This window comes from Aristolochia californica, unplaced genomic scaffold (assembly GCF_029961685.1).
Source record: "Aristolochia californica isolate CCGP_79_NKW_82.1479 unplaced genomic scaffold, dmAriCali1.0.hap1 SCAF_16, whole genome shotgun sequence".
Taxonomy (NCBI): Eukaryota; Viridiplantae; Streptophyta; class Magnoliopsida; order Piperales; family Aristolochiaceae; genus Aristolochia; species Aristolochia californica.
The window spans coordinates 15,761,524-15,820,327 of NW_027181837.1; the positions used below are offsets into that span (position 1 = coordinate 15,761,524).

The following is a 58,804-nucleotide window of genomic DNA, read 5'->3' on the forward strand; positions in this document are numbered from 1 at the left end:
TGGAGAATATGAATCCAATAAATACAATGGCCTTTGTTTTTTTTCTTTTAAATAAATATAATATGAAATAAATCCAATAAGATCTTATCCGATAACTAAAATGATTATAAATGATGAAATTAAATAAATAAATAAATTAAAATATTCTATTTACTTTCTACAAAGAGAAGGGACCACATTCCTTATAGTTTTATGTGAATAGTCTTTTCTTTTTGTCTCTCTATTTCTAATATTCTTCTCATGTTTTTTTTTTTAATTTTCTTAAAAAGAAATTGATCAATAGCATTATTCCACGTGTCAGACGACCCCAGTATAGATGAAACTAGGTCGGAACTTGTCCACGTCCACACGTGACTCTCAAGACCGAAACAACCCCGAGTGTGCGATTATTAACGAGCCGTTATAGAGAGAGCCGTTTTTTGCAAATGCATTTCCTTGAATGGAAATTTAATATGTGTCCCCTCCGCCTCCCCCTTTTCGTTGGAAGATACACTCACCGCCTCACCGGCTACTACGGGTCACCCCCTGCTCCCTCTTCTCCCCGTTCAGCCAACCATGTTTCTTCCTATTTACTGTTTTTGCCACTCTATACAACTAACAGTCAGAAACCATGTTTCTGCGGGACCCACAGGTTTTTTTCACTCAACACGGAAACCAAATGTCGGACCTAAACGGAAAAACCCTAATTCGGCAAACACGAAATCACCTGACAAAAACCAAACACCAGGTGGGATACATGGGAGAGTGGCAGTGTCGTTATTAGTTTCGAATGTTCAGATCCGTTACGTAATTTCGTTCCTTCCCCCCGCAATTCTCTCCCGCCGTCAAGTGCTAAAGAAACCAACAGGAACTCCACAACGCTTGTACGGATGTTCCCCTGGCAAGGGCCCCGCTGTTGCGAACTATAACGACTGTGCAGAGACGTGGCCAATGAGACATCGACAACGTAAACCTCGAAACCGGCGTGGTTTTTATCAAACCGCTTTCCCAGACATGTCTGGTTTTCGCCGCTTACTATAAATACGCAGGCGCCGGGTTCCTGTCCCTGCCTTCCTCGAACGGGATAAAAAGAGGAAACGACGCCGAAATCAATTCAATTCAAACCAGTATTTCTCTTCTTCTTTAGAGAAAGGTTTTGATCTGGTCGTTTTCGCTGTTTCTTCCGCGGAGTTTCGTTTTTGCCATTTTTGAGATGGGAAGAGGGAGAGTTCAACTGAAGAGGATCGAGAACAAGATCAACCGGCAGGTAACCTTCTCTAAGCGGAGGAACGGATTGCTCAAGAAAGCTCACGAGATCTCGGTCTTGTGCGATGCGGAAGTCGCGCTCATCGTCTTCTCCAACAGAGGGAAGCTCTTCGAGTACGCCACTGATTCCGGGTACGAAATCCTTTCTTTTTTAAATTTCTCGATTCATGTCTGCTGTTTTGGTTTCTTTTACTGCCGTTTCTCAAAACTCTTTCTACTGCTGCTCGTGGAATTTGATATGTATGGATTGTGAATTCTGGTTCCGGTCGCTGCATTTACCAAAATGGTTGAATTTTTATGAGATTGGCAGTAGGACTGTTTGATTTTCGGTAGATCCGAGAAGCTGCTCTCGCTTATATATTCTCTCCGGTTTAGGGTTAATCTTATGCTTTTTGGTGTTTTCGCTTATATGGGAAGACATGTATAGACTAGGGTGGAGTGGAGATCGGCGCTGGTTCGGACCTTTCTTGATACCTCTGGACTTATGAATGGCTACGCTTCTTTCTCAACAGAAACAAAAAAAAAAAAAAAAAAAAAAAGTATGGTCTTCTATTTCTGAATATTCTTTTGTTCTAGCAAAGATATTTTCCGTTGTTTAGTGTACATATTTTTTGTTCTTCGTAGGGGACCACGTCAATCCCAAAGATTCTCAAGCTTCCAGTTATCGTTCTCAGCAGCTTTTTTCAGTTTTCTTTGTCCTCAAAATAAATTTACGTATATTTTGCCGCCATTGCATGGAAGATGTCAGCTGTGATTTTTCAACCCCCCCGACATCGCTTTTCTCTAATCTTCCAGTTTGGCGATAGTCTTACACTATATGTGGTAGGTTCACATTAGTTTTACGTCGATCGCCACTACTTGCCGGAATTTCTCATACCCTTTTTGGAGTTACCTTTTAACTCGCTTTCTTCCCTTTCTTTGCTGCCGGAAGGCCGTGCACCTGTTAAGCTCGCCGGCGTCATCCGTACCAAATGTGGTTTCTCACGTTAGCTTGAGCCGTATCGTATCAGGGTCTTAGATGATGTATTCGGGACACTGCACTCCTACGGAAGCCAGCCTTTTCAGTTGCATGCGCTCTAGTACTATTAAATGCTTTTCAGCTTTATATAGATCTGTTTCTCATTTTGTACGGTATCCAGGACTAATTTTTAGGTTTTTTTTTTCAATCTTTCCTATGTTTTTGTTGGTTTCTTCCTCTCTTTATTATTCTTTTATGAATCCTATCGTCCCTGTAGAATCTCTCGGGTACTTAGTCTCTCTTCTTTTCACTTTTACTGTATTACATTAGTCTTTCACTTTTACTGTATTACATATTTGTAGTTACAGTTTTACATATAATAATAACATCCGCTCGTTGCCAAAAAATATAACCGTCGGCTAGTAGCCTATGGAAGAGATTCGGCCTGTTTCATTTTCTTCCTTAAGCTCCCATCTGTCTAGACGGTTTTAGACAGATAAGCGAGATTAGCTAGTGTGGAATATCAAACTGAAATAAAAAAGACAATAATGTATGTGAGCTTCTGTGTCTCCATCTTATTCTTGTGTCTCTTTCTGTTCAACTCTAATTCATGAAAAAGCATATTTGCTATGATGATTCCTTCTCTGGAGTCGTGAACTTATTTAAGATTCCCAGAAGTACTTCTGTGCCTGCAGGAGAAATGGACCTTATAGAAACCGTGATTTTATAACTTGAAACCATTGTATGATTAACAAACTGTGTTTGTCAAATTAAAACGGTCAAGTTCCTTGGATGGCAGCTCTGGTTGTTTCTGAACTACTTCTATGGAAATCCAGAACTATTTATCAGATTTATATGAGGTGTACCCTATTCCACTGTTTCAAGAATCCATTTGGAGATATCCTCTTCCGTTATTAAACGGTCAAAATACATTGTCAAAGTTAACCCTTTTTGCTATATGAGCACTTTTGGAGCTGAAGTGGGGTTTGCGTGACGTCGTTCTTTCCGAACCGTGTAATGGATAACATTTAGCCCGTTGGCCGTAACGTTATTTCTTTACTCAGAAAGGGAGAGTCTGGATACTTCCGCTTTGAGATTTTTACTTCAACATGATCTGCTGGTCCAAAGTATATGGGCAAGCAAATCAGAGAAGCATAGTTCGTTGTAAAGTGACTTTTTGCCCGACAGGAACAAGGAGTTATTTTAGTAGATTTTTGGCAAATAAGGTTGACAAAATTTTAGCTGCCACATAGAGAACATATGTGTAGACTCCGAATGGGAAGCACATGACCGAATATGTTTTAGTTATGACCGAATATGTTTTAGTTATGACCTCAAAGGTGGCCATTTTGCCCTCACCATAGACAAAACTTTTAGGATACCATAATGTATGAATAGTAGCAAGTAATGAAGGTAGAAATTAGATAAACTTTGCAAGTAATGAAGTTCGAGATTAGATGAACTTAATAAGAATTACCCTTCTTACTATGCACTTAATGGAAATATATTATGGTTGTAAACTTATTCTTTATCAGGGTCTGTTTGTATCAATGAGAAAACATACAAAAAAAGATTAAGACCTTTTTTTATTTGACCAAGATATTTTTGTGTTTGTGTCATTTTTTGGGATGAAAATATTTCTGCTTGATAGCTTTTGCTGTTCAAAAATGTTAAAGAGGACAGAAAATGGGGTTACTAATTGCCCCATTAGGATCTGATGGGCAAAATAAACCAAGAAGTATTAAAATAGTTCTCATCTCTCGACTCTTAATTTTAGCTTTTTATTATTTATAAACTTTTATTTGTCTAGTGTATTTAAGAATATTACAATTAATTTTCCATTATTTCTTATAGCAGCACAAACACAAGAAAATCGTTCAAATAGAATTTTTTCTGATAAATTTTTTTATGAAAATTGCTCAAAGGAAAATTATTTTTTTTGTCTTTGTTTCTGTATTGCTGCACAATGGTCCATTAAATTTGATTAAAAACTATTCAAATGTTTTAATAAAATGTATTGTAAAAGAATTTAAATATCTTAGGAAACTAGTCATCTACAAACTATTAGATATTCATTCCAAATTCAATAAAATAATAAGAATATTTTTCCACGTAATTTTTTAAAAATTAAAATGAAAATTTTGGTTCATATACATCGCTTAAATAATTTCTCTAATAAATTTTTAAATATATAATTTTAATTTATTTTAAATATAATCCATAAAAGTATTTCTTGTTTTTTTATTTTTCAATTTTTTAAGAAAATGAGAATAGTGGATTCATTAAGATAAACTCTTGAAGGAGAAAAGTAAAATTCTACAATTAAAATGCTTTAGAAGAGAAAAATCAAGAAAAAAAACAAAAACAAAAATCAAATGGGAAAGGAGGTGTCAACAACGAGATGTTGGGTTATCTTGTTCTTAGCCAATGCAATCAACAAAAGTTGACACTTCTAGGAGTATGTAACGCTTAACCTATGACCAAAGGTTAAATTTAGTTGGCTCACTAGAGAAGGGATCTAGCTATGTGCATGACAATAGTGTGATTAAGATAAATGGCCAATACTTTTCAAATTCTTGATGAGTGAGCTACAAAATTGGAAAGTTTCATGTAGTTAGGTAGCTTATAGAGAACACGATGCATGGTCACTTCACCTATGGAACTTTTTGTGTACTTTCAAAGGTTTGTCTATTCCTTTCTTTCTATATGCTCCTTATGATGGCAATAAAAGATAGCATTCAAAAAACAATTCATGATTTTCTCCCATGATATGGAGGTTGTTGCTCAAGTAGGATTTATAAACAATGCGAGGAACATATATTGTCGAACTTCTTTGAGTACAATACAAAAAGATAGGTAGGGTTCGTACTTGAATTATGGGAAGAAGAGAAAAGAAAAAGGAAAAAAAAAAAGAGTTATGTTTTGGTTGCCCTACTCAAACTTTTAGCTCCAATTAAGTAGTTGTATTACATCCCTAAGGTTAACCCTAGATGTAACTTGACGACCATTTTATCCTTAAAAAATAAATTTTCTCCCGCTATATCTTGCATATAGGTGTGATAATGGTTTGAGTTAACATAAACCTTTTGTTAAGGTTTTTTAACTTTTGTCTCTATTTAAACTTATTTTACTTAATCCTTATGTGTGTAAATTTATCCTTTTAATTAAGTCAAAGTGTAAGGACAATCTTACAATTTATGCTTAAGCATAATGATCAAAGTATAAGCAAAAACAACCACATAAAAAGAACACTCAGGATTTCTAGGTGGTTCACAATCCTTCAATGAATTGCTAGTCTAGCCCCCAAAATGTTTTTATCACCTTCAGGATCCACTAAGTTTGAGTTACCCTATAACATCTATAGCAAATCGCCTCTTAGGCCAATTGCCATGCTGCCCACATAAAGACTTATGCTACTCAATTGACCATAACAACTAATTTACAATAACTCACCCTTACTTAGACTTATAATACTTAACTAGGCATATTAACATAAACCCATGAAAGGATTTTCCAACCAGCTCACTAGGGTACACAAGCCTGAACCCACACAGAGAATTTTAGCAGCTCACTAGCCACACCAGTCTAGACTCATAAGGGAATTTTTATCACCGCCTGCCTGCACAAAGCCAACTACTAATTCTCAACTACAATGGCTGCTCTTAAGCTCTTCAGAAAATAGTTTTGCCCATGTTGAAACCAGTGCGCTAAAAGGCTCGAACCTTTTAGGAAAGCAACCCCACGGATCTTATACAAGGACTGGCTCGGTCGATATAAACACAAATTCCAACACTCCCCTGCACGGAAAAACCCGTGGACAAATTCATCGAAAAAAATCGGGACAAACTCCTGGAAAAACCCAGGACAAATTCACCAGAAATACCTGGGACAAAATTCGGTGGGAGCGGGACTCGAACTCGGGACCAACCTGCTCTGATACCATGTTGAAACCAGTGCGCTAAAAGGCTCGAACCTTTTAGGAAAGCAACCCCACGGATCTTATACAAGGACTAGCCTGGTTGATGTAAACACAAATTCCAACAACCCACTAAGGCTTGACCCAAATTGCAAGGATTACTTGTTTACAATGCAACCTAATGTAAATTACTTCTCAATAGGCCAGTTGATTTGACAAACAAAACATAAACAAATAAGTATGCTGATCCTAAGTACCTACTAATGTAATCAACAATTTAAAATAACCTTTAATGACTTGATTTGAAAATGTAAACAACTAATATAGTTCGTAATGACTTGTGTAAAATCATAAGATTGAAGTTTGAGAAGGCAAAAATTGAGATAAAAGAAAGAGAAAAGAGAGGGGTAAGCAGCTAGAGAGTTGCATTGAGTTTAGGGCTTAGAATTTGAGCCCTCTTTTTTTTTTTGCTTCACATAAGTGATAGTGATACAAAATAACAACATTGCCTCTCATTATAATATCCCTCATAACTTCCTAAGTACATCTTATAATTAAATGAAAATTGAAACATAGCCTTATACTATGAAGCCTAATTTACTTCAACCCTTGTGAGAAATTTACACTTATAGAGAATGATTAAACTACTCTTATATGTGTATTTTAACACTCTTCTTCAAACTGAGAGATAAATATTTAACAAACCACCTTGTCACTAAAAGCCAAATGTTCACGTTTTCTAAAGGATTTAGTAAATACATCTCCAAGTTGTTCGCATGACTTCACATATGGTACAATTTTCCCTTGCATGACAACATCTCTAAAAAAAATAACAATCTACCTAAATTTCTTTAGTCCTTTTATGGAAGATTAGATTATCGGTTATAAAGATTGCTACCTGATTGTCACATTACATAACCAAGGCTATGTAATGTAAAACTTGAATTCAGAAAGGACAAATTTCACCCACATAAGTTCACTCATTGTGTGAGTTATTACCCTACATTCTGCTTCAACATTGGATCGGGCCACTATTGCTTGTTTATTACTCTTCCAACTCATAAGATTACCTCTTGCAGAGCAACAATATCCAATGGTGGACCTTCTAATCCATTTCACATCTTGTATATTTTGCATTAGAGTATCCCAAAACATCAATCTTCCCAAGAGGAGTGTACAAACAGACTTTTCTTAGGAGCATCTTTCAAATACTTATGAATTCTATGGGTGGCTTTTAAGTGTATTTTCCTTTGATTTTCTATGAATTGACTAACAACGCCCACTGCAAATGATATATTTGGTCTCGTACTGGTAGCATAGATTAACTTTTCCACTAGGCTTTTATACTATGTCTTATCCTTAAGTTTAGGACTCCAAGGATCATAAAGACTAGTATTAACTTCCATGGGAGCATCCATTGGGCATGCCCCCATGAGACCATACTTTTTTAGTGTATCTAAAATAAACTTCCTTTGAGATAAAGCAATACCTTGCTTACTTCGAACCACTTCGATACCAAAAAAAAATAAAAAAAATAGTTGCTCTAAATCCTTTATTTGAAATTGTGTTGCCAAATAAATTTTGACTTACTTGATTCCTTCAGAGTCACTTTCTGATAACACAATATCATCTACATATACCTTTAGAACAACAATCTCAAATTGTCTTTTCAACACAAACATGGAATGATCATAGTAACTTCTCAAAAATCCAAATTTCATGACCACATTGATAAAAATTTTAAACCACACTCTAGGACTTTGTTTAAGTCCACAAATAGCCTTCCACAACCTATAAACTTTTCCCGCCCCCCTCCTTAAATCACCATACAAGAAGGTATTTTTAATGTCAAGTTGATATAGTGGCCAACATTTGTTCAAAATGCAAATGGAGGTAAGCTCACAATTGAAGAAAATGTGTCAAACACATCAATGCCAAAAACTTGAGTGTAACCCTTGGCCACCAATCAAGCTGCGTATCTTTTAATAGTGCTATCAACTTTATATTTAATGAAATATGCCCAACGATATCCCGCAACAGCAGCCCCTATAGGAGGATCACACATATTCCATGTACCTCTAGATACCAAAGTATCCATCACCTCATCTATAACTTATTTCCACTTTGGTGAAGCCATAGCATCGTATATTGATCTAGGTATAGGAATCATAGACAACAATAAGACATGATTTATAGGAAGGTGACAATGAATCAAAGGAAACATATTTAGATATGGGATGAAAAGTACACGACCATTTACCTTTCTAGAGACCAATCAATAAATCTAAAAATTTGAGTGAACTAAATTAGTAGACAAAGAGGAAGACAATTGGTCTAGAGTAGGGGGTTCATGAACTGTAATATCATGAACCAGTGGAGCTTCCAATAAGTGGCAAGATTGTCGGCCTTTCACTTGTGGTGGTTGTGGAAACTTGCAATTGGGGCATCCATGACAGCTATAGGAAAAAGACTATCTACAAAGGAATTTGATATTGGTTTAGTAATTAGAGGACACTATATGGGTATTTTCAAAAAATGTCACATCAATAGAAATGCTTGTCTTGTGCTTAACAAGATCATAGCATTTATAATCTTTTTGAGTATGTAAATAACCCAAAAAATTATGTTTAACAAAACGAAGGGATAATTGATTAGCAAAGTTTCCAAACAGATGAACAAAGCATGCAGGAAGACACAAGGAAACACATCAAGAGTTTTCAATTTGATTTCAAAACTATAGAACATTTCCATGTAACATCAAAGAGTTTACAATGTGATTTCAAAAACTGTAGAACCTTTCCATGTAACATACAAAGTTAAAACTGCATCACCCTAAAAGGAATTGGGGATAGTCATTTGAATGGCAAGGTACGAGCAACTTCAAACAAGTGCCCTATTTTTTTTTAGCAACCCTATTTTGTTGAGGGGTATATATGCAGGAAGTTTGATGAGTTATACAATAAGAACAACAAAATGAAGTAGACTTGTGATTGAGAAATTCAAGTCCATTATCTGTATGAAAAATATGAACATTGGCACTAAAATGTTTTGTATTCCATTGAAATATTACATGAATACAACAAAGATTGCTAACGTCTCCCTCAAGAGATACATGTGTATCTCTACTAAAATCATCCATAAAAAAGTACTTGAAAATAAAAAAACTAAGGACTCAACAAGGTCCCCAAGCATCAAAATGAACTAATTTAGAACTCGAGAACTATGACTAATACTGGCTGGAAAACTCACTCGATGATGTTTCTCAAGTTGACATGAGTCACATTCAAAAGTAAGATTAGTTGGCAACGAAGGAAAAAACTGATGAGGCTTAGTTGGTGATGGATCTCCTAAATGTAGGTGCCAAAGATATGGAGAATCTTTAGTTGTAAGAGCCACTACCTTAGACACATCATCCAAAAAGTAGAGACCCCCTTTCTCATGTCTTGAATCAATCATCCTCATTTTATGCAAATTCTATAGGGGTCGAATCATCTCATAGGTTCGACTCCTCTTGCTCAAATGGTTGTGAAACATCCTATGTGTGTTCTACACCTCCCAATGGATTCTACACCTCTCATTGGATTCTACTCTTCCTAGTGAGTTTTACTCCTATTGGGTTCTATTCATTTTTTTAAATTTTTTTTATCTTTACGCGGCTCCTTTGCTCTCTCTATCATAACAAGGGTAGGAATCCTTCAATTGGGGTCTACTCATTTTGCACTTTTTTCACTATATGTTTGACTCCTTTTTCTTTTCGCTTCAAGGCTTTCATCTTTTTTATTGACGTGTTTTACTTGTATGTATGAGTTTAACTCCTTTGACCTTTGACACTTCAATTCTCCACCTAAAGTGGTTTACTTCTTCCAATGTGGTCATCTGCTTTTGCCCATTTTACTCTGCTTACCTTTTATAAGAAAGTTGTTTGCAAAAAAAAATTAAAAAAAAATAAAAAAAATAAAAAAATCCTTCTTTCCCTTATTCAATTAAACGGTGTTGTTGGGTTGATTGGATGAAGTGTTTTCTTGTATGAACTGCTTGCTTCCCTTTTATATGGACCTTGGGATGGACCATGACTAATCGAACAAATACACATCATTAGTAACTTGAGAGTTTGTTATCATCAAAATTATCTTAATGAGGATCTTGAGACCATTAAGCCTAAACTTGACCATTTATTAAACAAGTGTAAAATGTAGACTAATATCAACCCCTTTTGGCTCAGGTTTTGTTTGTGTTAATTCACTTAAATATTTAAAAATTAAAATAAATTAAAAATATGTAACTATATAAAATTAAATAGAATAGATTTTATAAAAGAAATTGTTAGTCAACACACCGTTTTAAGTAGTAAAAAATAAAGAACATATGACCTAATTTAAATATGTTTTACTAGACCATTTTGATCCAAATTTTATTTTTTTAATCAATTAAAGTATGATGCATTGGGTCTTTGTGTCACACCCGAACCCAACTCGTTTAGAAAGCATGTTAGGTGAACATACCAGTGCCCAACCCATTTATAATTTAGATTGGTTTTGGGTCAAATAGTGACAATTTCGGATCGGATTATTGTGTTGGGTCAAAATTTCCCACCCATACTTGCTTACACTCGAATTACATCAATACCCTTATAAAAGACATAAATACTCTACTAATATAGTGCCTAACATTTCACCCCTTAGAAGAACCTATCCTTGAGGTTCAACTATTGTTATTGCTTGTGTTATCCACTATCTCTAGATGTTTGTTTCCAATTGAGAATCAAGGTTATTCATGTTTTAGGCCACTATTGGTAAGTGAGAAGAGATGTTCTTGAGGAGTCAATTGATATGTGTCTAGATTTCAGCAAGAGAATGGAATCTGATGGGTTGGTGAACTCTTAAAACATAGTGTTTGGTGTCAATCCTAGTCTGCCTTGACCTCGGCCAAATTGTTCCTTTTGTTAGTATAAACTTGTGTGTAACAATTGACTATAAAGCCCTTACATGCATATGCATACTAATTTAAAGTCTTCTACTAAAACATCAAAAAAAACAAAAAAAAAAACTACATATAACTGATTGTCTAACATCAAAATGAAGTGTATAGTTCTACTTCAGTTGAGAGAACCTTGTCCTCAAGGTTCTAATAATCTCGATATGGAGAATGTCATTGTTTTTTATGAAATGTGATTTTATTGAGAGAGCAAAGAGGAGCTCACTCCTAACAACAAGGCATTGCAAGGAGGCTCCTTGCTTGGCTAAATCATCAGCCACAAAATTTGTTGATCTCAAAATGAGTGACCAAAAACAGTAAAAAAAATTGACAATATCCAAAATTTCCAAAAAGGCATCCCAATGGCGGAAGCATTCTCACACCAACCAATCACCACCTTGGAGTCTCCCTCAATCATGATGGCCTCGGATCAATGATCGCGAAAAACACAAAGCCCATTAAGAAGGTTTTGAAGCTCGGCCGTCGTGGAGTCCATAATACCGAGAGGGCCGGAGAAGGAGACAAATTGGTTCCCAATAGAATCACGAATCACGCCGCCGAAACCCGCTAAGCCAGGGTTACCGAAAGAAGATCCGTCAAAATTCAACTTAAGGACACTAGCAGGTGGTGGGTCCACTCACAAACAACGGGGAGATTCGAAGAAGTGTGGAGTTGGGAAAGGCACCTCTCCAATTATTTCTGATGGAAGATCATGAGAAGGGGGTAAATGCTTTTTGAGAGTGAAGCCAACTAGCAATATTACTTGAGATGGTTTCAATGACTCTATCTTGAGTGCTGAATTTGGCATTGAATCTCCCTTGATTGTGCTCTAGCCAAAAGACCCCAAGGGATGAATGCGGAGAGGGCAGAGATCATCAATTTTCCAAGACCAGGGACAAGAGTCCCTATAAGCATCCGGCAGGCGGCAGCCAAGTCTTATGGTAAGTAGAGATGGAGCCCAATTCTGCTAATAATCAACGTCCAAATCCCCCAAGAGAAAAGGCACAAGAGAAACAGGCGGCTAAAAGTTTCTTCATTTGCATGTAAGAAAGGGCAAATGGGGTCTCACTGTTGCAGCATCAATGTCAGATGGAATGCTAGAAACTTCAATAGTCTCCAGCAAGTTGGAACTTTGATTCAGTATGGTGCTTAGTAACTTGTTGTGTCCAATGAACACTGCTTGATGCCATCTCTTCTAACTTGGGTGCTTTGATCGGATGGTGATCTTGTCCCTCCATATGCGAATAAGTGGCGTTTAGACACAAGTACTCCCACAAGTGATTCAATAGCAAGCTCAAAATCCCCCTCTTGTAGCCCTACAATTTGTCAATGAAGTGATTGCCTCTCTTGGGGAAATTCAAAGAAAGGCTCAGTAAAATTCCAGTGGATGGTCCTAAAGAGTATGGAACCAGTCTGAGCACCTCATATGTCCCCTGAACCATTACTATGTAAAAATTAGCGAGTCTTGAGATACCCAAAACACCTAAAAGCTCTAGTTGGCTCATGTTTGAACAATAGAGATATTGTTCTTTTCCCAACATCACATAGAAGGAGACCCTTGTCTACACCAAATCAAGTTGTTCTACCACTATCTAATAACTCTACCACTTCATTGTTCTTGATAGTACCAATAAGCTTTGTGTCCAAGGATTAGAGTAAGGTTTGTGTAGCTTGGTATGGTCCTCCACTTCATCCCAATTGGTTGTTTCCTTTGGCTTGTCATAAAGCAATAAAGGAAAAGTCTACCATCAATGTCTTGAGGGTAAAATTCTCATCAAAATCAAAGCATAATCAATTCTCTGGTATGTTGTCCACCTCCTTCACTTAGACTCAATGTTGGTTTCTGCTCTTTGTGGTAGCTTAAATCCAACATCTTTTATGACTGAATTGTTGGTTGTGCAGGAATGGAAGTGGTCTTGGTCATTCCCATGTTCTGAAGGAATTAATGTTTTCCTCCTATATGTTCACCAACCTTCTCCGCCTTAGTTTTTAGGAGTGAAAGAGGTAACTTCTATGGCCAACTCCACTTTTTGCTCCTCTTGTGTTGTGATAATAAAAATGTTGCTTGACTTTCTTGATCCAAGATATATGCTAATCCTAGCATGGGTGTATCTTGGTTTTTGGACCACGCCTTGAGCCAATTTCCAAGACTATAAACTTAGCTTCAAATGGTTGAGCCAAGGTGTCTAAATTTACATGGACCCCCTTGAACACCTCATCTAACTTATCAAAACATGTGGCCAAGTATTTAAGGTAGTGCATTTTATGTTTGTCATTTGGGTTTTTTATCGAACACCTAATATGCCTATATGTGCACTCACACCAAAAAAAAAAAAACTTTGGGAAGGCATGCAAATCCCCTAAAACAAAAAAATATAGAAATATTAACCTCAAGCTCTTCCTTCGATAAATCCACTAGTATCCACAATCACTAATTGTCTACTTTGACTCCAATTGATAGGTACCCAAATTTCAACAACTTTGAATCATGAAATTCTCCCTTGAATAGAAGAGGAAACATGTAATGGAGGAGAGAGAGAGAGGGAGAGAGAGAATTGAATTGGATGGGTTGGTTCCAATTTGGGAAGGAACTGAAACTCTAAAATACAGTGTTTGGTCTCAATTTTAGTCTGCCTTGAACTAGGCCAACTATTTCTTTTATTAGCTCTAGTGGACATAGCGTTGTTACGAAAATAACTTGTTATCGAGTAGTCCTCTCCTTCCATTTCATACCTTCTCCCACAATTTTTATATTATAAATAATAATTTGTTAAACTTTGAGTTTATTTTTCAATGCAACAAAAAAATTAATGGTTTATGAAGAAAAATCGGCATTTAAAGCAGCAAAGTTTGGGCAATAGACAGGTTATGAGTGGAAGTAGGAAGTTTCAACCTTCAAACAACTTTTGCCATATAACCTTTGAACAACCTTTGCCATGTTTCTAAACCAACAACTTTCACCATATAACATGACTTTATATAGCATAATATTTCTCGAAAGAAATATGGGTGGGTCTATTTTCTAATATAAAAACACTTCATTAATTTAATGTTCGCAAAGAAAATAGAATTCAAAAGAAGCAAAGGTCATCTTGATCACAGTTTCCAAGCCACCGAATAAGAATTTTTCTAATCCATCCATGCTTATGTGAAATGCACTATGGAGATGGGTGACCTAATTGTTGCTCGTTTTGACAAATCTAGTTCCTAAATTGCTGCGACCAATGAAAAAGCATCCAAAATAGATAAAAGAACTCTCTAAAATTGAGGCAACTATGAGAGATGTCCAACTGGCCTTGAAGGAGTTCATCCTACAGCCTTGGTTTGATGCTACAATAGGCCAGCCATCTATTCTAATAAACAACAAAGTGCCTGTATTTGTTTCTTCCGTAGAGCCAGCCACACCTCACGTTGTCATCTTCCACGGTGCAACTTTCTTTTAGGTCTCCCTCTTGACTCCTATTATTCCCACTATAGTGAACCATAGCTACCCTTCCCATGCAAGCCCTCTTCCCCACACCACATATAAAACCTAGCTCTGGCCATACAAACCCTAACACGCCTAAGCACACCCTCAACCAGTGTGATATAGAAATCGTGGGATGTTGGTGATTTCCAATTGAGAAGTTAGGTAAGTGGCTTCAAATATTTGCTCATCGTGTCGATTGTTTGACATTTGAACTTGCTTTGTTGCTGACAACGAGTGAAGTTATGGTTGACATGAACCCTACTTTCTTGCAAAATCTCTTTTACCTTGGCTTTGAAGTTATACAAGGCTTGCTTAGGGTAGCTATAGTCAGGCTATAGTAGCTAGAGGGGACCCAAGGTTGGGATTATTTGAGGTCGAAGCAATTTAAGTTGTCTATCTAGAGACTTTGCGAGGGGCTGAGGTGATTTGAGCTAATGAAGTATAACTTTTTAGTTGCATACAACTTGCGTCCCATTGGACCTTTGTTTTTTTAAGTTGACTTCTCCCTATAGATAGTGTTGGATAAATATAACTTAGAGAACTTGAATAATACTTAATAAACCCAAGTAATAAATAATAACTGGTGCCGACACGTACTTTTTTACCGAATTGCTTCTCCATTCACAAAGTAAATAAATTACATAATACCTTATTCACTGTCTTTGAAAGATATTTGCCTTTTACAGTGCATCGGATGATGGCAATCTCTCCCCATGATACAGTGAATCTTATGCCTTCTTAGACGTGCACAATACTAAGATGGACTCATAAACTCAATAGGACTCTGACTGCTCAAACCAGATCAATTGGAGGTATTTTCCTCCTTTTCTCTCGAGAACACTTTGAACTTTCTCTAGAATAAGAACCCTTTTCTTTCTTTTAGAGCACTTTTGGAGTGCACATTTTCTTCTCTCTTTTTCTCACATTTTGTAGCACTATTTATAGAGCTTTCTACCCACTAAAGGAATTTTTTTCCCTTGAAATCCAAAATGATTTGATTGATCAGATCTATAACTGTTTTATTTGACGGTTCAGATTTGTAACACCTGATCTGACCATTCAGATATGTAATTGCATGATCCAATGGTTCAAATCAATAACCACTTGATTAAACAACTCATAACAATAACGCCTTATATGGCCATTCAAATTTGTAACTGAATAATTTCATGGTTAAGATTTTTACTACCAATTTAATGGTCAGATCTTTAAATATTTTCGTCAAATAGCTATGATCCTTATCCATCCCAACGTTTGGATAGTTCTGGTCCTTGGCCTTACACATGTCACAGGGACCCACAAATACACAGTGTGTGCATGCATACATGCCCGATCATGTGGGAGACCACACACATGCGCACTGTCAAACACTGTCAAACGCCTAGCAACTTCCTAGGAGGTCACCCATCCTAGGACTACTCTCACCCAGGCTCGCTTAACTTCAGAGTTCTTAATCCAATACCTAACTAATACATCCTAGGACTACTCTCACCCAGGCTCGCTTAACTTCAGAGTTCTTAATCCAATACCTAACTAATACAACCCGAAAAGACTAACTGTTTAAGGTGCGAAAAGCCAAGTACCTAACCCATTAGTGGACTGGAACCACCTACCTCTGATACCCACCCCGCCTATTCTGGAGCCGTCTCTCACGGGATTCGAACGACGGACCTGGCGTGCCCAATTCTGATACCATGTCAAACGCCTAGCAACTTCCCAGGAGGTCACCCATCCTAGGACTATTCTCGCCCAGGCTCGCTTAACTTCAGAGTTCTTAGTCAGATACCTAGCCAATACAACCCGAAAAGACTAGCCGTTTAAGGTGCGGAAAGCCAAGTACCTAACCCATCAGTAGACCGAAACCACCTAGCTCTGACACGCACATGGGTGCCTCACATGCATGCACATGTGTCTCATATAATTAATGAAGAGAGAGATGTGTAGTGGCTTATAAACCTCAAAGTTCCCATTGCTAGAGAGTAAGGCATAGGCTCTTTTTCTAGTGTGCGTGCCTTTTCAATGTTAAGAACACCCATCATAAAGATCAAATCAACAAGTCATTTTTTTATATTAAAAAGTAGACTCATTAAGCTTTCTTTTGAAATATAATCACTCTTGATTGTGAAAATTCTCAGATGATTGAAACTTTTTTTTGGTCCCTTGTGACATTCTTTGACTCAACCTTCTTTCCTTTTAATGTTGATTTCTCTTTATAGAAAACGCAAAATAGAAGCTATTCATTGCATTGGAAAATGGTCTTGTAGGGCTTTCCATCAAGTTAACTAATATTGAAAAATTCATAGAAACAAAGCAATTTGTGGTTCACAAAAAAATATCTTTCAGCAACTCTAAGACATGTTAGAAAAGTAGACCTTCTCATCTTTCGAGGACCAAATAGCTCTGCATCCAATTTTTTTTGCAACTTTCTTCATTTAGAAGAAGAGACAGATAGAGTGAGTTCATACTTAAGTTTTGGCAAGAAAACACAAAGAAAATGAAACAAAAATGAGTTAGGTTTTTCCCTTCTCGAAATTTAGCTTCTAATTAATAGTTGTATTACATCTCTAAGATTAACTTAATTTACTATTTAGTATGAACTAAAATAATTTCCTTTATATCCTAAGTATATCCCAAGACATCAATACTCTTATAAAAAGAAAAAAAACTAATTCTTCTATGAAGTAAGATAGTGCCCAATAACATAGTTGCAATCAAACTTAAGTAAGACGATATTTCAATTTTTTTAAGAGAATAAATGATTTACATTTTTAGATTGTCCCCTATTGAATTATAGGTTTGATCTTCAACTATTCTCCCACTAATTTACAATTGGTGAGAATGTTTAGTTACCAACCAATAAGCCAAAACTCCAAAGTTGATGGAATGTAGAAAGCGAGACCTTCAAACCTATCTCATACTAAGTTGGCCCAACTCGGTGCCCATATCCGAGCTTAGCCCTATAAGACAAATAACCTATCTCATACTAAGTTGGCCCAACTCGGTGCCCATATCCGAGCTTAGCCCTATAAGACAAATAACTATTTATCATGCTTCTGTGTTGACATCCATGGTGACCCACTTTATGATGGTTTTTCCTTTGGACCAGGGAGCTTCCTTCACCTTTTTACCGCTCTCACTCTATCCCCATATAACCTTTTCCATGTTTCACCCCCTTTGGGATTCCCGAACATGTGAGATGATGTGTGCTCTTACACTAATATTAGGAACCTAACAAATATATCATATATTAGGCTGACTCAAACCAGTGTCCATATCCTAGGTTGGATCTCATAGGACCATAATAGAGAACTGAGTATTTTGTACATTTTACACCAAGCGAAGTGCTTATTTTTGGATTGTGGGCATTTTCCAATCAATGGTAGATGGTGTTTCATACTTAAGGGTATGGCCTCATATACGACCATATTAAGAAGGGCCGGTGGAAGTGACTCACTGGACTATGGAGGGGTTGAGGCAATGTGAGGAGGCATCGAGTCAACTCGTAAAGGCTGGAGTTGACTTGATAATTATTGAGTGGGCATTTTTATGATTGTAATTGGTTGAGCAGAGGTACCTACATCTTGTGCACTGTGCTCAAAATGTCTGTGATTCGTCAAAAGTGATATGTCAAAAATGTTAATGTGTTTACAGGGAACGTTGAAACATATATATCCCTTTGAAGCAGGTCATAGCCAACAAAAGGCAAGGAATGACCTTGGGGGAAGTTAATCCCTTTGATGAGACCCAAAATGGACCAAAACAAAAGATCCATACATTCAAAGGTAGTGATAAGAATGTACCTCTCCGTAAAGTAATTCATACAAAGAAGTCCTTGAGACAATGATGAAGGAAATTTATTTATATTATAGACGACTGTACCATAAGCCTTAGTCCTCAGGTTCTTGGAGATAGTACTACTCAACAACAAAGCCAAACCCATTTTAGTAGTATATTTTGTTTGGGGTATATGCACCTGAACATTGATGGTGATTGCCCTCGTTATGTGACTAAGATCAAAATTTAGTGAACAAAATTCTCCACCACCAGACACTAATATACATTAATACAAATTGATTGTAAGATCCATGAACTATGGGTGTCAAAAGTGTGGAAATGAAAGTTTAGCATGTTTAGATAGTTGGCAAATATGACAAATATATGATTGTGAAGACAAATAAAATTTATTCCCAAATTGTTTAGAAACAGTAGAAGGAGCACAATGGCCCAACAAATAATACCATAAATAATGAGAATTTGATGATAATTTAGGTAACGACATGATGTCAACCACAAAACATGAGTAAATAAAACGTAGATCAAGGACCGGAAGCGTTCTGAACGAAGCAATTGTCTTCAAAGAGATAAGGACCCTAGCCTATTCTCCTTGATCAAGATTTCCTTTTGTAGACTGTCCTTCAAGAAAATAGAAGACAGTAAATAAACATTTGGCATTAAGAGACCGGTTGAACTAAGACAATGAACAAATTAAAGTGAAAACTGGGAACAAAGTAGACATTTTTAAATTCTGAAGGACCAACTAGAGAACTAATTAACATATTTTCCCTGTGGATGATGGGATGATAACAACCATCCCTAGTAATGACACATCCATGACCATGATAATGGGAAAGAATAGAAAACTTACCAAGGTCATTGGCCACATGTTGGGCAACACCACTATCCACTATCCAACCTTTATCTGGTGCTTTGTTGAGTTGCATGCCAAAAAATTCTGCAGCCAAAGCAGAAATGTCAATCAAATTCAAAGAATCGTTCTTTAATCCTCGAATGTAATCCTATATTGACCAGAATTTTTTTGCAACATGACCCATCTTGCCATAGTATTGACACGGCACACTCTTATCTGAATTATTGAAATTGTTCTGGTGAGCACTTTTGTTACCATTGGATCGTCCTCAGCTACTAAACCTCTAATTATTTGAGCTTCCCCGACTAGAATTCTATTGAGTAGACTAAGAAGTCATTGGAGCAGACTTACAAGGTATAGCGAACTTGCTCTTGAAGAGAAACTATTTTTGTTGTAGCCCCAAAGGAAGCAATGAATCAAAACTCAATAGTTGTAATTGTGCTATAAGTGCCTAAATAAAGTTCAAATACTCCTCTCCTAATCCAAGAAGAATGTAAGGAACTTTGTCATGAGAGGAGATCATTTCTCCAACAATTTGTAGTTGAGTGCATATACCCTGCACCTAATTGTAAAACTCAGTAACATATTTGTCCCCTTAGAACTCTATAATTGCTTCTTTAACTTAAAAATTTCAAGCATCAGTCCAAATGAAATAACTCTGCCTCAATGCTTGTCATAGCTTATAGACACTATCAATTTCTATCACTTGAGAGAGAATTTCGAGGGTTAGAGTCGCTTTGGCCCAGCCTAGAACCTATATATCCTTCAATACCCAACTCTTAAACTCAGGATAATCATGATAAGAACCCTACTTGTGAGAAGTCCTTATCTTTTCTAAAAGTGAAAGGAAGATTTGAAAGAAAGATTAAGATTAAGAGGGTTAGAATAAGAGAGAAGGAAAGAAGAGAGGAGAAAAGTAACGGAAGAGAGGGAGATAGAGAGAGAGCTAGAAGGAAAAGAGAGAAGAAGAGAGGTGAAACGAGGGAGAGGTGCTAGGCACAAATTTGAGAGGGGAAAGAGATTTGGAAAAGGCTTGATTGATTTCTGCCTTCCGCTAACACCCCTATTTTATAGCATTATTTTGGAAACTCCTTAATCAACTAGGATTACATAACTGAAGGAGAGACTTTAGGAAATTGATAGGATTAAATCAATCTAAGAAAGGTTATAATAATTGAAAGACTACATCCTTTAAATATAAATATAATTTAGTAGGACCTTATCTTACTAAGAAGAGAGGGCATTTTTCCTTTTTGCATTCAAGCTCCGCACCCTTTGTTTCCTGGAGGTGACACTTTCTATTTTGTGGTGGCTTCTCTCTTCTACTTCTCTTCTTCTCATGTTTCTTTGGGGGTAATTTTTGGTTTCTATCATTCCACCCCTCTTGAATATCAACCTTGTCATCAAGGTTGAAAGTCGAAGAATCGTAGAAGGAATTCATTTTCACATGTCTACTGTGGCTCCCCCTAGATTTTCTAAAAAAACAAAATCAAATTAACACTTTTACCTTTAAGGTGGTGCCCCTTAGACTTTTTAAAAATAAATACCCCCAAATTATAATTATACCCTTGGCTTGGTACATGTGTTGAGTTACATAAATTTGGGTTTTATCATTATACTCATCTTGGAAGATCAACCTTGCCCTCAAGGTTGAGGTACTAAGAAAGCGTAGTAAGAACTTGACTTCAATCTCCCAAGTTGCATACTTCTTATTAAGTTTGTTTTACTTCTTCATTATTTACTAGTCATGCCAACCCTAACACGTGAGTGTCTCCTAACACCAAAAAAGTTTATATACAACTCATAAACTCAAGAGAGATTCACCTCTTGTGCATATAAGGATTCTAGAGATAACCACATAGCCTTTGTTGTCTCATAATTCATTACCTGGTTTCTAAGAGTAGAATCAATAATAGTGACAATCCAGGTCATAACCTGATTGTCCTTTGTCTCTCAATCATCATCTGGAGGCATTGGGAGATCATCTCGGATAAAATTCAACTTTTTTCTACCCTTAAGATACATATTGACAGACTTTGCCTACTTAAGATAATTATACCTTATCAACTTTTTTGAAGTAATCACGATGGTATCATTTCCATCAAACCCGGAATTTCCTTTAGCTAGGGTATAAACTTCTCTTGTCTCAACCATAATACTGATATATGATCACACAATAAGCTTCCAGGCAATTTTCAGATTTAACACCAAAGTGGGCCTCACTCACAATATTAGGGTTAAGGCACAAAAATAGGATATACGCACTTCAACAATCCAATAACCACCAATTCACTGCTATTTCATCTAATATCATGCAATAGTAGTTGCAATTAAGGTTGATATCATCAATTGGGTGATGATGAAGGTATTCAACACAGGGTTGGGTGATGCAAATCTAAAAGAAAAACAATTAGGAACCCAATTAGGGTGATCAAAGTATAAAGAATCGTTCAATAATTCATAAAGACCAGTAACCCTAAGGTTATGGTAGAGAAAGGGAGAAAAAAACTTAACTTTGATGAACTAGCATAAAAAAAACCTGTATTTTTCCTCTTTCAACCAAGTTGTCCTCTTCAAAAATGGCAAGAATCTGCAATAGAATGCTCCTATCAACGATCTACAACTCGGATACCATGTAAAAATCAAGATTTGGGTGGAAGAGTAGAAAATTGTGAAAAAAATGACAAAAGAGAAGAGCTTTCTGAAGAGTCTGAATGGCATCCTTGGGAACTGTGCACAAATTCCCAAAGACCTTAAAATAAGTGTTTTGAGTTATAAATTATAAAAATACCCCTATACACTTAATACTTTAATCTCCTTATGTCTCCCTATCTATATATCCTATGTAGATAAAAATTTAACCAATGATATAATTTAACATGTAAAACAAGATTACATAAAGAAAATTAAACACTGAAGTGGCAAAATAATCAAAATACCCATGGAGGGTAAAATGACCAAAATACCCTTAGATGTATTTTCTAGCAAAAACGTTTGTAGAATGAGGTAAATCAAGAGAATGGGACTGATATGCTGTGGATAACATTTAGTAATAGTTCTCTTTAGAGAAAGTACTAATTTGTTGCCTCACTACACTTTTTTGCCCACTCTAAATGGCAACATATAAACCCCCTAGCATGTGACTTAAGTAAGCACTTTGCAGATATAATTATTTGTTGCAAAAAAATCATGCAGTGAAAGAGAAGTAGATTGAAGTCAGTGTTTAAGTAACAAAAATTTAGGCTTAGATGCTCTCTTCAATCTATAGTGAGGAACATTAGTTGAGGCAAGTGAGTGTTGTTAGTTAATTTAATTCCGTATGAGTTTAGTGAGAACTTGGCACAAGAGTAGGTACATGCACTGGTATAGGTTCATGAGGTGGTGGATGCTCGAGGACGGTGATTTCACTCCTAGTCCACAACCTCAGGCTTTCTTCTTTCTTCTTTTTTCCTTTTCCTTCTCCTCTCTCCCTTACCTCTTTCCTCTTTATTGTTTACGCTTCTCTTCTTCTCTGGAAAAGCCGAACGAATCTGGTACTGGATGCAATGGAGGGACGGTGGAGAAGCTGAAGCAGGTGAGAAGGTGATAATTGGCAATACAAGTGAAGATACGAGTCTGGCAATGGTAAATTTTAATTTCCTTCCGCCTCATGGTAGAGGGTTTGGGATTGTTATTAACCTTGTGACCATATGGATTCACATGGGCATTGGTATGTTGTTAATTCTTTATTGACTGATATACGTAAATTTTGTGGCTCCACCCTAGCCATCAGTGGTGGGCGTTCCGTTAATAATTTCCAACTTCAGCCATGACATAGAACAAAATTAGTGCTTTATAGGCTAAACAAGATCTTTATGTGTTTAAAACAAGTGAAGCTTGTACAGTTTATAAATACGTAGAGTTTGTGTTTCTGTTTTTATGTTTAATACTTGAGTTTCTGTTAAGGTTCTGCAAAGTTAGTCAAGTTGTGGGGGTGTTATATTTTGTACCTTTCTCAGTGTTGAATAAAAGATGGTAGCAAAAATAAAAAATGAAAAACTGGACTCCAATGTAAGGTTGATTACTGGACTGTCCTTCCAACCTGCTTTTTTTCGAATATTTCTGTTTCCTGATTTTATAAATCGAGACTTGATCAATAAGTGCCTTGTCATTACATATAATATCAAATATTTGGCGTGAGATCTCTGTCATGTGGGTATGCAGGAAAACAGTTAGTTTATCGTTCCTGAAGCATATCGCATCTGCAGAATTAACAATTTGAATAGTGCCAAGAGAAATATAGTTGTTTAACTCTTCACTGAGGCCTTCTAGGGGTGAATGCATCTTTGTTATTCAACTTTGCCACCACTAGAGCTCCGGAACAACTCTAGGGAATAGTTCTGGTGATATTGATGCACAGGTCTGTTCCGCTAGTTGTCTGGCATATTGCTCATGTAGTTCCGTTCTGCTCAACTATTAGCCATGTTGGTTGAAATAATGGTCAGTTTCTTAACTAAACGAGAAGATGTGTTAATGTTGAACTCCATTGTCGCTTCAAGCTGATTCTCGTGGAAAGGGATTGGCCTACGCTGCAGCTCTAAATTCTACAAACTAATTTCTCTCTATATCTTACTTTTTCTTTTGGAACATTTTCCTGAGGTGAATGAATATATTAAGACAATGTTTAAGTTTGCAGCACCGTTTTAACTTTAGAGTTTCAATATCTGACAGTATGGCCAGGATTCTGGAACGATACGAGAGATACTCGTATACCGAGCGAGAATTTACTGCAACAGATCCTGAATCCGAGGTATGCTGAAGTAACTCTCTCTTATTTTTCACTTCTCACTCCCCCCACCCTCTCTCCGGCTAAAGCCATAATAAGATACCAAAAAGAGATTGTTTCTTTATATGAATCAAAACATGAAAATTTCCTCCTTCTTGCTTGCTTTGAAGGGAGGTTGGTATCTGGAATATGGCAAACTCAAAGCTAGAGTTGAGGCTCTACAAAGAAGCCATAGGTAATGCAAAAACATTTATGGGGTCTGAGTTGCCACATACCCTCAAGAATACTGAACGATTATGTAATGCAGGCACTATATGGGTGAGGACCTTGATTCATTAAGTCTAAAAGAACTTCAGTATCTGGAGCAACAGCTTGATACTGCTTTGAAGCATGTAAGATCTCAAAAGGTAAATGAGCCATCTTCATCGGCCTATGCTCAGCATTAGTCAATGAGTTGCAGAGTGCATTCCTGCTTTTAACATACCTCCGATGCATCCAAATATCATCAAAAGCAGCAGTCACTTATTTCATTTTAAGGCTGCTGTTAAGCTATACCTTGAACAGAGGAATTTGTTATTAGAAGATATAATTTAGCTAGTTAACGAATTTTGCTGAACTATTTTTTTTCTTGCAGAACCAGCTCATGTATGATTCTATTGCTGAGCTTCAGAAAAAGGTCTGACTCTAAGATATGTTTCTCTTCTAGTAATTTATAGCTTGGGTTTCTCTGTTTGCTATTTGGATTCAATTTTGGTTTGCTAATATGTGTGCAAGCTTATCCATTCACAATGGTATTAGTTCGCTGTTGCATTGTCTAAGTTGATATGTTATCTTTCTCTTCTTGTTCTAATCCCTTTCTTCACTATGTCTTGGTCAGTGGCACGATTCCTTTTTTTTATGTTTAGTTATGATGTGCTTTTATGTGTGTATAATATGTTTATGCATAGTTGATTCAAGAGGTGATATTGAACGCAGGAGAAGACCCTGCGAGAGCAGAACAACATGCTTGAGAAAAAGGTACTGCAATTCGGATTACTTTTACTTGCACGAGTAGTATTTGAATCACATCAACTGTAGTAACTAATAATTGGAAACAGCTTCAAGAGAAGGAGAAGGCCAGGGCTCAATGGGATCAACAAAATCAACATCAAACTTCTTCACCACCCTTCCTGCTTTCAAGGCCGCTACCAACGCTGAACATCGGGTACTCTCTCTGCTGCATAGGATAGATACCAGTTTTTAGCAGAATCTCACTATAAACTATAAGAAAAGATTCTTATCGAAGACTGAAATTTAGTTAGAGAAACAACAGCCACCAGCAAGACAAACAGAGTACTACCACTCTCAATCTCAGCTATACACATAGTATGGACTGAACAAATAGTTGGGGAATCCGAGTAGTTCAAAGCAATAAGATGAACTTTGCATAATAGGAAAATCTAAGCTTCAGCCACATTAGTTATTTATGGAAGTTGCTGTAGCTAGTAGAAATCTCTTATCAGTAAACTCTGCGTAGTAGAAGGAAGCATAATAGGAAAATCTAAGCTTCAGCCACATTAGTTATTTATGGAAGTTGCTGTAGCTAGTAGAAATCTCTTATCAGTAAACTCTGCGTAGTAGAAGGAGACATGATGACAGGCTTTAGATACCATATTCAAGTGACATACTTTTAACTGGACACGAAATGGAGGGTCGTATGTAATTTAGGTAATTTTCCTGGCACGAAGCGTTTAAACATGATTGACAGAGTTGGTTATTGTGTTTTTCTTTCATTTTTTATTTTTTTTTTAATTTTTTTAATGGTGAAAGCTAATCAGCTATATGATTAGCAGAATGATTTACATGAAGCAAACAACTTGATGCCACCGTTTTACTCTCACTCTATCCATCACTTTGATGAGTCAGTGGTTGATTTGCCTCTATATTTTTCATTGAACCTATTGTTGACTACATATTGTCCCTGTATTATTAAGAAATGAAGACCCTTGAACCATTATTAAGAAAGGAGCTACCTAGGTTTCTTCTGCCGGACATGAACAAATGAAAACATTTATGTGATGCAGCAACAGTTACAGCCCAGCAAGCGGCCCCGGAACTGAAGAGGAAAGCGCCAGATCCCGCCCACAAAGCAACATCATCTTGCCAGCTTGGTTGCTGCGGCATGGGAACGCATAGCCTGGACATCGTAATTACATTGTTTTCTTTCAATTGAAAAAGGAAGAAAAAAGCCTTGCACGCATGGAAATTGTAATGAAAATGTGTCTGAATTAATATATTTGTCGCCGTCCTTTGAATGCAAAGCTAATGTATGAACACATTCTTCATTTCCTGCAACGTGAGATGGAGCCATGCTTCTCGTTGCGACGTTTGCATATGGAGTGACTTTCTTTGTGAATCTTTGGGATAAGATAGAGTTTGGACTCAATTGTTTGTGTTGTATATGTAAATAAAGTAAGTGTTTTAGGGCCAATTTTTCTCTCTCTCTCTCTCTTTTGGTTAGCTAGGAAATGAAACAAAGCACTCAGATAGATTTTACTTACTAAAGTTGTAATCATTTAGGGTTACAAAAGAAAAGAAAAAAAGAATTTAACCATTATTATTTCTAAAAAATAGTTAGTAAAAATGATATAATTATCAAATTCTTATTTTTATGAACTATTTTTAAGAATAATAATGATCAAATTCTCATTTTCTTTTCTTTTCCGTGGGATTCCAAAGAGACACTTAAAAAGACACAAACATAAATTAGAGACTCTTTGAAAATCCACATTACAACACCAAAAATCCCACAAGAATAAAGTAATAGCTTTTATAAATCGTTAACATGCAAATGAACACAATCATGAATCAAATAAAAGCAACTAAAAATCGTTATCACCCATTATATGGAGTAAAAAGACAGCTTTACATAGACATCATGGATTGAAGAGGAAAAAAATTCCATAGAGAAAACTACATATTTCAGTTTGGTTACTACAAACCCTTAATCGACGTGACCTACATGAATCATCCTAATTAAAGTCTGAATGCTAAACTCCATGGAACACGATCACTTCATCAAAGTGGGTCCTGTAGCAGAAAGATAACGAGGGAAGAAACTATTTACCATTCAATCTCAACCACCATTACCATGCACAATGAACAACCTAAAAGCTACCAACACTTGGGCCTTATTATTGGAGAAATGTGTTTCCAGAACCATTAGTACCCTCATGTTTGTATGCTGGAAAAAAAGTTAAAATTCTTTCACAAGACCCAGATTAAAGCACAGGAAGCACATACAATTCCAATGTTACAAAAAACGGCCCCCAAGAAAATTCACCTAAACTTAATTTGTTGATTAAATGTAATTAAAAAAACCTTTATATATTTAAAATTTGTCATTTTTGAATAATCACAATTCATCATTAAGAAGGTGGCGTAGAGCAACCAAAAGAGCCTTATTTGCGTTCACACTCAGAAAAGTCACACCCATGAGAAGTTTCTCCGATTCCACGACGCCGTTCACATGTCGATTTCAACGGTTAAACGGGGAATTACTATTCAAAGCCTCCATTAGATTGGATCCAATTCAGTTGTTAATGATTTCTCCCTCCATTCCACGGCTCTATATAACTACCACTCTCTTTCATTCTCGATCTGTCTTTCAGCTCTCAGGTACAGTTTTTGTTCTTTAAGGTATTCTTTTCTCATCTCATTTTTGTTATTCTTTTCTTGGGTGATCTTCCCTGAGCAATCTGACCGGGCGGAAGTTTTCTGGTTGATGTCGCTGCCTCGCTGTTAGCTTTTTTAGAGATTTAGTGGGATACGAATTCCCTTTTCCGTTTTTTAAAAGAACTTCGATTACTGTAAATTTCATTTGGGTCAGATTTGCTTCCTGTCTAGTTTGTGCCTTAGTGGGTCAGATTTTTTTTTTTTTTTAAATGATTTCGGCATCTAGACTGCGGTTTCATGATTTTCTGCCGTGGAAAATCAGATACTTTCTGATAATTCACTGTAAAGCAAACCAATGGAATTATAGATGTTTGTTGGGATCATATTCTCATCCTGGGGAATTCGAATTGTAGGATAAATCGTCTTAGCTTCTTTAACATTAAAAATTAAAAAAAAAATCTGTTTGAAATCCAAGTTTTAAGAGCTCATTCTCTGTATCATAGTGTGTTTTCTGTGTAAATTCGCTTGACGGTGAGCTCTCTGTATGAATAGCATGAGTCTAGACTGATTTTATTGTCTTATTGACTCTTGGAAATGTTTGCTGAGGTATGAAACATCAAGTGGTGTTCATGCTAAGAGTGGCTCTTCCACTCATCCTGTTCACTGAATCTTCATAACCTTGCAGGTACATAAGATTCATGGCTCAATCATCGGAAAAGAAGCTTATCCAAATTGATGCAACTATGGACACAGTCTGCCCTTGGTGTTTCATGGGCAAGAAAAATATGGAAAAAGCTATTAATTCATCCAGGGATCAATACGATTTTGAGGTATTGCCTCTTTTAGGTTCTTCAAGTAATAATATTTTAGTTATCTTGGCTGTTTTTTTTTTTTTTTCTGAATAAACAGCTTCAAAACAGATTAGGTATCATTCTTTCTTCCTGGACTCTTCTGCACCCAAAAATGGTGTCCTCAAGAGTGAGTTCTATGGGAGCAAATTTGGAGCAGCTCAGTGGAAACGGATGGCAGCTCATATGGGACAGGTATTTTTGCAAGCTTTTACTTTCAGATGAACATCTGGAAATGTTCCACTGCTGCTGACATTAATCTGAAAACTTCTTTGTCTTGGCTCTTTACAGTTGTTTCAGACCTACGGACTTGAGTATGATACAGCTGGGCTCACGTAAGTGAACACAAAATAATCTTGAGTAGTTCATCTATAACTGAGAAGAACAGACAGTTTCATAGTGATTTTCTTGGATAATGCAGGGGCAATACCCTTGACAGTCACAGGATTATCAATTTTGCTGGGACTCAAGGCTTGGATAAGCAAAATGCTCTTGTGGAAGAAATATTGATGAACTATTTCGTTCACGGCAAGTTTATTGGTGATCGGTGGGTGCGCTTCCATTGCTTTTTCCTGTTCTTGAGGGTGAATAATCATGCACTTCCTTATATGTACATTGCTCTTTCTCTATCCAGGCAGATGCTTTTAGAAGCAGCTGAAAAAGCTGGGGTCATGGGAGCAGCAGAGTTGCTTGAAGATCAAAACAAGGGCCTCAAAGAAGTATTTCCCAATTCTTCTTCTCTTAATACTTTTCAGGAAATTTTCATACAGTGAAGGCTTATATTTGTTTTGCATCGGTTCCTAAGGTTTATGAAGATATTCGGACGTTCTCATCCCACATTTCTGGAGTCCCACATTATGTGGTAGGTGGAGGCCTCTCTCCAACGATCTTATTCATTACTGTTTCAATGTTTCTTAATTGTTACCATGGGGCTTCTTTGAACAGATTAATGGGAAGCAAGAGCTGAATGGAGCCCAACCACCAGAAGCATTCCTGAAAGCTTTTCAAGCTGCAAAATAAGAACTGCGACTAGGATTTATGTTTTTGTGGTGTGTATTACTGTCTGTAATCTGAAAAAAAAAACACTGTTTGTGAAACGTTGAGTACTTGTTGATTTCAAAGTATTGGGAGGATCTGAAATCAAATCTATATTTAAGTTGAGATAAGATGAGATACAAAGGGACACAGGTTCAGGCCTTCTCCAACACTCTCCGAAGTAGAATTCATCTCCAAACCATTTGGGCGTGCAATTTTTTTGTTGCAAAATCAGATGAAAGAACCCTTGAATCACCAAAGACAAACACTCCCCACAATGGACATTCATCATTTCCTTGTTTTAACCTGTGCCAAAAAATGTTTCTACAACCACAAAAGAGGTTTACATATGGAAACCAATTTACTTTTCTTAAAGATATGGAAACCGATTTAGTTGTTTCAGTAATGATATGCACAAGTCCTGTCAACTTCCTTTGTCTGTAGGTACGAAGTTGATCACCACTTCACCTAGGCAGGGGCATGTGGTAGTATTCACACTTTATACAGTATCTACGCATTATATTCCCACCTGAGTGCAAGCTTTCCAAATTTGTAAAAAGTTTCTCATGAGGTTTCATCAAACACCATTACCTGGAAAGAGAAACCAATACCAAAGTTCAAACAAGACAGCACTGGCTAAAATTAGTTCCGTTATTAAGTTCTAAGCCTAGCCCCACCCCTTTTTTGCAGGTAAGTTAAAAAAACTCTTCAAAAAAACATAGATGTCACAACAGTTTCTGTTTAAAGAAGCAATGTCCCTGAAACAGAAGAGGGTCCCCTGGAGATAAAAAATAATCAGAAGAATACAGATTCCCACAGCTCCCCAGCACTCTATCCATCTAATGTGATTTCACGAAATGGTACGAAGTAGATGGAAAATAAACACGGAAACAAGGAAACCGTCCGTGTAAACAGATAACTGTGGATCAGAATCCTCTTGAATACACAGCCAATGATCAGTTTGAGGGAGGCAAAGACCTGTCTACCTTTCCCAAAGAGCAAAGCCCATGATGATGAGCCAGCTGGAATGGGTTTTTCACTGGTGCTTATTTCCAGAAGAAATATAACTAACTCAACAAACATGGAACTGCACAACTATCAAGTTTTAGCCATCGTTACACTGGTGTGAGGTACTATATTTCTCTTGTTTCAATGAGTACCAAAGACTTCATTGAAAGTATCGAGTGTTTCTATCAATGCAATTATAACAAAGGGTGATCTAAACATAGACACAAGCACAGAGAAAGCAGAAAAGAGGGGGAGAATGAAAAAAAATACCTTGCCACAAACTGGACAGCTATCGCTTCTTTCCATCCACTCATATATACATCCAAGATGGAAATGGTGAGAGCATTGAGTCACTATCTTGGGGTTTTCTGCAGTGTACTCTGCAAATGGAAGGAAAAATAGTATAGCATTTGAAAGTTAAAGAATGTTAAGCATTGTTATTAAACATTTGAACAGTGAAAAGGTTGCAAGATAGAGAAAAGATGGAGACTATAGTCAAATGCAGTGAAATGAATTAATGCAGAAAACTCATCACCTTGAACTCTCAAAGAAAAGGAATCATGAATAGAATGGGAAATAAGAATCTCACACACTGTACCTTCAAGACATGTGGGACACACATCTTCATCCTCTGATGAAGTAAACACGTACACTTCTCCACTTATAACTTTTGTTGAGAGTGGTATGGTTGAAGACTCAGAACATACTTTTGATCCTCCCTCATAGTCAGCCACATTCCATTTTCCTTCTGAACGAAGAGTGTCCAAACCAGAAGTATTACTGCTTCTAAGAGGTTCAGATTCCTCATGGCAATGGCTTGAGGCCTTTTCACGCCTGGATACCAATCCTTCTCGTTGCAACCGAGAGCACCTCGGATCTGCATCATAAGGCAAAGGCCTTGGTGGGGGCCGGAATGTGTCAGCAATGGAACTGTCAGAAGGTGAAGATGGGAATGTCTGAGAAGCCACAGGAGTTGCCCCAGGAAGAGCAGACGGGACAGAATGAACTTCCCCTCGACGAAATAATGAAGAATACTGCAAAAACGGATTTCAGAAAATGACAACATATACAAACCAGGAACATCATCATATTGTGTTACTGCCAATCTCTCTGTTAACTAAAGGATCGACATTAATATCCACCTTATGACAGTGAATAAATTTTTTTGGCTCATTATTAAGTCTTATCATGTGGAAGCCTCAACAACGGCTTATCAGTCAGATGGTTTTTAGCATGCAACAAATGCCTTAAAATTGATGGTTAATAGTCAACTTGTGGAACCACTGTCGGATGAGGAGTTACACATGTAGAGGAATTATTTCCTGGAAAAAAGAAAGGCTTTTATGTAGCTCAGGAGGAAATAGTCTATATGATGCCGTAAGAAAGAAAAGGCTACACAATATAGACCACTCTGGACTATATTTCACTAAGACATTGGTACACAAATATAACAAAATAATGAGTAGAGTGGTTAATCGAATCTGAAAACACACACACTCAAGCGGAGCCCACTACGGATTATCACCATGTGAATAAACAGCCAATTAGCCTATACAACTTATTTACCAGCATCAAACCAAAAGACAAGTACTATCTCATAAACAAGTAACACAAGTACCACTGGAAACATAAGGGAGGATAATGACATGTACCACATTTGCAAAATGACGAATGAAGCATCTGAGGCAGACACAATTTCTATGAATTGAACCATTAGGAGATACATAATCTTCAAAATCCTCAATGCGCAAACAGCAACAAACAGAACCCATTAATCTCTTGTTAGGATTTTCAACACGGCTAGTCTCAGCTACCTATGACACTTTAATAGCGGAAAATGTATATCTTTGCTGGAACTGAGAAGACTGTGACAGCTTTGACAGAAAGAGAACGCTATGTCTGCAACAATTTTGGCTTGCAGTCAGAGCGAGAATCCCCTCTGACCCCTCCGTCTCTCAGAATGAAACTCCACCTAATAATCCAACAAGTCTTACTATCTGGTATAGTTCATAAAAGCACTAACTTAACTGCTTTCTCCCGAGTGAGAACAATTACTTCATTGTTCGTCACCTGCTAACAAGAAAAAACAGAAAATGATAAAACATCAGAGATAGTGAGCGGATACTCAGAAGAAATACTAATGTCACACTAATCACGACAAAACTAGCGTTATTCAATGTCAGAGTTATCGTATTAAAAGAATGACAATAACATTAAAGAGAAAAATGTCTCCCTGGTGCAATTATCAACTCTATAAAATTCGAGCACCAGCTTGGCTGAAAAACCTACGAATCCATGATACGAACAACATAGAGCTCATTCAGACATTCATAATGAGGACGAACAAACCAATAACTGTAAATTCCTTCTCCTTTCCAATTAGCTTCCAGCAAAGAAAAAACCAATTGAAAAAATAATCGTTTCAAAATATTTAAAAATAAAAAACACCCAGTTCTCCAAGCTCAACTGGAGATTCTGTCATCAGAAAGTCCAAAACAACATGAAACAGGGCACGGAATCAACAATCCCTGAAACAGAAAAATAAAAAAGAGAAACAACAAATAGAAAAAAAAAAAAACAAAAAGATACATAAGACATAAGGACCCAATTTCAAATTCCAGTCCTCCGTGCTGATCAGAATCAGAACATTAGACAAACAAATCAACCGATGAAACCCAATAAACGACAAGACTGTAAAAAAACAAAAAAGGGCAATCGAAAAACAGAACCAAAGAAGCATAAGTACCTGGAGAGAGAAAGCGAGGGGGAAAGAGAAGGATCAAATATGAATTGTTCCAATATAAATGGTAAAAAAATTCCGAGCCCGTGACTCTCGATTTCCTCTCAAAGGCATTGGATTTTTTGCCGAAAAAAGGCAAGGGCAAACGGAGAAGGCGCGGTATTTAAGCTATCTTTGGCGACAAGGGGTGCAGAGAAAATCAAAACCGGACGTAATTTTTTAGGGGCCTAATCCTTCTCTCTTACTAATATAAATACGTTCAACTTACCGAATTAATTATTCCACACGAGGGCGAACCGATCGCCGTGTTAGAGGATTCGTATCAGGTCCACTTACCCAAAAAATCTTACTCTCATAAATCCGCCGTTAATATGTGGCCCTGCTCAATGTGGGCCCTCATTGTACCTTTTAATTTCGAGTGCTTATCCTTAGCAAGGACTCCTGAAACAGTCGCGGTGAGAGGCGTGTGAGAAGCTTTCGCCATGAATATTAATCTCTTTTGGAGAAGTGGGGTTAGGGAGGGCTTTAGCCAAGAAATCCTGTCGGCGACTGGTGGAATGGAATTCCGACAGGGAAAAATTGGAATCTTTTTGTTTTTGTAGTGCGCATTATCTTTGGAATTAGTGGTCATGCACCGCAGTGGTCGCAGTTCCTGCTGCTGGCCCACCCTGAGGCACAAACGCATGTCACTTGACACCATCCCACATCAGGCTCGATATGACCCTCTAATTTAGCCTAGTCCGTGATCCCATTCGTGGTTGTGATAAATTTATTCTTTCGAATATTCTTTATTTTACTCTATTTTAGTTTTAATTTTTAATTTATATTACTTATAAGTTTACTTTAATTAATAATTTGTTTTTAAATAAAAAGGTAAAAATTAATTCTTTTTTTTTTAAAAAGGGAACAAAACTATCAAGAGCCTTAGACTTTTTTTTTTGATTGTTGAAGGTCATGTCCATAAAAGAAGGGACAATGCCCATTGTCCCAAAGTTTTCTAGTTTGTATGGGAGGGAACAATTAAAGGAGGGTGGGTCTCCCATTGGGACCTTCCATCTCTTTTGAAAGACAAGACCCTCTCCCCCTCTCTAGTTCGTAAGGATGTAGTGAAATCTCCCCTCCCCTCTCCTTCCCCTTTAATTCCCTAATGTTTATTTGAACCCTTGGAAAAAACATGAGAACTTGACCAGTATTATTCCAAAAAATAATTAATAAAAACGAGATCATAATGAAATTCTTCTTTTAACTAACTATTTTTTGGAATAATAATAGTCAAAAAAAAAAAATTTCCTTTTCCACGAGATTCCAAACCTAAGGAATTGAACAAGGAAAACCAATATGATTAGTTATCCGACTTCTTCGTCATACTAGGACGAAGAGGGGAAGAGAGACCATAGCCTCCTCTCCCCTTCCTTTTTTTGCAACTAGGAAGAAAGCCAAGTTTATAAATGAGGATCGAGGATCTATATATAGAATTTTAAGACGGAAAACATTGATGAAGAATGAATTATTTATAAAGTTTACAACAGAGAGAGTAGAGAATAACTCTTTGTGGAGTCTATTGAGTATTTTATTTCAATCCTTATCTTTATCTTTATCGTTCGTTTTCGCATTTTCATAGACGTACTTTTGAGGCCAAACGTATGTAACGAAGATCCAAAATAGCCCATCATAGGTTGGTGAAAAATCACTTTTGAGTAGCTTTTAGTGGGAGAAGCTTTGGCCTTTCTGGGATCGGATCCCAGCAAATGCTGCATTAACGCAGGAATTGAAGCTGCAACTAGGTTTGGTAAAGAGTCTTTTCAAGTCAACGGCCAAGAGTTTGCCGTTGATGGCTCAAGAAGCCTTTGCCTAATGGAATAAGACCGTAATTAACTTCTATTTATGTGTCTTCTCCAAATGTCCGAATCTTGGTTCATTCACAATTATAAGATAAGACTTGAGTTTGGAACTAGGACTATTTTATACCAACTATAGACAGCAAAAGTAACCATGAACTAATTGGTCATAATGTGTTATCTCGTGTTGGCTAGCCATCCACAAAGATTTGCACGACCTAATTCACTTACTCTAATACTCCTCTCTCGTAATTCAACCCAATAAAATGATAGAGATAAAGATAAAGGGATGATCGAGTTTGAGAGAGACTCTCAAACTGTAAATTTTGTATCCAAACTACGACACGTATCTAAAGAGTAGTAATCTTTGTAATAGTTACTGTCTATAAATTACATTTTTCCTCATCAATTAAACCCACTAATTTGTATTTGTATTTGTATTTGATCATATCATCACCAAAAATAAATGGAAAAGAAAATTAGGAGGTGATGATGACCAAATAGGATCCATTTTCCCATGGAATCCCTCTCCACTCCTGTGATGAGTACGTCACAACTAGTCTGCCCTCACCAACCACCCAAAAACAGTTCATTAAAAAATGGCGTCCATGAGAGGACTCCAGAATCAAGAAATACCCTTTTCCAGCCATCTCTGCCCCGTTTCCGGATCATAAAACAGAATTGATTTTTCAACAGATTCCTTTAAAATCAATGGCCTTATTTGGTACCATCTCTGGAGTTATATGAGTGTGATCATGTCAAGGAGTTGACCTCTTCTTCCTTTTTTCGTTTAATCTCTCAGCCTGGTAGCTCACTGGAGTTACTGGCAATAATTATGGGCACAAAGGGTTGAACCCTGGAGTGGTTTCAAAAGTCATATAAGCTGTTGCATATTAGTGTATACCCAGATTGACCACTTAGCACTTAGGTCTGTTTAGATCATGATCATATGAACTTAAGGGATCATAGTTGATGGTGCATCCTTTTAATGTAATCAGGGGCGTCAAGCTACATGTAAATGAGGTGGGCGGGGCCGGGGAATTCATGTCTTGCACGTTCAAAAGGGTCCCCCCCCAAAATTAAAAGAAAAAAAAAAAAGAGGAGAAAATGATGCTTAATCACAAAAAGAAAAGAGAAATAAAGATACGGATCGATAACGACGAGCGAGAGACTAGTCCAGAGTCCAGAGTCCAGAGCAGAGTGTGGAACCACCTCCGACCCCGACGCTCTGTTGGGCTTCCACCTCTTTCTCGCTTTCCCCTGCTTTTCTCTTTCTCTTTCTCTTTTAAAGTACCCCCCAGCCGAGCTCTCTTGCCTTCTCTCTCCGGAGGAGAGACCTACAGAGATGGGTCGGACGAGTCCGAGGCTGGCGAGTTTCTGCTTGAACAGGCTGACTACCCGCGTGAGAGTCCGTTCCCCGCCGATCGAGTCGAAGCCCATTGCCGGGGCGATCAAGTGCGATCCGTCGACGGTGAGATTCTCCGACGCAGAGGTGAAAGACGCCGGGGACGGGATGAAGGCAGGGTTGGTCATCGGTCGGCGGATTATGATCGTGGTTGATTCCAGCCAGGAAGCTAAGAGTGCTGTCCAGTGGGCGCTCACTCATACTGTTCAAAGCCAAGACACTCTGGTTCTTTTGTATGTCGCACGGTCCGCAAGGCAAGGTTGGTTTTTCCGCTTCTTCCTCCTCCGTCGTGTTTTGATAATTTGGGAACTGAACCGTGTTCCTTCTGGTTTAATTCGTAGGTGAAGAATGTCACGATCAGAAGGAGACGAATCCCAAATGCTATGAACTCCTCTGCTCCATGAAGAACAGTTGCCAGATGAAAAAACCAGGGGTAAGTAATAGGAATCACAAATCATCCCTTTTTTTTCTTCTTTTTTTGGGTCCATCTTCCGCCATTACCTTTAAACCTCTGCCGAGAATTAATTCAATGGCGGGAACTGATCGAAGAAAGGCAAACAGAAGAAGTCGTTCATGGCAGCAACGCATTCGTGGGAGAGTCGAGAGTTGAGCGTGAAAAGGGGTAGATTACCGACAGTTTGAGTACAGATTTGATTATCATTGATCATCGTAACCAACTGAAAGCTTCATTGAATTATAACATGTCGTCGCCTTTTAAAGGTGACAAAAGAAGGCCTTCTTAAAGCTTCATCTTCTTTTTCTTGGGTTGTTCCTTGGATGCACAGTTGGAAGTGGAGATCGTATCCGTGGAAGGCAGGGAGAAGGGTCCCACGATAGTGGAGGAGGCCAAGAAACAAGGCATCTCGCTGCTGGTCCTGGGCCAGAGGAAGCGATCTTCGATGACGTGGAGACTGCTGATGACGTGGGCCCGGAGCAAGATCGCCGGTGGGACCGTGGAATACTGCATCCAGAACGCCGAGTGCATGACGCTGGCGGTGAGGAGGAAAAGTCGGAAGCTCGGGGGTTACCTCATCACCACCAAACGCCACAAGGACTTCTGGCTTTTGGCTTAAACAAGGACTGATCATTCATTATTCATTATTGCTGAGGGGGCTCCTGTGGGCCATGCTCCGTCTTGATGGCTTCAATGCTCTTCATTGAGATTGTACGTTTTTTTTTTTTTTTTTGTATATTAAAATATGTGAAACACTTGAAAAATGGATTAGAGAGATTGGGTTTATCACTATTTTATTCTCACCCCTAAAATTTAATATTTGTACCTTAGTATATATCATATATCATGTCTTAAATTTATAATTATTATTAAAAATAAAAATATATATATTTGTACCTTAGTATATATCATAATATATCATGTCAATTGGGTAAGATTTTTATTTATTTAATAATAATAATAAATGAAAAATTGGAGCAATGAAAAAAATTGATAGTTCTACTTGGACTGAATTGAGTTGACTCGGCCTAATGGAATTGACTTAAGACTTGTACTAGATTTAGTGTTTAGAATAGAGAATGTGTTAATCAATGAAATAATAATGGAACTGAGTTAAAAAGTGATTAAATTGGCCTCACTTTGTCTACAATTAATCGTGTAAGCACATGGATTAAGCCTTTGACTAGGCTTCCAAATCAGATTGAGAGCATAGGCCACCGTGAGATAGGCCAATTTTATCTGCACTGGTAGTAACTTGGGTGGACAGGCCACCGTGAGATAGGCCAATTTTATCTGCACTGGTAGTAACTTGGGTGGATGGAATCGAAGAGAACACATAGTCGAAGAGATGTGAAGAGCAGCGACATTGGTGGCGGCTGGGGGACGGAATAGGAGAGCAGTGGCACTTACATGAACCGGTCCATACCTGAACCTCCAGGGTTTTCTCTTATCCCAGTCTCCCCTAAATTGATGCCCACTCTTACTTCCTGGTTGTTAAAACCCTTCTCCCATCTAGTTTCTTCATTTGGATATCTGGGGATGTGAGCAGAGGAGGGGAGGGTGAAGCATTCAATGGCTCAACCACTCGAAGTTCTCCTGGAGTTCAAATTTTAATAGTGGATTCTTGAATTGAATGAAGGGATTGATGGGCGATGTTTGATCTTGTCAGCCCTGGAAAAGGAAGTTTTAAAGATGATGGAAAAGCTAAACATTGAAGGCTTAATGAAAGCATGAGAGGCAGGCCACTCATTTACCTATGAGAACGAGTCTCATCTACGAATCAGTCATAACTTCAGATCTCAGGTTTTTGTTTTTTCTTTTCCTTTTTTGCAGTAAAATAGACTGATAGAAAGGAGGTATCTGATGGGGGTTTAAGAATGTAGTTGATGGCAGGCCAACTTTGAGTAAAGCAATCTTTTATTGCTAGTGTGGCCGTTTACCTGTTCCGTGGAATAGTTAAACAATTAGATGAAATCCTCTCTGCTTTTTTCTAGTTTTTTGAAGTTGAAACATCTTTCTAACATTTCAGAGCATTCAAAAAAATCAAATTTGTGCAAGAAAAAAAATCCAAATCTATTTTTAATTACAAGTGACCAAGAACATATTTGACTTTGTTAGGAAAAGTAACTTTTAATCTTTTATTAAAAAAGTGACCAAGAACAAATTTTACTGTGTTAGGTAAAGTAACTTAAAAATCTAGAGACTCGATCTAACATGCAAATGAGATTACCTTAACAAGGCCGGAATTGGTGCATCTCACCAATCAAGGATGCATCAATGAAATCCGTTCGTACCATGTAATCAGCAGAAGCAGCCTCCCCTCATCCCAACTCTTATAAGCAAACCCCAAGATCACTCTCAGACAGAATAGAGAAACATCATCGGTTGCTTTAAGTGCAAAGCCCTCCTCCCTCCTCTTTCTCACATAATATTATGAAAGTATGTTTCTGAGAAATAGGATCACTTTGACCATAACTTGTTCTGTTATAATGATTGTCCACATGTTGTACCAACTGCTTGATGCTTACAATGTTACAAGCAATTTAATGCAAATTTGTGAAGGCTGAAATAAGCACAGCTTGAGTCTTTCGTCATTCGGGTTTTTTCAAGTTTAAACAGTTGTCTGCTGCTTGGTTAAACAATTCTTGCACTTGCTTCAACTCTTGCTCTGCAAACAGTCACCCAAAAAGGATTAGCAAGGCAAGATGAAGATAAACAAGAAAGCACACTCTGCCTTTCTAAATACTAAAAAACTATACTTGGTTCAGTTCATCATTCAGATGGTAGACAATTTTGTATTCCACCACATCCAGCTTGTAGAAAGGGAATTTGTTTGGGCGAAGTGATCCATAGGCCTAAACCACCGCCATGGCGAATTAATTTGCTAACATTTGTCTCTGCAATTATAGGTGCCAAGGGTGTGAAAAGCACCTTCCTTCTAGCAAGCCGGAAGACAGATAATTGTAAATTGTATAAGATAGTCACCTGCTGCTTCCAATTGCTGCTGGAGCTCTTGGCCCACCACTTCATTTTCTGCCTGTGTTTTTGAAGTTTGAAAAGCCAAATAATAAATCAGATATATTTTATTTGAATTTAAACTTCTTTTTGGTGCATCATTGAGTAGCAAAACAAAACAGCGATCAGGTGTAACCAAGAAAGAAATCAAAGCAATACCTCCAGTTCTGCAATTCTTTTCAGTTGTGCCTCCTCACCTCCCTCTGAAATTGGTAATGCTGCAACAAGGGCATCAAACTGCAAAAGAACTATGAACTGTTAATCTGCTAGTACGTTTTCCTTTTTTTAATTGAAAGAATTTTTAAGAGATACAACGAAAATAAGCAGCATAATCAGCTACCACTGATATGAGATAAATAAAAAAGTGGAAGTTTTCTGTCTTTCTAAAAAAAAAAGAGAAAGAAGAAGAGGTGTTTTTTTTCAGGCATTTAAGTGTGTCATACTGATAACCAGAAGGATCGATATGAGGAAGATTGAAAATAATCCAATTCTTAGAAAGCAGAGCAAAATGACAGCAAACAACCACCACCTATAAGCTGATTAAAAGCTGGATACTTAACAATATATAACAAGTAGAAGTTTTACCAGAACCACTGTAGTAAACATACCTGCTTAGCAGCTTGAACTAGGGCAGCACTTATGGCCTTAGGCTGCTCAGCAACATTTATGGCATCATCAGATGGATTAGCAGTAGCAGGTGGTTCAGGATAATTTGGTGAAAGCCGAACTGGTGGAGCATCTCTTTGTAGAGTTCCAAAGGTGTTGAAGGTAAGGGAAGCTACTATGTTGACTTGTTCTTGCAGCTGAGAGATGATGTCCATAATGTATACTCACTCCTCTGGTAGGAAGTGGGACAATATATCCGGAAGTAAAGCACTACAAGGGAAAAAATGCTCATTACTTATTAAGAAAGAAACTAATGCTGGAGGTAAAACGCCATGTATGTCAATATAAAGCTAACATGATGAGATGATGATGGTAATATATTTATCGACTAAAAAATCAAACCTTTTTCAGGAAAAATATGCCAAGGAATCATAAACAACTTCCTGCTATAAATTAAATGAAAATAACCAGACCCAGATAACAAGTAAAAGAGACACATAACCATATCTTCAGGAAGTTATCATATCACAGTACAACCAAGTCACAGTGTTGAAGAGGGAAGAGGGAAGGGTGCACACAAGAAGGAGTTGGTGCTTAATCCTTTCTTTTGCAAGAGAATTGCCAACAAAATCAGCCTAATGCAGAGTGTAGATTGGCCATGTCATAATGGCCCAAACACAGGTTTCTGGTGGGAAGTCTAGGGTTCAAGTCTCACAAAGGTATATGGTGTAGTTTGAGTGTGTGAATATGTCTGTTTGTCTTTCAGTACAATCAGAATTTAAAAAAAAAAAAAAAAACAGCAGACCATTGGTGAGGCCCTGGAGGACAATAAAGTAGAACTATGTAGTTTGAGTGTGAGTATGTTTGTTTGTCTATCAGTACAATCAGAATTTCAAAAAAAAAAAAAAAAAAAACAGCAGACCATTGATGAGGTCCTGGAGGACAATACCATAATCTCAAAGGAGGACAATACCAGGCTATGCCAGTAAAGTAGAACTATGTAGTTTGAGTATGAGTATGTTTGTTTGTCTATCAGTACAATCAGAATTTAAAAAAAAAAAAAAAACAAAACAGAAGACCATTGGTGAGGTCCTGGAGGACAATACCGTAATCTCAAAGGAGGACAAAACCAGGCTATGCCAGTAAAGTTGAACTATGAAATTTTGAAAATTTAAAACTCAATTCAATTCATGCAATAAATTTGTTCAAGAACATTGAAATGAATTTTTTTGCGACTGAGAAAGACGCTTTAGAAGCAAAAATAGATAAGAGTAAATGTAATTGATTCTTTTTGTTAAGGTATGATATAAAAGACTCGATGTTAAACTTCCAAAAGAAAGAATGTAAGGCACCGTAGCTGAATAGATATTAAAAATAGTAAAGTGTTGCATAAACAGCTTTAACATACATGAGCTTGAATGAAAGCTAATAAACCTGCCTATCAACATGGTTTGCAAGTTGTATCAGATTTTGGTAAGAGATCAAGCAAAGAATAGTGCAGATATTTTATTCCAATGCAACTGGAACTTTTGGATGCCCACTATGGTCTCAATACCAAGAAAGGGAACCAAGCCAACAAATACTTAAAGAACACTCTGGAGGTCAAGTCATGCAAAAATGAGTTTAAAACACAAAAGAGTTTTGAGCCAATTTGGTTTAAAAATTAGACATATATACTCCAAAGAATCTCAGCACAAATAATCACAGTAAATTGATTCCATGAAAACGAAATAATGCTGTAAAGAACTAATATGCTTAGATCCGTCAAATTTTGCACCTTCAACCCAGAGGGTCCCGCATCCAACCCACTTATCTATAAGATTAAAAGAATGTATGAAATCAGATGGGTAATTTCATGTAAACCTCAAATATTGAAGTTTTTGAGACAAAATAAAAACGTGGAGACTGTTTGCAGCTCATGGGTCAAACAGAGAGAAGGATCTAAAATAAGCTCTGTTACAAAAATGATAATTTTCTGTTCACTTGTCTACACGGTTAGTAAAGAATAACTTGGTGTTCTTTCAGACCAGATGCTAAAAATGAAAAATTACAGGAGTCCCTTTTCAACAATTGTAGTTTGTTCAAGTGCTATAACACAACAAACAGGAAATGTAAGACTGCAGTTTTATTTTTTTTCTTGGTAGGCTTATTTTATTTTTCTTATACTATTTCAAATGACATTTTGGGAACACTTTTGGGTTTGCCGGTTACTGTCACTCATCAAAGATCTACTCTGTACTTGAAAGAATGCTTTCCCGTGGTGGCTTCTCAGAACTGCTATGGTGCTAATGGTACTGCAACCTTTACCCGACAGATCTTTATGATTAAAATAAGATAATTGCATGCACACAACCTAAGCCAAAGGATAACTGGTTAACTATAACTGCATCTCTTCAAATTCTGCAAGCTCTTCCACAAAAAAAAATGCCGAAAGAGCAACCAAATTACAAATAAATCTCAGGTAGACATAAAAATGAAGTAAATAAAACCCAGTCAGCAGGGCAAGTACACAACACCAATAGATACTAAGTCAATCATAAGAAAATTAGCTCCATAGCTTTTTTGAGAAAAATCGTAAATGTTCTAAGTGCATAATGGTAATTCAATAAAGTTTTCTGAAATTCCAGAATGTCTTCGACCACTTATTTTCCTCTTGCTACTCTCGCATTTTATTATTGCAAAATCATCTTAGAAAAGCAAAATTGAGAATCTCATAGAAAACCTTTGACTCTGTTACGTAGATTCGTATTCGTTAAAAATCAAAATTAGATCTTCGGACTTGACAACAGTGTCCCGGCCACGACTGTTTACCGTTTTCATTCTTTCAACCACTCTTAAATTTCACTTTAAAGCTTGAGAAAAGGAAATAAAAAAAAAACTTCAACAATCAATTATTTCCACGAGCACGGTGCAAAGCCTCTTTGATGAGCAACTACATGGAAACTTAAAACATAAACACAGTAACTGAGAGAGAAGGAGAAGTTCGTACCCGTGTCCGAGAAGTTAGGGTCGAGAACAGACAGAGAGGAACTCAATGAGAGATTGTTTTGGAATAAGTCGTCCTCCGGTGGGATAGGCGTTGCTCGGTAACGGAAAGAGAGGGATCCGAAGAATTTCTCACTTCCCCCGCAATGGACTCGGGAGTGGGACGAATTGAGAAATGACAGGTGCTCCGAAGGGAGAGTCGGCAGGGTGGATCGGTTCGGTAGGGGCGGGTCAGATGGGTCTACTTTAGACTCGCCTCGAGTCGGCCTTGGACTATTGGACTCAGAAATTTTAGGAGACGTCCCAGTTTCATAAGAGCATGGGAATGATGGCTCGAGTCATTGTAAGAATTTTTTGGATTTCAGTGACGAAATGAACTTCTTGTACCAGGAGTTGGGTCGTGTTATCTGATCCGTTTCTAGAAATGGTTCAGAAATCTTCAGACTCTCAGCAAGTATAGACACATTCTGCCCAGCACAAAAGCATTGGCATGGAAGACAAAGTCCTTTTTCTAAAGGATTAATTAAATAAATATGCACCCTAACTAAATTACATTTTATCAAGCTCTAACATAATCATAAATACACAACACTGCTTCGCACAAATTTTCAAACATAAAATAATGCCTTTTTATGCTAAATTAAACATTTGTATCAACACGATTATCTAGATGGCGTACTAAGCCGAGTAACTACAATGGTGAATTTATCAAACCAAGCATGAGGAGACTGTTTTAGCTCATAAATTATCTTTTTTAATCAACATACTTTCTCCCTCTCAATCACATAACTAGGTGGTTGACTCATATAGACCTCTTCCGTCAGAACACCATTTAAAAAGGCACTCTTAACAGTCAATTGATGTATATCCTATTTAAAATTAGTTGTTAGAGAAATAAGAATGTGAATTAAATTCATCTCTACAACGGGAGAGAATGTTTCATCATAGTTAATACCGTAAGACTCAATATAACTTTTTGAAACTAACCTCACTTTATACTTGGCCACTATGTCATCAGGATTATACTCTATTGTATAGACCCACTTACAACCAACCACCTGAAAGAGATGTTGTCCCAAGTAGAATTTTTGTACATGGCTCAAATCTCTTTTTCTATGATAGTTTTCCTACTTGAATCAGTTCAAACTTGTAGATTTTGTGGAAAAATAAAAAACTTCATTGACTTGATTTAATTTGATTATAATAAGCCTCTATTTATAATAGAGGAAACGAGAAGAATCCAATTACAATTAAACTACCTTTGTCCCAATTACACCCAAAGTTTAACACCTAAAGATAAGTCATAGCATAATTAAACAATTAAACACAAAAAGAAGACTAACATAACAAAAACACCTTTAACTAAAACTCTTCTATGAGCCTCCTCCTATGAGATTTCTGTAAGACTCCACCATATTAATTTTGTCTCTGTGAAACTTCTTATTATGAGACTCATGTAAGATTCTTTCATGTCTGCTCTTCAACACTCCCCCTCAAGCTGAAGTTTATAATTTTTGCTTGCAATGAAAATGATTCTTGGTCTTCAATATTCATTGGCTAATTTTTTTTTCATATACGTTAAATTTTCATAATTTGTTCTCCATATTTCTTGAATATTTTAGTTACATAAAAATTACCACAACATGTGGAACAAAATACCTTCTTCTCGTACTTTTTCTACTTCTCCCCCTCAAGTTAGGGATAAAAAAGGACATAAAACAAAACACAATGTGATAGAAGAAAATCACTCCTAGCCGTATGACAAAACTCTATGCACCAATCAAAATTATCATAGTTTGAAACACACTCCACTCAATTTTAAAGGCGAAAAAATGGCCCAACTTTAGGGCTTAATAAAGAGATTGCTAACTTTTTTAAGGATAACTCAAACACAAATCACCTCTTGGGTGAAAAATAAAATACTTGACACAATCTAGATGTTGGACACACTCCTATACTTTTAAGTAGTTCATTTAGGTACTACTCTGAAGTGATGAAAACACAAGAAGATAAACTAAAGAAATATTAAAGGAAAATAACTTAACTGGGCCCAAGCCCACACGACCAAGGAAGGCTCACATATCCAAGTGTATTAGAAGATGTACCCAAGCCCATAAGACCAAGGAAGACCCATGCATCCAAGAGAAATAGAAGACAACTCAAGGATCACAGATCAAGGAGAAGAACCATAGGCCCACATATAAGATGGCAGGATGGTAAATAAAGGGTCATCTCATAGAGATGACATTGATGTAATTAAGTTAAAGTTCTAGGGTAAAAACCTTAAACCTTAAACCCTAAGTTTAGGGGTATTATTGTAATATAGTAGTTTCATTAATCTATAAATAGAGCTTCAGGGAGAGGCTTATGAATCAAGTCCATAATCTTCTTCCCCCAATTTTCTGCCAATGGGTTTTTTTCCTTTTTTTTTCCATGAGCTAAATTCATGGAGTCCTGAAAATCAACATGGTATCAGAGCATTGATTTTCAGAATTCCGACTATGGTTTTCAGGTTTTATTCTCCTCCGCGTAGGGTTAGAAAATATTTTTTTTCCCTCATTTAATTTCTTTGTCAGTGCATTGTTTTTGCTTAGATAGAGTTGTTGCTGTTCTCCGTAAAGAAAAAAAGAAGACAAAAAAGATAGCTTCTTTTTAATAATATCATATGGATTTAATGACTTCAGCTTTTTTTTTTTTTTTTTTAATTGCTGTGACAGGTTGAGAGTTCAGATGTTAAGAGTGAGTCACTCGACAAGAACACTTATACAGGAACTAAACATGAAATGGAACAGAAAGCTGAGGAACAGCCTCCTTTTCGAGAAGGAATTCATACAAGAAAAACATCAAATGGTATTAAAAGTTTCTCACATGAATTGGGACCAAAGGGTGGTATTCAACCTTTCCATCCTCGTCCCCACAGCTATAACAACTTGAAGGTACCTTCTGGCTACTCATTATGGTGTTCTTTCTAACTTTCTGTTCCTATTGGTCTGATTGCAGTCAGTGGGTGATAATATGTAGAGATGTGGCTCTTATTCTGTCCTTGAATTCGTTGTACTTAGTCTGCTTCTTGTTTGAAATGACTTCTAGGAGCTTTTGAGGTCACTGCATTCTAGATTTGATGATGCAAAGGAGGTGGCAAATGCTGAATTAACTGCTTTTGCTGGAGACATTTTAGATTTTCTTGAGAAGGAAGAAGATCCCTCTTCAAAATCTTGCACAATTGCAGAGGGTCTTCTCATTCTTGCTCGACAGTGCACAGAGATGAGTCCCTCTGACTTTCGTGAAAAATGTGAAGGGATTTTGCAGGATCTTGCTGGGAAGAGGCAGCAGTGTGAAGCAGGGCATCTGAAGCAGCTCTTTACTCGCATGCTTTTATTTTGACCCGATGTACAAGGCTTCTTCAGTTTCAGAAAGATAATGGAAACATGGATGAGAATTCATTTCACAAATTTAACCAATGTTTAGAGAGCATACCGGCTGTTGAGATGAATTGGCCTCTCAAGTCCCAAAAGTCTTCTGATAAGAAGAATAGATTAAAGGATGACAAAAAACTGGTACTAGGAGAAAAGAAATTGTTTTCTCCTCCTGAGGAACCTCAGCTAGGCTCAGATCATCATATGGATGTGAACAATAAGGCTTCTAGGAAGGACTCAACTGGGAGCTGCTTATCTGAATATGATGCTCGCATGTTAAGTCTATCCCAAAGCGCAAAAGCAATCTCCGATGCTGCTCCACAATGTCATCAGCTTGATCATTCTTTGCCTAATCTGTTAACCAAATATAGTTCAAGTTCACTACAGGAACCAGAACAACATTTTGAAGATGTCGATTCTGTAATATGCAGGATATGTGAGGAACTTGTTCCTGCTACCCCACCTGGAATCACATTCATATATATATATATATATATATATATGTGCTTATGCAGATAAGTGTGATTTGAAGAGTATGAATGTAGATGGATGCCTGACTAGAATGGCTGAAATTGGAACAAATTGTAGATTCTTATGGTCCAAGTTTCTATACCTCATATAGCAGCCCTAAAGTTCAAAGAATGACAACCTCAAACTCAGCTGTTGGATCAGAATGTCAGTCGCCTAAAGTAAATGATTGGCACTCTTAAGGGTACAGAAGGAATGTTTGAAGATCTTCATGAGATGGATGCAGCTTTTATTGAGGACTCTCACCTTACAACTAACAGTAATATGAAGACCAACTTCAGTGCAAAGCTTGTTGCACCGTCCTCTGTGGGTAGCTTTACCTCCGTCTCCTCAACAAATACCCCCAGAGCAGGCAACTTCGATCTGTTTTGGCTGAAGCAAAACAATCCATCTGAACCAGAAGATGGAGTCGGGTGAAATTTTTTTTCCAATAATGGTCATGCTTATTGGTTGAGGTTACACGTTTTACATTATTCTATGTGATTGATTTGCAATTGTAGCAACAGAATTTCTGGTTACATAGGAATCAAGATGCATGTTCCATACTATATTCATAGTTCCAATTTACTTGAATTTGTATGAGACATTTAAATTTTCTTTTCTTAACAAAAAGAAGTGATCAGTGAAAAAGGTTATATGTCCCTTGACATTTTTGTCGTTACTGTTGTCTATAGTTTGTGCACTGACTTGTCATGTTTCTTTTAAATGCTTATGCTTAAGCAATATGAAAATGATCTCTTTTGCTGGTCATTCATTACACAGATGACTGATCTTGCTTATATAGCCCATTGTGTGGTAAATACAGACTTTACTCCAATACTTTTTAAGTAGTGAATCTAGGTATTACTCTGAAGTGATGAAAACACAAGAAGATAAACTAAAGAAATATTAGAGGAAAATAACTTAACCGGACCCAAGACTACACGACCAAGAAAGATTCACATGTCCAAGTGTATTAGAAGATGGGCCCAAGCCCATAAAACTTAGGAAGACCCATGCATCCAAGAAAAATAGAAGACGGACTCAAGGCTCATAGATTAAGGAGAAGGCCCTAAGCCCACATACAATATGACAGTATGGTAAATAAAGGGTATCTCATAGAGATTTTTGGCATTGATGTAATTAAATTAAAGTTTTAGAATTAAAACCCTAAACCCTAAAATTTAAGAGCATTATTGTAATATAGTAATTTCATTAACCTATAAATAGGGGTTTCTTGCCGTTTGTTATATGAAGTACGTTCTCCTCGTTCTCCTCGGTGTAGGGTTAGAAAATATTTTTTTTCCTCCTTTGATTTCTTGCTCGTGCTGCTCTCCGTAAAGAAATAAAGAAACAAAAAAGATAGCTTAGAATTCCAGTTGTTTTATTTTTGCACTTGATCTGTTGCGATTATGATTTCGGGTTCAAATTATCTTCTCCATTACTGCCACTGCCCGCTGTAATCATCTGGTTATCTTGCGATTTCATTATTGCCGGTAAGCTCTCTGTTATTCCGCTTGGCAACATCCCAGATACCAGCCAACTCCATTGCCGGAATTCACATTCCAGTGACGAGACGAATTGTTTCATTTTTGGAGGCCGAAGACAACAGAATATTGCCGACGACGCTGGTTGATTGATCCAGCCAACTTTGTTGCCGTTTCTGAACGAGTTTTTACATTCCAGAGTTACTGCTGTCGATTATCCACTTGCTCTGTTGCTGTTTCTGGAGACTGGTGATCTATTTGGCTTGTCTCTTGTTGTTGCTCTGCTTTAGAAACAGGAGGGAAGATTTCTATATGAGTTTCAATCCTGAACGATGCTGCAGTTTTTTTTTTTTTTTTGAAACATTCTTTCGCTCGTCTTCATCGCCAGCTTGGTTTCTGTTTAGAGATACCGAAGGCTCAACTACTCTGCATCAGTTCTGGAAGATTTTTGTTGGCATTGCTGTTACGAAAATTAACCAATCGAGAAAGGATCTTATTTGCCTGAGCCGGCGGCCACGGCGACGTTTCTGCTGCTCCATTAACAGAGGAAAGTTTCCTTCATTGCTGCTGCTTATTATCTTCCAGCAAGCCCGTTCTCTGCTGGAAATATCTATTTCGGAAAGCCCTTGGCCGGTTATTTTCGGAAACTGTTTGATTCCCGCAATGAAACATATTTATCGTCTCTGGTTTTTTCGATCTCTTCGCACGGGGAAGAAGGCACTATTGCCTTATTCAAGGTTAGGAATCTTGAATTAAATCAGCGCCCTGGCACGCTCCTGTTCTGCCAACTCGGACTCGCCCGAGTCAACTCGGACCAGCGAGCCAGCGTACTAGCAACCCGAGGTACTGTTTCTGCACCAGCCAGACCGATTCAACCCAGACCAACTCGGTCCGGTCAACTCGGGTCAATCTGACTCTGGCCACTTATTTTCTACCTCGGTATATGTGCCCAAGTTTTATACATATTTTGGTGCGATTCGGAGTTTTTTCTCTCTGGCTGGATTATTATTTTTTAAGAATTGACATATTATTCCTTGGTCAGCATTTTATTTGGTTCAGATACTTGCATCGGATTATTTCATGGGTCAATTTTATAATGCTTATTTTCAGTCGTGTTAAATGGGTCCAAGCCCATTTCAGTTGTTGTTATTGTGTATCTTTTGATGCGACATTATTATTGAAGAAGAGGTAGCCTCATACTATTATTTATTTATGTTCCTGTCATAAATATTAAAATTATTTGTGGTTGGGAGTCCATGACGGAGGAGCTTCATCCCCGTAAAAAATATCAAATATTTGTGGTTGGGAGTCCATGACGGAGGAACATCATCCACGTCAAAAATATCAAATTTATTTGTCGTTGGGAGTCCATGACGGAAGAACTTCATCCCTGTAAAAAATATCAAATTTTTGTGGTTGGGAGTCCATGATGGAGGAACTTCATCCCTGTAAAAAAAATCAAAATTATTTGTGGTTAGAAGTCCATGACGGAGGAACTTATTATTATATTTATGTTACTTCCCTCTCCCCCTCCCCTTTAATATCATATATTACTCTACCACTTGAGAGTCGTTGTCATGTGGAAGGACACGGTGGTGGAGGTAGAGGTTGACACTTCAGAGTCATGTCTTAGCGGCTAGGAGTGATTTACTCTCACTGATATTATACCAGTTGGGCCTCATGAACGAGAGCACCAACATGAGGGGGAGTGTTGGAAGATGAAGGCATATTATACAAAAAAAGATTTTATATATCATGCTGTTATCTCAGCCCTAGCTTGAGGGGGAGTGTTGGAAGACAGAGCCCAAGCTCTCACGACCAAGGAAGGCTCACTTATCCAAGTGTATTAGAAGATGGGCCCAAGCCCATAAAACCAAGGAAGACCCATGCATCCAAGAAAAATAGAAGACGGGCTCAAGGCCCAGAGATCAAAGAGAAGGCCCATAAGCCCACATACAAGATGGCAGAATGGTAAATAAAGGGTCATCTCATAGAGATGACATTGATGTAATTAAGTTAAAGTTCCAGGATTAAAACCCTAAACCCTAAGTTCAGGGGTATTATTATAATATAGTAGTTTCATTAATCTATAAATAGAGCTTCAGGGGGAGGGTTCAGAATCAAGTCTATTACCTTCTTCCTCCAATTTTCTCCCAAAGGGTTTCTTTCCCTTTTTCTCCATGAGCTAAATTCATGGAGTCCTGAAAATCAAAAAAGTAGTGGATCTAGGTACTGCTATGAAGTGATTAAACACAAGAAGATAAACTAAAGAAATACTAGAAGAAAATAACTTAACCGAAATGAGGCGACTATGCAACACTCATACTTCCAAACGAATCTAAAATATGACCCTTTTAAAAAAAATAGAAGAGACTATATTGATATAACTTTTTTTGGGGGTGACCATAATTTTAGGAGTTAATTGCAAAAACGCAAAACTTGAAAACAATATCAAAGCAAGAAAGTTTTGCATACCTTGAATGAGTACATCATGAAGGAATTAATTCTGATAAAAATATTTGATTAGAAGAGAAATTTGGCTAAAAATTAGGATTTTAGGAGAAGGAAACTCGATTCATACCAATGCATGGAGAGATAATAGGAAAGAAAATAAGAAAAATGAGAGATTTTTAGTAGAATTGACCTTTAGTAATTCTGATATAAATGTTTCCCACAATATAGATTAGAATTGTAAACCGTTTATTTTTTAAGAAACTAGACTCAAAGGGCTTTACTTTAATACCTAATTTGACATAAAAAACTTCATTCTTGAATCTTTATGACCTCTTTATTTTCTTCATTCTACAACTTGATGGTTGCCAACTCCAATATGAGAATATCTCCTTACATATAAGTTAGATTGTCATGAAATTTCCTCCTTCTAAAACTAGACTTGGATACCTTTCATTCAACTTTAATATTTTTTAATAAAATATAATTCTATTAAGAGAAAAAGTCTGATAGATTTCGAACTTTAATCTGGTCGAACTGAATACTCTTTCTTCTTTGGCCAACATGACCATTGAGTATTCCAATATTGATATCTCCCTCTAAAACTCAGATTTAGAATTTGTGTGAGAGGTAAGAAAATAGACTTACATTTCTTTCTTTTGACATATAAATCTCCATATAAAGTCTCGTTATTGATGGCATAAAATGCTTAAAAAACTGAAGTTTTTCGCTGCTATTCGAACCTCTCTTGCAGTCTGATATTTGCTGCTTCAAATTTTTTTTTTTTATAGAAAACTCTGATTGGAAAAATTATTAGATCTTTCCATAAATATATAATTTTTATATTAAAAGTTCATTATGAAGGATATAACACTAAGAAAAAATGGGTACTAGGACAAGAAATAAAAAAAGAAGATAGAATACGAACCTAAACTATCAGAGATAATAGATTAGAAAATGATCACATTATCTATGTGGATTGACCGAGTCAACTCATAGAACTCTCTCTGATACCATGTTGAATTTCTAAAAATAAAACTTCATTAACTTGATGTAATTTAAGTACAATGAGCCTCTATTTATACTAGAAGAAACAATTAGAATCCAATTACAATTAAACTACCATTGTCTCTATTAAACCCAAAGTCTAACACTTAAAAATAAGTCCTAGCATAATTTAACAATTGAACATAGATAGAAGACTAACGTAACTAAAAGACCTTTAACTGAGACTCTTCTATAAAACGTTTAGGACTCCACCATATTAATTTTGACTCTATGAGACTTCTTACTGTGAGAGTCATGTAAAACTTTTCCAAATTTGCTCTTCAACAAAGTCTTTGTATAATTTGTAGGAATTTGGGAAGATAATATTGAAGACACAAAAGAAACCCTATTGGGGGACAAACGATTAGTGGAAACATAATTAGAGATGAGATGAGAGGTGGATGGAGGTCTGGCAGTAGCGGTACGAGGTTCTTTGCGAATGGCAATAGGTCTGGTGTCATATGGTGGTCCAAACTACACTGGAAAAGAGGGAGGAGAAATTACCATGGAGTCATCAGAAGGCTCCACAGGTGAGTGGATGGTAGCCGGAGAGAGGGATCTCAGGTGGCTGCTCATCATGTGGAAGTTGGTGATCCACCAATATATTTGGTTTATGCATTCCTACAAAACGTGTAAAATTGAAAGGAGAACTATCGTGAAATATAGCTCATCTTCAAAGAATGTCACATAAGTTTGCTTTAGAACTGGTGAATAACACACATACCCTTTAAGATGTTTGGAATACCCCAAAAGGATACACTTAACTATCCGAGAAGTAAATTTATTTCAATGGGGACCCAAATTATGAAAAAATGAGTATAACCACATACTCGAGGTGGTTGCGAAAAAGAAGATGATTTATGGAAGGACTTGGAAAAAGGTGTTTGTCAATGTAGAACACTAGAAGTGTGCATTTAATTAAAAAATAAGTAGTAAGAACCACATATTGCCAATAAAATCAAGGAACATTCATAGCAAGCATAATTGTCCTGCCTACTTCAACAATATGTCTATTTTTTTGGTTGATTTCTAGGGCCAATACATAAACACAAGATATCTCAAGGGAAGGAGAGAAGAGAGGAACTCTAGCTCTTGGGAGAGAGGAGAGAAGAAACTAAGGGAGAGAAAGAAGAGGAAAATAGCGAAAAGTGTATGGATGAATTTGAGCCAAACAAACGAGGCTTAAATACTCTACCCTATGCCTTGAGGCTGTATTTATAGTTGTGTGAAGGTGTTTACAATGACTAAATACCCTTAGGGCTACATGCTTAAAAAAAAAAAAAAGACATAAGAGGACATACCCTAGGTTGCATAATTATAATTCTATGTCATCCCTATGAAAATTCTCCTTATTTACTAGTCATGCCACCCTTACACACGTGGGGGTCTCTTAACACCCCCCCTCAAGCTGGTGTTTATAACTTCACTTGCAAATAATCTTGGTCACAAACTTATGTGCTTGAAAAAGAAATTTTGATTGCATTAATTTGACTCATCTTCTTCTTGTTCACATCTTGCTTGTAGTTTTCATCTTGTTCTCATCTTGTCTCCCCCTTACTTGGATATTCTAGCCACAAAAAACTTTATTATCACAACATGTGGAATTTTTCATTGTTGATTACCTCTTTCTTGTACTTCTCCACCCTCAAACTGAAAATTTCTTTGTTCATTACCAAGAGACCCAATTTTCACATCATAATGGTGAGAGAAGAAAAATCATTCCTAGTCGTACAACAAAAGTCCATACATCAATCATAGTTTAAAGTACACTCCACTCAATTTCAATGGTAGAAAAATAGCCTAACTTTAGGGTATAACAAAGAGTCTACTCACTTTTTTTAAGGGAAACTCAAACACAAATCACCTTTTGGGTGAATAATAAAATACTTGACTCAAACTATATATTGGGCACACTCCTTTGCTTTTAGGTAATGGTTCTACAGGCATTGCTCTAAAGTGACAAAAATAAATTAAAGAAAGTTCTTTGAGGAATTAAGGAAGAATAAAAAGATAGCATTTCTCACACTTTAAAATGAAGGAAGAGCACAATGCAACTCTTCATACTTCCAAGTTAGAAGGAGGCACTTTTAGACCAATAGATGGATAAAAAGTGACCAGGTTTGACTCAAGACGGAGGTAAAAAAATAATTCCTCTATGAACATGATGATTAAGGAAACTTAAAAAAAACAATAAGAAAGTTTTAAGAAACATAATAATGGAAACTTTCTAAGAATTGACTTATCAAATAAGACAATTACTTTTCTACACAATTTGACCAATTTACAAAGAAACATCCAAAAGATAAATTTTGGAATAAGGGAGGTTTTAGGACACTAAGATTTGGAATTTGGAATGAGCAACCAAGACTTTCTAATACAAAATTTTTAGACTTTGTCAAAAAAGGAAACTAAACTCATAATGGAAAAGACTTCTCTTAAGGAAACTAGTGTAATATGAGATAAAAAAAACATTTTGAAAGAAAGGTACTCATATTGGTAAAATCTTGACTAGATTTTAAAAACAAATAGGAAACTTCACCAACACTAGCAACTCAAAAAGTGAAGTAAAAAATTTGGTTTAAATTCGGATCTTTGTATGCGGCAGGATACGTATATGACATGTAATTCTTCCAATGTGGATATCTCTCTCTAGAAATATCTGATTTCAACTATTCTTTTTGAATTAGAAACTAAACTCATAGATATTGTATAAAATTTTCTATAGGAAGCACATAGTAAGAGATTAAATGATCTAATGAAAAATATGAATTGGGAAAGAAAGACTTAAGGAAAACCGAGAAACTCCTCTTTTTTATTTTTCTTTTTCTTCTTCTTCTTCTCCCTCTTCTCTTTCTTCTCCATCTTAGATCTTTGCCTACTCTGATACAATGTTGATTTCTAAGGCCAGTAAATAAACACAAGAGATCTCAAGGGAAGGAGAGAAGACAAGAACTCTAGCTCTTGGGAGAGAGGAAAGAAGAAACCAAGGAAGAGAGAAGAGAAAAGGAAAGAGCGGTGTATGGAGGAATTTGAGGCAAGAGGAAGAGGCTTGAATACTCTACCCCATTCCTTAAGATTGTATTTATAGTTGCATAAAGGTGTTTACAATGATTACAATGCCCTTAGGGCTACATGCTTCAAATGAAAAAAGATATAAGAGGACATACACTGGCTTGTATAATTACAATTTTATGTCATCACAATGAAAGTTCTCCTTATTTACTAGCCATGCCACCCTACACACATGGGTGTCTCTAAACATTTCCTTTCTGACACACCATTATGTTGGGGTGTGTAAACATGTGAAGGCTGGTGGATAATACCCTTTTGTTGATACTAGGTTAGTAACTGGGAGGAAAAATACTCTATTGCATTATCTTACCGAAATATTTGGATTTTTTTCTTCTGAAAATGAGTTTCTACCATGACACAAAACAAATTAAAGATGGTAAATACTGTAGTTATATCTTTCATCGAATATAACCATCAATTCTCATATGATCGTCCAAAAAATGACAAAATGCTTATACTACGAAATATTTGGGATATTAATAAGTCCCCAAAGGTTTGAATGAACTAAAGAAAAAAGACTAGAGGATAAGTTGTTTTTCCTAGGCTAAAAGTAGATCTGTGAAGTTTTACAAGCTCACAAAATTCACATGAAAATTGAGAAAGTGAAGTGATGGAACCAATAATTTTAACTTTGATAAAGAAGGATGACTCAGTTGGTTGTGTCATTGTTGTGCTTCTCTGATGGTAGTAGCTACAATTGTCAAGGTTGTCAGGTCCATAAAGTAAAAACCTCTCTCATGGCCGCCACCAATCACCCGTTTCGTCTCAATGCCTTAAAAAATACAGCGTGAATGAAAAAATGTTACAAAATAATTTAGTTTCTTTGTTAACTAGCTAACAAACATGAGACTTAGGGGAAATTGAGGAACAACCAAGACATTAGATAGTGAAAAAGAAGGTAATAGAGTAGATGTACCAGCGCCCTGAACTTTTGTTTAGGACCCATTCGTAATGGATAAAAATTTGTCCATAGAACATGGAGACTCAAAGGATTTTTTTATTTTACCCTTGAGATGTTCAAAGGCTCCAAAGTCAAATGATCCAAGGTGATAGGCTGGAACATGATAGAAAAGAGTACATACCAACGGTAGCAACTATAGCTATGGATGCACTTTGTGAGGGTAGCCACCAGGTTTTTAAAATTTTAAAACAACTCATAATCTTCATCTTAAAGTGTCATCTTGCCCTTAGAAGGATATGGGGTCACTTTATTGATGGAGGTTGATGCTTGATTAGCCTTAGAATAATCTAGTTTTCATGCAGATTCCATATTTTTTTCAACTAGATGATTGTTTAGACCATAAAAAGTACACTTCCTCTATTGACTTATGTTGGAGGAATTAGAGTTGGGTTCACGACCTCATCTTCCTCTACTTTTACCATATGGCTTGTCACCTTTTACTCTTGTTGTACTTTTACCATAAGACCTGCCACCTTTTTCACTTCCTCCACTAAAATTATTACTCCCACTTCCTTTGGAGAACATTGTTAAATTCTCAATTTGTTTTGTCGGAGGAGTAGATACCTTGACTAGTATCCTAAGCATTGTTGCATAGATATTATTAAATGAAGGTAGCTGAAGAACTGAGTACTTGAGTTTTTGCAACATCCAACTAAGAACAAAATTTTACAAGGCATATGGCAATTATAAAATCATTTCTTTGTTTTGCTCGAGTTGCTATGTTTGTTGAATATGGTTGAACAACTATCTATTCTTGAAGTGGCCTCAGAACCTGTCAAAGTATTCATGAAAGTTGCATTCATGCTTTGTCTTACACATCTCTTGAAATACGTCATAATATTTTGAAGATTATCATGGGTAGAATATAATTGGAAACATGTATTATAGATATCCTTGGTTGTATTCAAGTAAATGGAATCGTTAGCAACCACTTTTCCATGCTATTAATTAGTCAACTTATAATTAAGGTGTTTTCCTTCAACGACCTATGATAGGAATGTTATGGTTCTGGGGTTAAGTACCTATGTCTTCCGCTCCTAACAGGCCGGTCTTTTGGGTAGTATTAGCTAGGTGCTTAACATTTGGTATCAGAGTGGGCTCCCACGTCGCGAGTTCGAGTCCCGAGGCGTGCAAAGGCTGGATTAAAATTACTGGTAAGTTCGGAAGGGGCGACCTAGAGGAGGGGGCGACCTGGAGAACTGTGAAGGGGCACTAGGAGTAGGCCGCCGCTAGAGTCGGCCACCGGGTTGGGCCAGTGTTGTTGCGCCGCCGTGGTCGTCGGCTCGCGAAGGTAGGGTGTGCTGTTATGGTCCTGGGGTTAAGTACTTATGTCTTCCGCTTCTAACAGGCCGGTCTTTTGGGTAGTATTGGCTAGGTGCTTAACAAGGAAGCATCATCAACATGAGTAGGTGGCTGATCAAAGTGTCTAGTAAAGTCTTTTGTTATTAGAAACCGTTTAACATATTGAAACCAAGACACATATTTACTCAAACCCTTGAGTGGAATAGTAGTGATTCTCAATGGATCATGTTTGCTAAAATCACATTACTTGATGAAGAAGATGAGTTACTTGAATTTTCTATCATGGTAAACAAAAACATAAGAACCCTCTTTTAAAGAAGACAAAAGTGGCACCTTTGATGAATTCTAGAAGTAAAAGATCAACCAAACAAACACAACTTTTAGGTGGAATTCATGAAACAACCTCAAACTAGAGAATGTAAGGCTAGCAATAGGAAGACACGAACATGACCAGCCTTCATGAAGCCTTATGACTTTAAAACAATACTTTAAAGAGCCTTGAAGTACTGATAATTAGCTTGAATAAATTAAATCAAGTTTCTAATTAAGAAAGTAATCTTTAACACTGTTGGAAGATAAAGGCATATTACACAAAAAATATTTTATACATCATTTGCAGCAAACTGGGAGTTCAGCTAATTATTCTCACACCCCCAACTTGAGGGGGAGTGTTGGAAGATAGGACCCAAGCACACCCGACCAAGGAAAACCCACATATCTAAGTATATTAGAAGATGGGTTCAAGCCTATAAGACCAAGGAAGACCCATGCATCTAAGAGATATAGAAGACGGGCTCAAGGCCCACATATCAAGGAGAAGATCCATAGGCCCACATACATTGATGGCAGAATGGTAAATAAAGGGTCATCTCATAGAGATGACATTGATGTACTTAAGTTAAAGTTCCAGGGTTAAAATCCTAAACTCTAAACCCTAAAGTTCAAGGGTATTATTATAATATAGTAGTGTCATAAATCGATAAATAAAGTTTCAGGGG

The 58,804-nt window shown here is 37.0% G+C and overlaps 5 protein-coding genes and 1 pseudogene across 11 annotated transcripts; 4 read left to right on the plus strand and 2 right to left on the minus strand.

The window, feature by feature from the left end:
- The first annotated feature begins 1,070 nt into the window (after nucleotides 1-1,070).
- Nucleotides 1,071-26,434, plus strand: LOC137953235 (agamous-like MADS-box protein AP1). The gene is made up of 8 exons (XM_068800525.1): nucleotides 1,071-1,377; nucleotides 23,921-23,999; nucleotides 24,146-24,210; nucleotides 24,283-24,382; nucleotides 24,610-24,651; nucleotides 24,951-24,992; nucleotides 25,073-25,179; nucleotides 26,039-26,434. The coding sequence occupies exons 1-8, from the start codon at nucleotides 1,193-1,195 to the stop codon at nucleotides 26,148-26,150; spliced, it is 732 nt and encodes a 243-aa protein (XP_068656626.1). The 5' UTR covers nucleotides 1,071-1,192; the 3' UTR covers nucleotides 26,151-26,434.
- A 1,008-nt stretch (nucleotides 26,435-27,442) lies between these two features.
- LOC137953433 (uncharacterized) lies at nucleotides 27,443-29,656 on the plus strand. 3 transcript variants are annotated; one of them, XM_068800849.1, is made up of 8 exons: nucleotides 27,443-27,653; nucleotides 28,315-28,459; nucleotides 28,550-28,672; nucleotides 28,769-28,812; nucleotides 28,899-29,024; nucleotides 29,112-29,196; nucleotides 29,283-29,339; nucleotides 29,423-29,656. In XM_068800849.1, the coding sequence occupies exons 2-8, from the start codon at nucleotides 28,328-28,330 to the stop codon at nucleotides 29,495-29,497; spliced, it is 642 nt and encodes a 213-aa protein (XP_068656950.1). In that variant the 5' UTR covers nucleotides 27,443-27,653; nucleotides 28,315-28,327; the 3' UTR covers nucleotides 29,498-29,656. The 3 variants fall into 3 exon arrangements, with proteins under 3 accessions (XP_068656950.1, XP_068656951.1, XP_068656952.1); XM_068800850.1 differs by having other exon boundaries at nucleotides 27,443-27,632; XM_068800851.1 differs by lacking the exon at nucleotides 27,443-27,653 and adding an exon at nucleotides 27,713-27,734.
- Nucleotide 29,657: 1 nt separating this feature from the next.
- Nucleotides 29,658-33,312, minus strand: LOC137953432 (E3 ubiquitin-protein ligase At3g02290-like). 4 transcript variants are annotated; one of them, XM_068800847.1, is made up of 5 exons: nucleotides 33,267-33,312; nucleotides 32,173-32,590; nucleotides 31,119-31,554; nucleotides 30,791-30,900; nucleotides 29,658-30,103 (listed from the first exon to the last, which is right to left on the minus strand). In XM_068800847.1, the coding sequence occupies exons 2-5, from the start codon at nucleotides 32,290-32,292 to the stop codon at nucleotides 30,077-30,079; spliced, it is 693 nt and encodes a 230-aa protein (XP_068656948.1). In that variant the 5' UTR covers nucleotides 32,293-32,590; nucleotides 33,267-33,312; the 3' UTR covers nucleotides 29,658-30,076. The 4 variants fall into 4 exon arrangements, with proteins under 4 accessions (XP_068656948.1, XP_068656949.1, XP_068656947.1 ...); XM_068800848.1 differs by lacking the exon at nucleotides 33,267-33,312 and adding an exon at nucleotides 32,988-33,181; XM_068800846.1 differs by lacking the exon at nucleotides 33,267-33,312 and adding an exon at nucleotides 32,870-33,181.
- Nucleotides 33,313-36,352: 3,040 nt separating this feature from the next.
- On the plus strand, nucleotides 36,353-37,749 carry LOC137953931 (universal stress protein PHOS32-like). The gene is made up of 3 exons (XM_068801492.1): nucleotides 36,353-36,762; nucleotides 36,845-36,936; nucleotides 37,289-37,749. Exons 1-3 carry the CDS (start codon nucleotides 36,444-36,446, stop codon nucleotides 37,574-37,576), a joined length of 699 nt encoding a protein of 232 aa, XP_068657593.1. The 5' UTR covers nucleotides 36,353-36,443; the 3' UTR covers nucleotides 37,577-37,749.
- A 1,414-nt stretch (nucleotides 37,750-39,163) lies between these two features.
- Nucleotides 39,164-43,779, minus strand: LOC137953842 (mediator of RNA polymerase II transcription subunit 21-like). 2 transcript variants are annotated; one of them, XM_068801361.1, is made up of 6 exons: nucleotides 43,568-43,779; nucleotides 40,581-40,848; nucleotides 40,132-40,209; nucleotides 39,943-39,994; nucleotides 39,717-39,854; nucleotides 39,535-39,625 (listed from the first exon to the last, which is right to left on the minus strand). In XM_068801361.1, exons 2-5 carry the CDS (start codon nucleotides 40,791-40,793, stop codon nucleotides 39,730-39,732), a joined length of 468 nt encoding a protein of 155 aa, XP_068657462.1. In that variant the 5' UTR covers nucleotides 40,794-40,848; nucleotides 43,568-43,779; the 3' UTR covers nucleotides 39,535-39,625; nucleotides 39,717-39,729. The 2 variants fall into 2 exon arrangements, with proteins under 2 accessions (XP_068657463.1, XP_068657462.1); XM_068801362.1 differs by lacking the exon at nucleotides 39,717-39,854 and having other exon boundaries at nucleotides 39,164-39,625; nucleotides 43,568-43,770.
- Nucleotides 43,780-46,064: 2,285 nt separating this feature from the next.
- LOC137952655 (probable serine/threonine protein kinase IRE4) lies at nucleotides 46,065-47,924 on the plus strand (annotated as a pseudogene).
- The last annotated feature ends 10,880 nt before the right edge of the window (nucleotides 47,925-58,804 follow it).

Excerpts from the sequence above, each read along its gene's own strand:
- LOC137953842 (XM_068801361.1), bottom strand. The coding sequence starts at position 40,793 with ATGGACATCATCTCTCAGCTGCAAGAACAAGTCAACATAGTAGCTTCC. Across the intron at positions 40,210-40,580 it reads TAGTTCAAGCTGCTAAGCAG|TTTGATGCCCTTGTTGCAGC; the intron begins GTATGTTTACTA and ends GTTCTTTTGCAG. Across the intron at positions 39,855-39,942 it reads GCAGCAATTGGAAGCAGCAG|AGACAAATGTTAGCAAATTA; the intron begins GTGACTATCTTA and ends CTATAATTGCAG.
- LOC137953433 (XM_068800849.1), top strand. The coding sequence starts at position 28,328 with ATGGCTCAATCATCGGAAAAGAAGCTTATCCAAATTGATGCAACTATG. Across the intron at positions 29,025-29,111 it reads GGCAAGTTTATTGGTGATCG|GCAGATGCTTTTAGAAGCAG; the intron begins GTGGGTGCGCTT and ends TTCTCTATCCAG. Across the intron at positions 29,197-29,282 it reads AAAACAAGGGCCTCAAAGAA|GTTTATGAAGATATTCGGAC; the intron begins GTATTTCCCAAT and ends TCGGTTCCTAAG.
- LOC137953235 (XM_068800525.1), top strand. The coding sequence starts at position 1,193 with ATGGGAAGAGGGAGAGTTCAACTGAAGAGGATCGAGAACAAGATCAAC. Across the intron at positions 24,000-24,145 it reads CAACAGATCCTGAATCCGAG|GGAGGTTGGTATCTGGAATA; the intron begins GTATGCTGAAGT and ends CTTGCTTTGAAG. Across the intron at positions 24,211-24,282 it reads GCTCTACAAAGAAGCCATAG|GCACTATATGGGTGAGGACC; the intron begins GTAATGCAAAAA and ends TATGTAATGCAG.
- LOC137953432 (XM_068800847.1), bottom strand. The coding sequence starts at position 32,292 with ATGGGTTCTGTTTGTTGCTGTTTGCGCATTGAGGATTTTGAAGATTAT. Across the intron at positions 30,901-31,118 it reads GTGTCCCACATGTCTTGAAG|AGTACACTGCAGAAAACCCC; the intron begins GTACAGTGTGTG and ends TTCCATTTGCAG. Across the intron at positions 30,104-30,790 it reads GCTGTCCAGTTTGTGGCAAG|GTAATGGTGTTTGATGAAAC; the intron begins GTATTTTTTTTC and ends TTCTCTTTCCAG.
- LOC137953931 (XM_068801492.1), top strand. The coding sequence starts at position 36,444 with ATGGGTCGGACGAGTCCGAGGCTGGCGAGTTTCTGCTTGAACAGGCTG. Across the intron at positions 36,763-36,844 it reads CGCACGGTCCGCAAGGCAAG|GTGAAGAATGTCACGATCAG; the intron begins GTTGGTTTTTCC and ends TTTAATTCGTAG. Across the intron at positions 36,937-37,288 it reads GCCAGATGAAAAAACCAGGG|TTGGAAGTGGAGATCGTATC; the intron begins GTAAGTAATAGG and ends TTGGATGCACAG.